The 72,089-nt window shown below is 35.9% G+C and overlaps 1 pseudogene; it reads left to right on the top strand.

The window, feature by feature from the left end:
* The first annotated feature begins 36,402 nt into the window (after window positions 1–36,402).
* On the top strand, window positions 36,403–71,230 carry LOC143389983 (meiosis-specific nuclear structural protein 1-like; annotated as a pseudogene).
* Window positions 71,231–72,089: the final 859 nt, after the last annotated feature.

Raw genomic sequence — 72,089 nt, 5'->3', positions numbered from 1 at the left:
AAAAGTTTTCTCATGAGATGAATTGAACTTGCCCTGTATTGAACAGTGCCAGGATAAGGCTCCACTACCTTACACTGTGTTTCTTTGCTTCTTAATGGCAACTTCCTGAAGAGGAAAGCAATAATCAGCTTGTTGGTACCAGGTATCAAGTGTATTTTGTGATAAGAATATATGCATAACTTCCTTTTTCATTATTTTTTGTCTTTCCACTTGAAAAATCACAATTCTTGGTTAGCAAAGCATAAATACATTAGTGGAACGTGACTGACATTCAGACCTTGTAGTTCACGTCAAGGAAGAAGTAGATTTCAGAGTTGTATAAGCAGTTTGAGAGTTTCAATGGAGAGCTCTACTTGTCCTATTTTCAACAGACAAGAAAAACTTGCCCTCTCTCCCTCCCTCCTTTTTGACTTCATTCTCAATAATACTTAATGGGAAATGCATTGTTAAGCGAGGTCACAGATCCAATAGGCTCAGAACTGTTTAAAAGATAATAAATACCAATGGTTGCATTTCCCATAGCAAATCCACACCAGAAAATAATTAGATTTGGCAACAAACTCACTGATGCTAAAGCCTTACTCCATAGAGATTTCTATTCTCTGAGGAGAGGCAGACCTGGTCTTCTTGCCTGAAGATTGTTTTATGAGTTTTCAGTTTCTTAATTCCCATGAGAGGGTTCAAATGGCCACAGCTGCCAGGCTTATCAAACTGAAGCTGCAGACATCTGTGCTGTTTTTCCTGATGTTTTTGATATCCCCTAGGTTTATTTGAATGTAAAATGACTGACCTATAGCCCAGTCAGTTTAACTTTAAACTGGGAGTTTATTTGGGATAGTGGAGATGAGCCTCATGATAAAAAAAAAAATCCTGTGCAGTTAAAAAAAAATGTCTCTGAGGAAAATAAGGAAGTAGATCAAAGAGAAGAAAAAAATGGGTATGGTGGCACACACCTGTAATCCCAGTGACTTGGTAGGCTGAGGCAGGAGGATCACAAATTCAAAGCCAGCCTTAGCAACTTAGTGAGGCCCTAAGCAACCTAGCAAAACCCTGTCTTAAAATAAAAAATAAAAAGGGCTGGTTATGTGGCTCATTGGTTAAATTCCCCTAGGTTCAAGCCCTGGTACTGTTATAGTCAAAGCTTCATCCCAGGGTTTCATAAACGGAATTCCAGACCACTCACGTATAATCGAATCAAGCCTTTATTGAAGCACACCGGTGGCTGCTGACCAGAACATAAAGCTGTTCCCCTGATCAGCCCTGAACAATTGCAAGGGCACTCCTTATAAGCTTTAAAACTGCAAAAGGGATGTTGGGGGGGGTCTAGCCAATGAATGCAAGCAAGCCAGGTAACAGAAGCGGGACAGTGCAGTCAAGCAGAGGGAAGCCTAGCCAATCACAGTTAGCCCAGTCACCCCAGTTACAGAAACAGAGCCCCGTTATCCTAGTTACAGAAACAATGCCCCATTAGGTAGTTCCTTGTTCTTAAAGGTTTCTATAGCAAAAGGAAAAGAACATCTTGCCCCAGTCATGACCCTTCTACTTGGCATGTTTGTTTTACAGGATGAAGTCATAAAACAAAATGGAGTCACATTTGCTCCTACTATCACAGTACCAAATAAAAATATTTTAAAAAGAAAAAAAATAAAAAGAAAAGGTTACAGCCAAAAAGGCTATTTGTGTAAGAACCCTATAACAAGAACTAAAGAACTATAGAAAACAGGAAATAAAGTAGAGAAAGCTATCATGAGCCCTTGGTCCACCCTGCCCCTCATTCTCTTTCCTTTTCCCATGTGCTATTTATCTAATGCTTGAAGCCCTCCCCTGCTGACTTCAACTGGCCCTGGGAGTGTCCCCTAAATCTCCCTGTCTTGTCTGTTGTACCTTACTCCGAACAAAGAGGTACTTCTGGATCCCTGGTCCAGACAATGGAGTTGCTAATGTGATAACCTGATAATGAGTGTCCATTTGTCTGCAAGGCACTGTCTACGAATTATGCAGTGAGGGGACTTATCTGACTCTCACAAAGAGAAGATCCACCATAGAAGAGGGCCAATTAGGGAGATCTTTGTGGGAAGAAAGCTGCTCTGAAATGCCAGTCTCTTTGTGAGACTGGGGGAAGATGGAAGGGTGGAAGGACACAAAGGTGACAACTGCTGCAGTCCGGCTGCAGCAAAATAACCGGGGGGGTGATGAGCAACTTGTGTACATTGATGCAGCAGGAGTGGGAGCCGTTTATTGTAGGACAGGAGGGGTATATATACATTACACACAGCTTATCTTAATTAACATAAACTAGATACAGAAGTCAACCAATAAGAAATCTCCACACTTAGTGGCTCGCTGGTGTTACTTCACAAACCATTCCCTCTGCAAAATGCCAGGCGCCATCTTGACTTGTTTACAGACCCTAACATTTCCCCCTTTTGTTTAATTTAAATAACGACCATAGTGGTTTTTACACAAACACCATAAATAATCTGCTACAAGCAGAAGGGGAGGATACAAAATGCCACAATACCAAGCCAATTGATGGCTCCATGCAAGAAGCCCTTGGAAATATTATACCAGCAATGACACTGTTAGCAAAGATACCGAGTTACAACTTGTTGTAGATTACAGTTTGTTGTCTCAGTCCAGGTAAAGTAGTGTCTCAATAGATTAACTCACAGTCCAGGTATATCACAGTCCAGGTAAGTTCTGCAGGCAGCTAGCTGAAATCACAGTCCAGGTAAGTTCTGCAGGCAGCTAGCTTGATCCGAAGTCTCGTCCGGTTCTCAGCAACACTGGAAATTTTTCCACCCTCATCCTCATCGGCACTGGGATGAAGGCAAGAACTCAGACAATGCTGGCTAAAGAAGATCCTGTAGCATTCCATCAGGCTCTAAGAAAACAACCTTCTGAACAATTTAGTACATTATCTCAAGGGTTTTTTTTTTTTTTTTTTACATTTGAAATAAGCCTTAATAGTGCTCATTACTCATTAGCTTCCAGGTGTGGGAGAACCATTGTAGTTACCAGCCTTGGAAATGATTAAACTTCAGGGATGCAGGTTGTCTTCCGCCTGCAGCATCCAGGGCAGCCCCAGATGGCCTCAGAGAGAGTCCGGGAAGTGTTCCAGACTCAAACTGCCACTGGGCACAGGGGGCAAGAGCCTGCGAGACTGTGCCTCTGGGTCAGGTCTGGATTTGGGATCTCGCAGTGGCATCCCGCTTCCCGTGCGGGGGGTGGGGAAGAGCCGGCTGCTGCCGCTTGGAAAGTCCTTGCTGCGCCATGACCGGCTCGCACACGTGGCAGCCGCCGATTCACACACCCTCCGGTAAGGAAAAGCATTCAGTAATAGCCTTTTGCTGCAACTTTTTTCCTGATAATCCTTCCTCCTCTGAGCTTTCTTTTTCTTTCTGACTAGAGTTCCTGGGATTCTATCAACACATGCCCTAACTATTCTTGGTTCCACTGGGGTGCCTCTTTCCCTTATCAAATTACTTAACACCCCTTCCATATTTTCATCATAAAGACAATACAACATTTCAAGACAAAACAAGACACAAACATACTGTATCAATCTTTTCCATTTTCTCGAAATGGCCATTTTTCCTCTCTCCCTATCTGCCTAGGAACGAGCAGATTCGCTCCCGTCCTATCTAGGAATGGGCAGCTTTTTTTTTTTGGTCACTTACCCCCGAGTGTCCCGGGGCTCCCCATAATGGGCCACCATCTGCCACAGTCCAGCTGCAGCAAAATAACCGGGGGGTGACGAGCAACTTGTGTACATTGATATAGCAGGAGTGGGAGCCCTTTATTGTAGGAACGAAGGGGTATATATACATTCCACACAGCTTATCTTAAATAACATAAACTAGATACAGCAGTCAACCAATAAGGAATCTCCACACTTAATGGCTCACTGGTGTTACTTCACAAACCACTCCCTCTGCAAAATGCCAGGCGCCATCTTGACTTGTTTATAGACTCTAACAGACAACAATGGCAGCAACAGCCCTCTAGGAAAAATCAAGAAGTCAGAGATACTAAGAAGATGTATCTTCCCCAAACCTGCCTGCTGCTGTTTATAGAGTGGTGGAAATGGAATACAGGAAGAAGAAGAGGAGGTGGCAAGGTCTTTGAGACAAGTTGGATCAAGAGAAAGAATATATGTCATCAAGAGAAAGAATCAGATGGTGAACATTTTTAAAAAATGTTTTTAGTTGTAGATAGACACAATATCTTTATTTATTTTAATGTGGTGCTAAGGATGGAACCCAGTGCCTCACATGTGCAAGGCAGGCTCTCTACCACTGAGCTCCAGCCCCAGCCCAAGATGGCGAACATTTTGAATGTATTGCCAAGAAGCATTTGTTTTACTTTACAGGTGAAGGAGAGGCTGAGGAATTCCTGACATTTTTAACTCTGAAGCCATCGAGATTCATTTCAGACACAGTTATCCCTCCTTTCTTCCTTTCTATGGGTCTGTTTCCCCTTTAGGCACCAAGAGCCAAGCTTATCTCAATCCTCCTTCATGGCTCCCTGTTTCCATGGCTCTATGCACAGACCCTTTCATTTAATTATATTTCTATCTTATTTTATTTTCCTCCTTCAACCAGGATCCCCACCCCTTTTCCTTTCTCCCTGTAGAGGTATCCACTCTGATGGACTTGAAAGATTTCCTCAGATATTGATATATCATTGTAAATTATGCTGTGCTATTGTGTGTTAAATTCACATGAACAATATTGTGATATATATTTTTTTGTTCAATCCCATATTTTTTTTAATCTATCTTGTGGCTCTATGTCTATTTTATTTATTGTTTCCTACCCCTATCCCATAGAATCTATTTACTTTTTTCTAATTCATGCTCTTAAAGATGATTAAGAGGTTCAGGTCCTCCAGAACAATCCCTTGAGTGATCAACACCTGTTTATATGTCTTTTTCTGAGTCTGGGCAAGAATCAAGACTGGGGTTGCGGGAAAGGCCTGTATGAATCTTTGGTTTCACTAATTACTGGCAGGTCGATCTCTAAAATAGCTATACCAGTTTATGCCCCCATTAATGGCACCTGAGAGCACCATGTCCCTTCATTCTCTCCAACATATTGGATTTTTTGACTTTTCCAAAATTAGGTATATCAAGTGGTGTCTCTTTCATATATTGTTTCTCTGATTTCTAACATAGTTGAGCATCTCTCCAATGATTTGATAAGTGTTCAGATTTCCCTTTATGTGTATTTGTTATTTATAATCTTCCCTATTTTTCTACTGGGTTTCCTTTCTTTTTCTTATTGATTTGTGGGTAACCATAGCTGCGGTTTTACTTTCTACAATTTTGGTTACCCACAGTCAACACTAATCTGAATATATTAAATGGAAAACTCCAGAAGTAACCAATGCATGGGTTCTAAATTTCATGGTGTTCTGAGTTGCATTATGAAGTCTCACATTGTTTTGCTCTGTCCTGGCCTTGACATGAATTGTCTCTTCATTCAATGTATCTATACTGTATATTCCACCTGCCCATTATTCACAATGCCTATGTCATTCAACTCATTTCATCTCAACATGTAGGCTTCATCTCATCATCTCCCATCATTACAAAAAAGAAGGGTAAGTATAGGACAATAAAATATTTCAAGGGAGGGAGACCACATTCACATAACTTTTATTGCAGTATATTGCTGGAATTGTCCTAATTTACTAATGTTAATATTTTTCTATGCCTAATTTTTAAATTAAACTTCATCATAAGTATGTATGCATAGGAAATAACATGGTTTTAGGCATATACTGGGATTCTTGGAATGTATCTCCCATAGGTAAGGTAAGACTACTATTTTCATTGTGTATTTACTTCTCTTTTTTAAAGAAGTTAGTTTTTTGAAACTTTATTTATTTATTTATTTATTATGTGGTGCTGAGATCAAATTCAGTGCCTCACACATGCTAGGCAAATGCTCTACCATTGAGCCCCAGCCCCGGCCTGTGTATTTATTTCTTAATATCTTGACTTCTTTAATCATTGCAAACATTTTCCCCAGGTATCACCTGTTAATTTTATTCATTGTGTTCTTCATTGCACAGAAACACTCAATTTTGATAAAAGTCAAATCCATCACTTTTTTTTCTTTATCCTACATAGACATCCCCCCCCAGTGATGATGACTGGGAACAGTTATCAAGGGTCAAACCCAGGGCCTTGCATGTGCTAGCCAAGGATCTGCCACTGAGCTGTGTCTCTAAATCCATGACTTAGACTTTTAAAGTCTTGTTTAAGTTCTCTCTCCAAATCTCAAGTAGGTCAAAACTTTCTTTTGCACTTTTTTCTGCTAGCTGTATAGACTTAATCTTTTATGTTTGTGACTCATTATTCATTTTTTTTTGAATGGTGAGGTGGGGATTGAGATTTGTTTTTTCTCTAATTAGTGAGCAAGTTACTCCAACTCTACCTATACAAGAATCCATTTGATACGAAGTGCCATCTTTTTTATTTATCAAGTACTGATACATCCATGGGTCCATTTATTATGGTTCTTATTTTGTTCCATGTCCTGTTTTTCTTTTTCTACCAGTTTACCACAAATGCTTTGTGATAAGCCTTGTTTCTGATAGGATAAATGACCTCAATCCCCTCCTTCTTTTTCAAAATTAATGATTTTATTTTTTTATTCTCTACATTTTGGAATGTTTGTCAAGTTCCTCAAAAAATGATACTGAAATTTAAATCAAAATTTATTTGCATTTCTGGGTTATTTGAGGAAAACTTGACATCTTGAAGTTTTCTGTTAACGTGCAAAGTCTCTATATTTATTCAGATCTCATTTTTAATGTCCTTTAATAGTTTTATATTTTTCTCCATAGAAGTCTTATACATGTTTTGTTTTTCACTGTGAGGTATTGAATAGTAATTGTTGTAATTATGAAAGGTGCCTTTTTAAAAAGTATACTTTTCTCTTTAATCATTGTTGGTGCTAATGGAAATACCATTGAATTTTTATAAACTGATGTTGAATTTGTCAAACCTTTATGAGCTGTATTATTAATTCTAATAGGTTTTTGATACTATAGGGATTTCCATTCTGTATTGGAATCTAGGATAATTGAGGAACTTTCTTTTTCCTCTTTCTGGAACACCTAGCAAATAGTGGGAACTGTATTTTTCCTGACAACTTGGTAGAATTAATTTATACTACAACCTGGGGAGGGAGAATAATTATTTTTAATGGAAGAGTGAATTATTTATTTTTCCAACTTAATTAACAGCTTGAGTCAATTCTCATTTTATATTTTATCTTGCATTAATTTTTTGTATTTGTATTTGGGATTTGTATTGTCTTCGATGTACTTGAAAAAGAAGTATATTATTTTCTCTTAAAGATGATAGATATATAATAGATTATAGTTAAATATAGGTAGTTTGACTAAAATTCTTAATTATGCTATTCAAATTGTGTGTGTGTGTGTGTGTGTGTGTATACACACACACACACACATATATTATTTTTTTCTTTCTTTCTCAACACAAGTTGGCCATTTGTGCTTACAATGTCACAATCCAGAGTTTAGTGTTAATGAAACAATATTGAGCATGTGCTGGGTGATGGGGCAGGGAATATTTTGATCCTCTTTATCCAATGTGAGTAGACAATGCTGAGAACCTATCAAGGTGTGTGTTTTATTTACAGTTGTTGTGAGAAAAGTGGAAGTGGAAAATGAAGGAAGAAAATATATGGGGCTTTGCTGGGTGTATTCTCCACATGGTGGCCAGATAATTAAAGAAAGTTGCTCCAATTTAGACCTTGTGGATAGAATATAGCCTGAAGAAAGTGTGTGTGTGTGTGTGTGTGTGTGTGTGTGTCCCTTTCATGAATTGGAACACTTGGGCACCAAACTGCTTTAGGACATCTTGAATGTTAGGGAAACATAGAGAGAAGGCACACTTTGCTACCTATTAACTCCTGCTACCCAGCAAAAAATGACAAAGCTCTCCACTATGGTTTGCAGGAATGGGTGTTTAAATTGCAACTACTTTTTTGTTTGCAGTTTTTGCTTTGTGTGAACTTATCTCAAATTTATCAGAAATACAGATAAATTACACATTAATGGAATGATAGGGCCTGAGACTAATATTTTCTTATTCATGTGAGTGTAAATATTTTGGGAACTAGACTTTGTAAAAGATGGGATATCAAGCAGAATGGCCCACTGCTAGTGTGTTTCGGATATTAAATATTAATATGACTTAGTTTGTATTCATGAGATGATGACCTAGTGGATTTTATAAATGTGTATTATCATATTATTTATATTTAGAAAAATATAAATAACATCTATGTAACTTTTTTCATGATAGCATATAGCTGTGTTAACCTGCTTTATTCATTCAACAATCATTGATATCACATAAATAGTCAAAAATTTGCTAAGCGTCCACAGCCAGAAAGAATGAACACATTTAAAAATTTGGGGTATTCACCCACTACTAGTCAGTCTGATCAAGCCCAGTTTACTTAGCAGGGAAGTATCCGAACATTTAACTATGCAAATGTATAAAGCCAAATGAGACATCATTTAATTTCTTTATTGTCTTACAGTGAATGAGAGCAAATGAGCAAGTTGATGGCTTTATGCCAATTATTTTTAGTATGATCTCTTTTATGCTAAGGTATAGCTGAAGGCAAACCCTCAAATGCAAGCACGAGCATGCAGTAGCAATAACATGAATATTTTAGGAGCCAGATGATTCTTTTCATGGGTTATGTTTGGAAATAAATTTTTTAAGTTGCAACTGCTTTGGCAAATACATCATAAACTACTGGGACTAAGTAAGAGAGTGTGTGTGTGTGTTTGTATGTGTAGCTTCAGTCCCAGATCTGCTTCTAAAAGACCTAAATTAAGTGCTGGTTGTCCAAGGCCATCCATAATGTGACCCTTTTTCCTCTTATCTTTTAAGATTAATCTTTTCTTATTCATCCACTTAATTCAACTCACCCTTCCCTTCCATCACACAAACTTATTTGAGCAGGACACACATTTTCATATTCAAGGCATGTTGCCTACTCCTTCAAATACCAAGGCCAGCAATAGGACACCAGCTCAGAGTGACTGGCTGAGATGAAGACAGTGGGGCCCACAGGGCATAGGTCACAGGTTTGAGGCCCAGCATGGCAGTTTCATTTCTTCTACTCTTTGTTATGAGACTGTACTTTACCTCTTCATCTTACAGAATAGTTCTCTTGGTCATAATTGGGTTCACCTTAAATCCCTGCATTCAACAAACCTCAAAGCCCTATAATGACAGCTGTTTGGGAAAATCCATTTACATTCAAAGGGAGCTGGTCTTTACATGCCTATAATCCCCACTGCTTGGAAGGATGAGGCAGGAGAATCACTTGAGCTCACAAGTTTGAGACCAGTCTAGGCAACATAGTAAGACCCTTATTTCACAACAGAACAAACAAAATTAAAAAGAAAAGAAAACAAATTCAAAGACAGATGTTATTATTCTTGAATAGAACTAGCCAATCATATATTCAATCTATTTGTTCCAAGATGTTTCCCCCCTTCTAGAGAAAAATAAAATTAAACAAAACAAACAAACAAAAACCAGAATTTCTGTGTTTAATTACTTTGAGAATTAATGAACCTCATTCTCTTTTTCTTACCCAAGGCACATCACTGCTTAAAACCACAAACAAAGTGCTGACCTAGCTAGTGGTTCCAGAACCTGGGGCCTCAGCACAGCATTTTAAAAATTTATCCTCATAATAAATTACGACTTTAATGATAGTCCTGGTAACATATGGTGAGTGGAAAGCACTTTTTGTAGATTAAGCAACACAGTTCCCATTAATGCTTCACTGTACTTGAGACCTTAAAGAGATTTCACTAACTGTTCATTTGGTGCAGTTTCTGCTGAATTATTTAAAACACCTCCTTCCTGCTCTAACTTTGAATTTGCATTAGAAAGCACAATGCCAATTAAGACTACTCCATTGCCTTAAATGCTCTAAAAATAAGTACAAGCTTAATTCTCACCACAGGTACATTTCTTTCCCTATGACCTTTATGTTTTTCTAAGCTTAGGCAAAATAAATAAACCACACACAAAATTTACAGGAAGCAGCCAAAAGGATAGGGAATTATTTGCCAAGGTAACAACAACAACAAAAATTAAAGTCGGATGGATGGCTTTTGGAGGTGCTGGAGACCTGGGTTTCAGAATTCTTTATTTAGATAGAAAACTCAGCATTTACATTTGACTAGTATAAGTTGAACCAGCTGCAGAATTACATAATGTAAAGTGTAAGTGTAAGTACTTACATAAAAATGTTGGCTCAGTTGGCCAATTTGAATTCTATATCTTTTTAAAAAAATATTTTTTAGTTGTAAATGGACACAGTACCTTTATTTATTTTTTATGTGGTGCTGGGATCCAACCCAGTGCCTTCCACATTTAAGGTGCATGCTCTACCACTGAGCCACAACCCCAGCCCCTGAATTCTATTTCTTAATAACAATCAAAAGCAAAAACTGGATGAAAGGAATAACTTTGGCCAACCATGTTCTGTTTGTTTATTTGTATGGAACTGGTGCTTCTCTTGCTCCGCCCCCCACCTTTCTTCTCATTATATGAAGCTTGGCTATTGACTTGAAGTTTGTCTCAGATGACTTCTTCAAAGCAGACCCAAATTGTTTCATATTCCTCATACGTACTTTGGCTTCCAAGAAACCTTTCTAGAGGCCACTTCTACCTGGAATGCCTGCTGCTTGCTGCCCCATGTCCCTTCTGTTCCATTCCACTCTACTTAATGAACCTCTTCCATAAAGGAGTTCTCAAGGAATCCCATCTGGTTCCAGGCATTCTGATGACTCTATTATGACTGTGCGCTGTACCTGTGTACATGTCAACTTCCATAAAATAGTTCACTAATATCAGTTTAAGTTACTTTTGCGTTACTACACATTTTCACTTGGGTACATCTTAGCAGTGTCCTGTGAATAGTTAACTCTGAACAGACTGCTGGACAAGGAGGGTGGGAAAGCAATTTGAATCAGAGTGCCATCTACTGGTGTAAATGCAACATCACCACCAAGATTACATTCTATTCTATTCATTAGGCATTCGCACATTTACACACACATTAGTTCTAACAACTGGATTCAAGAACAATATGCTATATCAAGTCAATCCTTTGCTCCCATCTTTAGTAAAACCTATATTTTCAAACAAAACATGACAATGACATTTTTCAAAAATTCTCTATTAGGATCCTATAAATGAAACTGTCATCTCTGAAAGATAGATATGAATTCTGGACCATACCCTCGGGCTGTTTTGTAACTTAGGTGTCTTTCTATTTATTAAAAAAATCATATATCAAATGAAAAACTGAAGCAATATACAATAAAATATCGTAATGTTATCAAATTCCTATGTAAGTGGCATGGTTCTCTGAAAAAGGCTAGTTTTTGTTGCCTTTTTATTCCAGGAAATTAGCACTTTCATAAGGTGGACTGTCCCTGCAGGACTGACCGCCCTCATCATGGATGGTTGAGTAAGCATGATTTTTCAGCATAAAGTAGAGGGATTGTGTAATGGAACAATATAAAAAAATAATTCCTTCTTGTCAGGATAACATTTTAATCTATTGACTATTTTCTCAACCCCTTTAATAAATCCAACCTTTCTACTTGCTCTAAAGAAAATTGCCTTGTGGAGAGTTTAAATAAAAAGCACAGACGTAGGTCCATAAATTAGAAGAAGACTTTTTTTTTCACACAGAGTCTGATTTAGATAGCATGGGATCATTAGTGACCAAACAGATGCCCCATCTATAGCCGAGAGACAGCTCTCAGCTGTACAGAGAACCTTCATTTCCAACAGCGAGGTGAACTTAGAACTTGTCACTGATTTCTTGCACCCTCTTAATCTTCCTGTTTATTCTGTGCTTCATTAAAGTCAATCTCCACTGGGAAGACTGTCATCTGAGCTCGGCCTGTCTTGCTGTCTGCTCTTTCTAGAGAGCATCCTTCATCCTGATAAACGGGCTGTGAGCTGAACATGTGACTGAGCTCCTTAAGGTAAATAGATTACAGACAGTCACTCCTTCCACGCTGGCTCAACAGAATTTGATAAGCAGGATCGTTGACATTGGCATCTCAGTGCAGACAATGTTCTTCCAAAAGATGGGGTTTTCAGATTTGCTGTTATGAAATGAGATAGAGGATATTTATTTTTATCATTGTGTCACACCATACTTTCAAGGCTGTATTAGCTAGTGTCATTCATCTGCCAGTTGTCTCCCTGGGGGTTCAGCACATTTATAAATCATTTTATACACACCAGGCTCTGAGCTAGGCACTGGAGGAGTAAAGACACATTGGAGGAGGGAAATGGTGGCCACAGGAGGAAACAAAGTGAAGCTCCTTGGGAAGCCATAGGGCCTGTGTTCTTGCCTTAGCATATTCCTGATTGTTAGAGCAGACCATGTTATCCCAGAGCAACAATTCAATCTGGATGAAAAGACAATGCTGGGGCCCAAGACTGGTTTCTAGGCATGCTGTTCTCACTCTGTTCCCACAAGCTGCTGTTCCCATCCATCATGTTGACAGATAGGACAGCAAATTTACCCTCTAAGGGTTAGTGACTTTTCTTCCTACATATTAAGCCAGATGTATTTGTCTGTTTTCTGTTGCTGTAACAAAATATCTAGCGCTGGATACTTTATAAATAAAAGGTTTATTTAGTTTACTGTTTTGGAGACTGAAAAGTTCAAGATCTGGGATAGCATTTTGGCCGGAATGTGTGTAAGAGGGAGAGATTACATGGCAAGACGGGAAGTTAGAGAATGGGGAGGATCTAGACTTTGCTCTTCTATAACTTACTCTTGTGGAATCTAACTGGGGTCCCCTAAGAACTACTTTGATATTTTCTGAGGGCAGACCAAATACCCTAATTACCTTGCACTAATCTTAAAGATTCCCTGATCTCACAGCACTGCCACACTGGAGATCAGACTTCTTCCACATGAGCTCTTGGGGGACTCAAACTGTATTGAACACCACACGCAGACCAGACTCTGAAGAACTAAGTCTAGAGCTCTCAGGTAGAGGCCTTTGGCAGCATCTTGGGATCCCTGAGTACAATGAAGTTCCTCGGACCACCAGCTGAGTTGTGGAATCACTTCCCCAGTAGTGAAGGATGGGAACAATGAAGAAGACACTGTGAGTGCAAGGGCAAAGACAAAGATACAGTAAAAACCTGGGCAGCTCCAAAAGAAGTTAGAAGTTTCTATCCTGGATGATCAGGACAAGGTCTATGTTTGACATGTAGACAACATTACATCGAAGCCTGTTTCTACTCAACCAAGCATCCAAGGAAGACTCCCAGCCTGGTTTTCTCAAGGTCTGAGCAGCAGAAATCTAAAAAAGGTCCTGATGGTTGGCCTTTCTGGGTAACTACTGCAACCTCTACCTGGGAGGCTAAAGAAAATAGGAAAAGTGTCCTGATCTACCAGGGAACACTCTGGGCCCCTGACTTATCTTCAGTTTTCTCAGTGATAACATCATTGGTGAAGTCTTGCATTGGCCTGATGTCAAGGGCAAGGACTGCAACATCTGCAGGGCTATAACATGTACAAAGGCTACCCATCCTCAATGCTTAGTTCAACTAACTACTTCTCTTTTAGCTTTCCATTTATTTCCTAGACCACATTCCTTTTGCCCATTTCTAAGCTCCTCTTAACAATGTGCAATTTAGCATTTTATTCTATTCAGTCTCAAAACCTAAGTGTTCCTTTCTATGTTGTGTTTCCACAACAAAATCACAATTACCTTTCACATCTTTGAAATCAAGAGACAATGTGATCAGTTGTATGTGGCAAGTGTTCAATATTTAATCTAAATTAGGAATTAGAAACAAGAGTTTGTGGGAACATTTATGTAGCTTTCTTCTTTAACGGAAAAGGAAACAGAATTGCTTGCTTCATAAGTCTCTAGTGACATTTTCAAGTTGCGCTGCTGTGAGGGAAACAGAAGCATCCAAGAGATGGACCCATGCCTCATGGACCTTTAGGAGAGGGATAAAAAGAGGGTGTGTGTGCCAACTACCCAAAGTGTAAGCCCACAAGGAAGGAAGAAATAAAGCCTGGGGGTCTCAGGTGAGAGAGGCAATGGGTCAACTGAGGGACTCAGGGTGGTTTTATGGTGATTTATGGGCAACCTGAGCCCAATTTAGAAGGATTTGTTAAATGGGGATGAGAAAAGTGGGTACAAGCATGAGTGCATTTAGGTCTTTAAGTCCAACTCGAAACCAGACCAGAGTCCTTTGTGGCCACCATCTGAATTTAGTGCTTGGTTTGATGAGCCCAAAACTCATATGTTGGAAAATTGGTCCCTAATGCTGCAGGGAAGTGGGCTTAAGAGGAAGTGTTCCGGTCCTGAGGGTGCTGCCAGATGAAGGCTGTGATGGAGGGAGTGCATTTGGCCCTCTCTCACCCTGTCTTTGCCCTTCCATCATTTGATGCCTTCTGCTATGGATAACACAAGTATTGCCTGGACTGATTTGGTTTTAGACTCTTCAGCCTCTAAAACTGAGACATACATTTGTGTTCTTAATAAATTACCTAGTCTCAGGTGCTCTGTTGAGAGTAATACAAAATGGACTCGAGACACAGATCCTCCTGAGGAGTTGCTGACAAAGGATGTTTCCATCTGCCAGAATCGAAGCTCCCCCACACACAGAAGTCTCTCCTTTCATTTCTTGGTTTCTCTTGTTCCCTCTTCTTCTCATCTTATATGTACAGGGCATCTTCTCATCTAACTTGCCTCTGGCAGAGGCAGGTGGAGATGGCGCAGTGACCCCACTTGGACTTGCCTCCATGGTAGGCCAAGGCGCACCTGTGGGCCCAGCACCTCACTGCTCACACGTGGTGGGCATTAATACTCCCTGTAGCTGGCCTGGCTCTGGAGTTCATGAAGTGGGAGTGGTGCCCACTTCTCTGTGTCAGTCTGGTGAGAACGACTGAGCAGCCCAGAGAGCAAAAGCAAGGAGCTATGGCCCCTCTGCTGCTCGGCCATGAGCCTCTTGCCCCACCCCTCTGCCTTCAGTTTGGTCTCCACAGCCCTCCGCCAGCACAGGAAGCTCCTTGGCCCAACATGGGAGGCTACTGGTTGCTCTCCCTGACCCTGCCTGGACATCCACCCTGCTTTGTATCAACTCCTGCCTTGTTCTTGCTTCTGCTCATCAGGCTCGCAGTACCAGGCATCTAGAGGCCAGAGTGATTCTTCCCTCTCTGCTTGCTATTGTCTCTTTCCTTATTCCCTTTGGGATTATGGCAGGAGGGAGGCCTCAGGACACCTGGACAGCAGCATGGGGCTGTGGGAGATTGGCAAAGAGGGATCCTGGGTGATGCTCCTCTCTTTTTACCTCACCTTAGAAGCCTGTCCCTACAATTTTCTCTCCATTTTCCTTCCAGCACTGGTCTTCAGTCTCCCGTCCTTGACTTACCCAGAAACAGGGTGACATGCCTCTTGTGAGAAGTTCTGGATGAACAGGGAGCCTGTTGGGTGTACCCCTCACCACTCACATCTCTGCAGTGGTTGGTGAGGCCTTTGTGTCTCTGATTCCTTAGCCCCAGGAGTAAGTAGCACGGGGTACCATGCCAGGGTATCTTGGAGGGCCCCTCTTAGCCCTGAGGGTTCTTTTCCTTTAGGCCATGGTAAGCTTCAGATCTCTGTTGATTTAGAGTCACATGATTCTTTTTTATTTCTGAATTTCTTGTATCCCAAAGTTTAGGACAAATCAACATTTTTATACAGCAAAAAATATGATTCTATCTTTCAGTGGACATATACATTTCACATTGCTAATGTCACACTGTTTGAGGTAGGGTAGTGAATCAGATTTACCCAATTTACTTTCTCACCCTAACTCAACCTCTCCTCACTCTTACTGTCTGCCGTGGAGAGAGCCTCAGCCTTGGGCCTGGGTTGTCCTTTGAGACCCCGAACCAGGCCAGCTGGTGCTGTTGGCCAGACTGACCCCACACTGCGACCCAGAACATCTAGGAAAATTAAACACTACTAGCTTAGGACTCCTATGGGTGGGACTGATTGAAAAGACTAAAAGGGTGAACCCTGAGTCATAATCAGTCCCAGAGGCTTGGTTTTGGGAAGCATAAGGAGAACCACTGGACAGCCGGCCTAATGGGGTGAAGACCAGGGCTCTGAGAGTGGGTATTATGGGGTAACCCTGCTCTGGGACAGTCCAAGTGGGTGGGAGGTGCATGGATCAGGGTCCCTCGTGATCCTTGTGTACTTCCACCCCTAACAGAGTGGTTGTTAAATGTCTTAGATTAGCTCATAGTTAAGGCTCAGGAAACAGTGACTGGCAAAGCAATATGAAATAGAGACATTGGGTGCTGAGTACTTATTATTATAAAACAACTGAAAATAGACAATACAGTTTGAATTTTTAGAAACTGTTCTCTAGAAGCATCTGAATGTGTAATAAAGATTAACCTGCTTAATTTACTAAGCAAATGTTTTAGAAGTGGTGCAAGGCTAATTAAGACAGGAAGTGTTCTCTCCACATTGCAAGCCTTGGCTCCCTCTAGTGTCCCTGGCTCAGCCTTAAGATGCTCAGGACTTCCAAACTCTTCAATAGGAACTCAAATCCCAGTTCAGCTAAAAACTCTTCCCTTTCAATAGTCCACACTGCCTCTTAATCACATGCATCTCCTCCATCTAGAAGCAACTTTATTGTTTTCTGTTGCTTACAACTAACACCTTATTATATTTTATGTATAAGCTAATTGTTTCTTATCTATTATCCCCCTCCCCCATAACAAAAATCACAATTATCTTTTGAAATGGAAAACACACAATATCAGATAGCTATCAGGCATTGGTAGGGGTTAGTATTTGGTACATACCAATAGATATCTAATGCTTTAATTTAGGAATCAGAATATACATCTAGTGGGAACATTAATAGAGCTTCCTTTCTTTACAAAATAGAAGCCAGATCCAGAAAAATGCTGCTCTAAGTATTCCACAAAACTCTAATAAAACTTTCAAGTTCTGATGCTGAGCAGCATGCAGGAGATAGATGCATCCAAGAGATGGGGCCAGATTTCACAGACCTCCACAGATTTTACAGATTTCACAGGTGCACTGATCATCAAAAGTGGAAACCCATAAAGGGAAAAAATAAAGCCTACAGATCTCAGGTGAGGGAGGTAATGGCTCGGCTGGGGGGAATGGGTTGGTTTTACTGAGAGGTAAAACCTGGATGGATGTGTAGGATTGGATTGTGTGGGAACAGGGTAAAGAGTGGCACTGTGAAAACACATTCAGGAAAGGCAGTGTGAAGAAAGATTCCCAAAAGCTAATCCTGGAATGCCTTAACCGGAAAGGCCTTGAATACCAGCCAAGAGTCTTGTGCTCTCACTGGTAAGGAGGAAGGACTTACATACACAAATTTCTAGCTTTTTTAACTTATACTGGGCTCCTTTAGTATAACTTCATTGTGTGTCTTTAGAAGTTTTTAAGGTAAATGTGATTTTATTCAGCTTTCAATTTACATTTAATACCATTTAAAGGGCATTCATGTGTGGACTAGATAACGACTCGTTACTTCTAGAAGGTTATTTCTAATGGATTATGTAGTTCAGATGTTTGAACCAGAAATTGACCTTACATTACGGGAAGACATTGGGTTTTTTGTTGTTGTTGTTGTTGTTTGTTTGTTGTTGTTTTTTTTTTGATGTTGCTGTTGTCGTTGTTTTATGTGTGTGTGTGTGTGTGTGTGTGTGTGTACTTAGTAGGTTGTTCAATGAATGCTTCCTTACTTAACAAATGGCATGAACATTGTTGTGTTTCAAGAAGAGGAATCTGGCAGCAAGGTTTAAAGTGGAAAAGCAAGATGGGAGAGATTGAACAGATGGAGTGGTTAGGGCATTATTAGTCACTTTTAAGACCTAAACTAGGTTAGTAGAAATGAGCATGGAAAACAAACTGATACTGATGAAGAATCAAGATAACTATTTTGTTGTAATTATTTGTGACCCTCTTCCTCAGTAAATTGAAAATTTCATAAGAACAGAAATTATTTTATTTGGCTTTCCATCCCCACCACCTAATAATAACTAGCACATACAAGTGCTAAATATGTATTAAGTGAGTTGTGGAATACCTGTGGCCAGGTAAGTAGCCAAGGTAGTGTTATTTGAAGGGCACTGGGTATCCAAGTCCCTGGACAAGAGGAAGCCAGAAATGTTTGAATTGAGTCCTGAATTTGAGTGGTCCTGCCCCCAAATCCCATCCTTGGGACATAAGAGACAGCAGCTATATCCATTTCTTCACTATCTACTCTGAAGGTCTATACTTCTAGCCCTCATTCCTCTGACTATAGATTTGTACATACAACTGCCTGTTCAAGATCTCTGAGATGTAGACAATTCAGATTTTACAGATCCAAACTCCTGACTTTTTCTGGTCGCCTGCAGTAGCCAGTCTGGCTGATTAGAAAAATAAAATCCAACTCTTACTAATGCTGCAGCCTCATCTACATTCATGTCCCCTGAGTTTTCTTTAAAATAAACAAAATAAAACCCTCAGCCTGAATGATGCTGGAAGAACTAATTATTCAGGCTTCCTATTAGTTTTGCCTATGTAAGAACTGAAGATTGGCCCCTGAGTAAGCATAACTGAGAATTAATGTGTTCTGTAGCTTAGAGGTGAGAAATAAGGTGGAGGCAGCCCACATGAGGAAAAAATGGATTCTTGTGTCAGTGAAGCAATAAGAACAAATGACTGAAGGCTTTATTACTCAGGCCTGGCTAGTGGATGCAAACAAAACAGCCTCTTTTACCTCGATTTTTTTACCCTGGCAAGTTTAGTCTCTGAAATAAAACTAAATTATACTTTATCTTTGCCGCAGTCTGCCTGGGCACAAAATCACGAGCCACTCAAACAGGAACAAACTTTATTTCGAAACTCCCGCCAATGCCCTGTATGCTCTCCGGGCAATATGCCGACAGACAGACAGACACACACACACACACACACACACACACACACACACAGAGTTCTCCTGGATACCAACAGGAAATCCCTCCTCTGGAATTCCCTCCTACCACACTTCCCCAACCAATGGGAACTCTCCAGGAGTCCCTTAGCAGGCCGAGGTGGACAGCAGGGGTCTAATATTCATATGAATGCAGATCTTAACGTAATCATATCATCTCAATAGCTTGCTGGCATCACCTTTCAACCAAAAATGCCATGCATCATACTACTTGGCTATGGCTCTTAGCATATCTTATTCTATCTTTCTTCAAAAACCTGTACATGAAAGAGTAAGGAACTTATAGTAAATCTGCATATTTCTGAACAAGCATTTGGAAAATCAGATTCTTATTATGTTCTACTTTTGTCTGAAATTCTAACTCTGTGGTTGGGCTAGGAGTTGGTACCAGGAACTTCTTAGGCCCAGCTCCTATCTGCGCTACTCCCAGCATCTGGAGGTGCTGAGAGAAGTTCATCTGCTTACATACAGCTTATTGCTATTCATGTTTTGTTTGGATAGCACTGTGGACCAGTGGCACAGGGACTAGCAAATCCTAGCTTTATCACTTCACAGTTGAATTATCTTAGATATCCTAAGTTAACTAATCTGGGTCTTCATTTTTGTCTTTATCAAATAATAATCATAGTGCCTACCCACAGAGTTATTGAAAAGGTTGAGTTCGTGCATGTGAAATGCTAATAGCAATAGTTAAATGAGTAAATGTTGGATACTATTTGTTAGGATTAAGTTTACAGGCATGAAATGAGGTGAAGAATCATTTGGACGATTTCTGGCACAACCAGCCCTGGTGAAATTGAAAATACTTTAAATTTATACCAAAAAGTAAATAAAGTAGCAATAAAGAATAGTTCCCACGTAGAGTTGATAATTACCAATGAGACCCTTTCCTGTTTATAGTTAGACATAATGGCAGGATTGAATTGGGCATCCATTCTGCAGCCCAGGGATGAAGTTATTTTGACTCTCAAGATTTATGATTAAAGAAATATATTTTGCATTGCTTCTGAGCCTTTTGGCTAAGATAAAGTGAAGAATTACATTTCATAATGCTGTAGCTTCCTTCAAGTGAATTCACTGATGAATTTCCAAAGTAAATGGAAAACTTGGAAAGATCAACCATTCTAGATGCCATTAAGAACATGTGTGATCCCTGGAAATAGGTCAACATATGAACTCTAACAGGAGTTTAGAAGAAGTTGATTCCCTCATGGATGAGTTTGAAGGATTCAAGGTTTCAGTGGAGGAAGTGACTGAAGATAAGGTGGAAAGAGCAAGGGAACTGGAATTAGAAATGGAGCCTCAATATGAAATGGAAGTGCCGCCATCTTATGATAAAACTTTAGTAGATTTGGAATTGATTCTTATGAACAGGTGAAGAAATGGTTCCTTGAGATGGACTCTACTCCTTGTGAAGATGCTATGAATGTTATTGAAATGACAACAAAAGGTTTTGGAGTATTACATAATATTATAAGGAATGGCAGTGACAGGACTGAGAGGATTGGATCCAATTTGGAAAGTTCTACTGTGGGTAAAATACTGTCAAACAGCATCGCATGCTACAGAGAAATCATTCATGAAAGGAAGAGTCAGTCAATGAGGCAGACTTCACTATCTCATTTTAACAAATCACTTGAGCCACCCTAGACTTCAGCCGCCACCACCCTGATCAGTCAGCAGCCATCAGTGTACAGGCAATACACTCCATGCAAAAAAAATGACGACTTTATGGAGGCTCACATGATGGTATGTCTTAGCAACAAAGTATTTTTAAATTAAGGCATATGCATTATTTTTTAAGCATAATGCTATCATATACATAGTGGACTACTTACTGTATACCAAAGAGCATAATATAAATTAACTTTGATATTCACTGGGAAACCAAAACTACTCATGACTCACACTATTGTGATACTCTTTTCATTGTAGTGGTCTGGAATCAAAACCACAACATCTCCAAGGCATTTCTATAAGAAACTTGAATGGCTACCTCACATTTGACAAAATATACATATAAATCCTAGGTGAATTAAAATTGTGTCACTTAAGGCTTTTCCTCTTGAATATTATAGTGTAAACCTACTTAATATTTATTTAGGTAAAGAAGATTGAACCTAGAGGTGCTTCCACTGAGCTACATCTTCATATTTTAAAGGATTGTTTAAGACAAAAGCTTAAGACATAGGAAAATGATTAACTTTGATATTAAGTTTAAATTTTCTGTTCATTCAAAGGCATCTAAGAGAAAGTAAAAATATAAACCATAGCTTAATAAAAACGCTAAGTAGATGTGTGTGTAATATCATAGACTAATCTCACAGATGATATGAAATCAAAAGTAGTTTAAAGAAGTATGTCTCAATCTTATTAGAACATGCAAAATAACATCACGATTTTTTAGAGGTACTGTAAGCATAAAGACATGCAAGGAGATGACATCTATTAAATACAGAATGGTGTTACCTCTTGGGAGAAAGGGTGCACAAAAATGGCTTCTATAGTTTTCATGTCAAGTTATAGGTACTCGGGTACTCATGTATTCTCCATATCTTTCTGTATGTCAGAATTATCAATGCAAGGGAACATGAGATAGTGGTAGAAACTGGATGTCAGAAAGCTATAAATGTTCAATAAACCAAAGTTGTAAGATTAAGTTTTTAATCTTAAGTAGGTTGTTGGGCATGGTGGCACATTCCTATAATCCCAGTGGCTCAGGAGACTGAGGCGGGAGGATTAAAAGTTCAAATCCAACCTCAGCAATTCATTGAGGCTTTGTCTCAAAAAGGGCTGAAGATGTAGCTCAGTGGAAGCACCTCTAGGTTCAATCTTCTTTACCTAAATAAATCTTAAGTAGGTTTACACTATAATATTCAAGAGGAAAGTGAGAAAATATCAGCAGTGTTTAAATATAAAGGTTAAAAGGAGGATAAAATAAAATAGCTCCTTATAACTGGAAATCAAAACTGATTTTGTGGTTTGCTAAAAAATTTGCTGGAAAATTAACCACATTTTCTACAAACAGTTCAAAGTTGACCCAAATATAGTAAAGACAAAATAAGGGGAATGCAGAAACTCAATAAGAAAACACAATGGGATTAAAGTCTCTGATCAAATATCCTTGAGCATTTTAGAAATTGGCAAGAACTTCACAAAACCAGAGTCCATCATTCTATAAAACTCTGGTGTAGTACCTGCTGAGCTTCTGTGTTTTTTTTTCTTCTTTATTGGTGCATTATAATTATACATAACAGTAGAATTCATTGTTACATATTCATACTTGTACATGATATAATCATATAATCCTGCTGAGGTTCTGAGTACTAAAAGAATGAAGAGAAAAAAAAACATCAGCAAAATGACAACTTTTTTTAAATGGGAAGGAATGACCTTAGTGTTGCAGTTTGTCTATCAGGTTAACTCCTTGCCCAGAAAGCTATTGAACCTTTTGTGAGAGCATCAATTTGCAAATCTTAAAAAATAACGTTGGGGGGCTGGGGATGTGGCTCAAGCGGTAGCGCGCTCGCCTGGCATACTTTCAGCCCGGGTTCGATCCTCAGCACCACATACAAACAAAGATGTTGTGTCCGCTGAAAACTAAAAAATAAATATTAAAAATGAATTTAAAAAAATAACGTTGGACTTAAAATCAACATGAGTTTGTGAAGATTAAATCTGTCGGTTGAAGCTAATTTTCTTCTGTGATGGGTCTGTTAAAGGGCAGCAACAATGTAATTAATTGCTCAAGGCTCAGAAACCCAATTAATCTCTAAGTTGACTTTTATTTCATAGAACGTTAGTACTAGAAGAGGCCTCAAGGATCATCTAGCTCGCCCTCTTCATTTTATAGAGGAACAAACAGATGTCAGGGAGGTTAAATGACTTGTTCAAGGTCAAAGATACTGTTTATTCTTGCCACTGTACTCTACAAATTGATTCCGTATTGCATCTTTAAAGATCCTATGAGTATGTGTTTGAAATATTATTTGAATATTTGTTCTTTCTTCATAATCTTTCATTAAGTACCTGAAGATTTATCTCATGAATGTTTCCTTATGAGGTTGTCCAAGTCTCAGTTTTTAAAATTTAAATATTTTCAGCACTGTTTATGCAGCAAGGGTTGCAAAAGGGGAGTGGGAGGAATTGTGTCTTAATTTGCATACCTAACAGGGGAACTCTGGGAATAGAGAATTCGGGTAGGACTCCTGGAAAAACCGGGGTTTTGGGTTGACAGCAGGAGTGATGCCTGGTCCTAGTAGTATGTTACTGGCTCTGCTATCCCTCAAGGATTCTATATGCCTGATTACAAAATGCGAGCAGAACAGACTAGCATGGAGAGTGTTTTTAGAAAAGAGTGAAGGAGAACAACAGAGACAAATATGACACATGAGGAGATCAGAGGAAATGACTGCCACTCTAAATGTGGGAAACATTGAAGCACTCCATGTGTCAGTGTGCACCCCATGTGGCAGGTGCGGAGGTGTCCTGCTCAGGTGTGTCCTTAGGGAAAGTCTCTGGCCAAAAACCTCCAGAAGCTGCATGTTCACCGAGAGGAGTCTCTTCCTGAGGGCTCAACATGGGACATCTCTAATGGGAAGTCTTCTCTCGGGACTTTCCAATAGTCTTCCTTAGAGTTGAGGCACCTCCTTGTTCTTTTCCTCTCTCCTTTTACAGGTGTCAGACCCAGATTATGTCTTAAGGCCCTCAGTGCCTTCCCCTGCTCCCCACTCCCTCTATTCTTCATGAGCTGTACTCCAAAGAAATCTCTTGACTGTTCAATTCTGTCATGGTATTTGTCTCAGAAAACCCCTAGCCGATGCATAGTGTAGTATTACCCTGGTTGATGCCAAGGAGGAAAAATAAAAAGATAAGTATAAAAGAGTTAGGAACCTGCTCTTCTAGTGAGGGCTTGACAGCACTACTTTCTGTTGGTTGTTGTAGTTGCCATTATCACAGTTACTTATTTGGACTCTTTCATGGTAGCATGACATTCTGATATGTGTGTGGGAATAACATTAACTTCTAGGGGAAAAAAATCCATGTCTCAGATTCTAAGATATACATTAAAAAAATAACCTTTCTGCTATTGGGATGGGTGTTAAAATAGATGCTAACTTGGTTAGCAGGGGTTTTTCTTCTTATTGATGGATAAACTAAAGTTAGTTCAGTTCCAGTCACTAGATGCCAGGTTCCTTAATAAATTCTAAAAAAATTAAGGGACTAGATTAGCCTTTGTGGATTATTATTTGACTATTTCCTAGGAATATCTACTAAGAAAGGAAAGTCCTAGAGAACAGAATGTGGTGGAGAGATATGAATACATTAATCTAGAAATAGAGAACCAAGGAAGCAACCAAAAAAGAACCAAAAAAGCACAGGGAGTAGAACATGTGCTATTGACACTTATGACCCCATTTTAATTTTCTTTAAACTTTTCTTCTTCCTTTTTTGGGTATTTTAATGACTAATGCTTCTTTATTAGCCATTTTCCCAGCAGCATCTTATAGAACAAGAGACCAATGATAATAAAAGTTTTCATTCTATGTGACCAGCAGTCACCAAGTAGACAACCAAACAAATTAAGGAAGTTTACCAACTGTCTCAGAGAAATAGGTTTGATGGAAGGATCTGTTGTCTGGATTCCATCACTGTATCTGCTGATCTATTTGGAATCCGCTGGCACTGATTGCTTCTAAACTTAGAATTGAAATTGTAGTTTCTGGTGCCTGGGTTGTAGCTCAGCAGTAGAGTACTCACCTAGCAAGTGTGAAGCCCTGGGTTCAATCCTCAGCACCACATAAAAATAAGTAAATAAAATAAAGGTGTTGTGTCCAACTATACCTAACAAAATAAATTAAAAAAAGAAATTGTTATTTCTTTTCTCTCCAGAAGCAGCCTGTGTACTTGCCTCAGTTTCCCCTAGTCGTCCTCATATTTCCAACATAGGGAAGTTTCAGTCTCTGAGAAAATTAATACTTATCTGGACACAAATCAACCAGCTCTAGATACTTGATAAATAGTTATTATTGCTGTATAACATATGTCGTATAATGCTTTTTGTATGTTCCATATTTTATTGTATATCAAGAGTGTAATATTATATTAATATACACTATAATTATAGTCATGCATATTTTAATAAAATAAAGTTGGGCCTATCTAGGAGAGAATAAATGAGGGGTTGCTTTGATTTATAATGCCACAATCATTGGAAGAATTAGTATAGTTTGTTGAAAACAGTTTAGAAATGTCTGATTCAGTGACTAGTTGAAAAAGTATTGTGCTAGATTGATGCCTGAGATACTGAGGAAAATATTCCATAAAATGTTTTCTGGACTGTTATCTTCCATTTGTGATCCACAGTTTTAAAAACATTGGACTCATGAAAAGATCATGAGCTGGGGGATCAGACTTAGAATAAATCTCTGTCCTATCCATTGGCCCCACTTTTGAACTTGACTAGTTACTGCTTTGAAACTCATTTTCTTCAAATGAAAATGTTGTTGTGATGAGTAAAGACAATTATATCTGAAGTGACTAGCATGTGATAGGTGCTAAATAAATGGTATGGTAGCAGGATGGTGCTTTCCACCCCACTTCTTTGCACACTTTTTCATCTGTCACCTTGAAGCTCTTCTTGTCTGCGTGCTCTTTCAGTTAATTGATTCAGCCTCTCTATCTCCCTGCAATCTAGCAATGGTCGGGGTGGTGTCAGGGTCTTAGGACAATGAACACAGCTTGGTCCAGTACTTCTTTCCTGCTCTGTATTCTCAGCAAACTTGAGCTCTTTGACTCTTCCTTCTCATTGGCCACTGTCTTCTGTTCCCTGGAGGGCATTGTGTCGCTCTTTTCCCAAAGCCTTAGAGTCAGTGCTGAGCTTCTCACAGTCTGGCTCTTCTTTCTGGTGATGCTGCCCTGTCCTCACAGGTCACCCCTCCTAGGTCTGCCCCTCTGGCCCTCTGCACGCTCTCACATTTTTCAGGCAAGGAGCTCATATACTGTAATTGACTTAGCTATCCCCTTATTTGGTTTTTGGATTGCCCTCCCCTAGATTTGAAAACTCCATAATAAATAAAATTATGCATTTAGTGGTTTTAGGTTTTTGGTGTGGTTAATTTTCCAAGAGACAAATGTCATAAATAGAAAATTTTAATCATATTGGGCACTATTTTTTAAGAAAAGAAAAAACCTTTTAAAGGTAGTTAATACGTGTATGAACATATGCATCAATGTAGGTATGCTGCTTTTTAAATCAATAAGACAGGTGTTTTTGTTGCTGTTAGTTTGTTTGTTTTAGTACCAGGGATTAAACCAAGGGGTGTTTAACCACTGAGTTACATACTCAGCCCTTTTTAATTTATTTTTTATTTTGAGATGGGTTCTTGCTAAGTTGCTAAGTTGCTGAGGCTTGCTTGAACTTGGGATCCACCCTCCTCATCCTCTCAAGTTGCTGGTATTAAGGTATGCACCATCATATATAATGTGGTTATGTTCACCACTAATCAAATAACAGTCTCTGTATACCTCATGACAAATCCCTCTGTGACAATCTGACCTCAAAAATTCTATACTCTGTATATGTGTATATAAGTATATTCCAGTCTCCGATTTTACTGCTGACTTACCTACCTTTTTAACGTGATTCTGTGCCTACAACTATTGTGTGTGTGTGTTGTTTCTCTCCTATGCTTAGAATGTGACTTTTAATGTGTAAAAATGGATAATCGAGGCCAATTATCTAGATTAAGGTGATTTTTCTCAGTTATGTGGTATTTTAAACAAATTCATTAAATTTAAGAAAATTTAGTGAAATTACCCAGATAAATTTGCATTCATATCCACAATGAATAAGCACTTTTTCTGTTTAGTGCTCCTCACTACACAGAAAATGAGGATATAATAAGTCTGTCATTCTTTCTCAATTTTTTTTTAAGAATTCACAAAGTCAGCATTCTCTTATTTCTGGTAGACTTAGTGAAGACACAAGAGAAAGTGAGAGTGAGAGAGCAGGAAAGATCACAAATAAGTAACAAGCCATTTAATAGAGTCCTTTTAACCTCCAAACAGTTTAACACTTGATCACATCATCATATAGGCAATCTGATTTCCAGATTGTGGTGGCTAATATATCAAGAAATACATTTTATTGTCTTAATGAAGCAATCAGATTCAACATATGGAAACTGGTTTATTCTGAATCAACCAGAAAGTAGTCACTTTCTAACTGCATGTAACAAAACAAGTAGGAAAAAGAAGTTATATACAATGATGCCATTAAGTGAAGATTTGCCAGGAGGCAAGATGGTAATGCTTGAACATTATGAAGTGCAAAAACTGCATGAACACATGATATTTTAAACACTTCATCTATTTAACAAACTATGTACACTCTTCAGCTAAATAAGATAAATTGAGATTCAAGAGGCAGTACCGTACTGGCAAATCTCATCCTCAAGGCATCCATTAATATAAATCAACAGTAGCAATTTGGTTTGATCATTTATTTGCAAGAATCATTAAGGTTTATTAGCATAATTATTCCCAGTGGGATTTCATGTCGAGGAAATGAAAAATGGCATTATCAATATTTAAAAGATAAGTGTGTAATGTTCAGAGTGCTTAAATAGTCATCTGCAGGTGGGGTCCAGCTGTGGCAAATTAGATTAGATTTGGGCATTTTTATGAATGAAAGAAAAATTGTTTTGTTCTAATTGCTTTATTTCATAAAGCAATAGAATTTGGGGAAATAACTCTCACTATACAGTAACAAGTTATACTGCATACCCATGCTTTGTTTCAGACAGACAACTCTGATGTGTTCAACCCTGTTATGTTGTAACTATTGGAAAACATTAATCAGTATAATCCATCATTTAACAGTAGCGAAATCTCTTTCTTCTCAGTACCCTAGACCTTTAATATAGACCAGTAGGTAAAAAGCCATTTTCCAAAGAAAAATGAACCGAAGATTTTTGCCTTAATGCTAGGAGGGCATAAATCTTCCCTTAACAATAAGTATCATTTATGATAGCAATAATTAATCACTAGAAATAATCTTTAAATATAATATTTTTTTTAAAAAATGATATACAATGGAATATTATTTAGTGATAAAAATAAATGGAGCTATCAAGACACAAGAAAATATGGAGGAAACTTAAATATTGCTAAGAGAAAGAAGCCAAGGCCACATATTGTCTGATCCCAACTATATTACATTCTAGAAAAGGCAAAAGTATGGAGGCAGTAGAAAGGTGTGTGGTTTCCAGGGATTTGGGACCTGGGAGGGAGGAATGGAGGGAGGGACGAAGAGGTGAATCAGTATAGCACTGAGGATTTTTATGGTGGTGAAACTATTCTTTATGATCCTATAGTGGTGTATGCATGACTTTATGCATTTGTAAAAACCCATATATCCGTACAAAACAGAGTGAGCTCTAATGTAAACTATGGACTTTAATTAATGATAAAGTATTGATAGTGGTTCATAATTTACAACAAATGTACCACACAAACGTATATTGCCAATAATAAGGGAAAATATAGGTGTAGAGAACAAAGGGAAATTTGATGTATTCTGTCAAATTTTCTGTAAAACCTAAAACTGCACTAACACTGTGAAGTCTATTAACTTTCTAAAAGTAATAACTGTTAGGCTGTTTTGCCCCCAAAGTCTTTTTCTTGGAGATACAACCTATTAAAGTACATGGATTCTTCTCTAACACTCATGGATAGATTAGAAATGAGTAGCTATGACTAACATTCCCTGTAGAACCAAAGGTCTTCAACTAGAAAAGCAAATAATAATGAAAAGGAATACTTGTTTGCTTAAATATTCTACAGCACTGCTCTGTTGCTGTTTGGAATTAAATTCTAACTCACATTCCATTGAGTGCAGGTGTTTTGCTCTCAACTTATCCCCATCTCCTACCCACACCACAGAGACTCCAACAATTTGGGGAGATGGTTGTGCCATGAAGAGAAATCTAACAGGCTGCTGCTTCACCCAGTGCTGACCAGTTGACACAGAGCCACCAAGAGGGTAAGTTAGTGCTTTCTGTTTCTCTCAGACAGTAAAGCCAATGAGTAGAACAGGAGAGATAACATAGATATGCAACCATGTTGTACATGACCTCAGGACAGAGAGGAACAAAAAGTTTGCAGCTCCCACGAATTCTTTTGAGGCTCAAGTTAAGCTTTTTAAGAATTTATGCTTTAAGTTCTTTTCCTCATGGCCTTGGTCCCTGCTGCATATATACATTTCTCACAGTTTCACCACAATTTCCTTCATCCTGTGTGTGGTATTCCTTACCTTTCATTAGTTTGCATGTTACTTATCATAGTGCCATTAATTAAGATGGGAGTCCTTTTGCCAAGGCAGCTGGATCCTATTGCCAATGCCCCTGTGAGCTCCACTCTTCCTGATCAGAGTTCTGTCATCTTTCTGACTTTCCTCACTCTTATGGTTAAAAACAAGCAAACTATCTCACATTTCAACCTTTTAAAAATTCTTTTATATCAACCTACATGTCTTGACCTACATGATTGCCGCTTTGTTTTTCTGTGGGTTAAATATAATACCCTTCCCTCCTCCTATAGGATTGGTTCTCCTTCTGAATTACTCTTCTGATCATCCTCTCAAATTACTGCATTCTATAGACATGGCCAATTCTTCAATGTATATTTGTTAAGCTATACCATGCCCAGGGCTCAGTGCTAAACATATTTTGGTAAATTTAGACAATTAGTAATACGGTTAAACTATTCTGAATTAGTACCTGCGTATTTTAAGAAGTGAATGGTAGATGACAATTAACTGCCTACTAATCTTTGTATTGAAAAGTGAAGTACTTTGTACATCTGATTGGTGAATTAGTCTTTAAGTTAATTATTTCCTGGCAAAAATTACATATTTAGTGTGATTTAGAAGTCTATTTTGCAAATAATATAATTTCAGGTTTAATAAACAATAGTATTTACCTTTTAAAGTTAGCACTTGGTGATCATATTCTACATTGTTAATGCTTTAATGACACTTATATTTATTGATCTGTGAGCTTTTCAAGTAAACAATGTTGACCTGAATACGTGCAACCAAAATGATTTGTTATTTGGTTGTCAAAAAATCAACCAAACCTTGTTAGATAAGAGCAATGAAGAAATCACAATTTATTTGGACTTTAGTGAAGTCTTTTTGGAAAAATTGCCCAGTAAATTCTTATAGAAAAAGTATAGAAATATTGGTAGTACATTATTAGAATGAATGCATTGGTAACTAGTTGAATAACCAAATTCAGAGATTGCTGCTAAGTTTCTATTGGCAGAAATATTCTAGTGGTGTCCATCAGGCCTCCCCATTGTCCTAGTTCTGGTATATATTTTTATATGTGAGATAGCCAAAAATATATAAAATATATGCTTATCCAATTTGTAAATTATATGACTCTTAGAAGTAGAGTATTATCAGGCAAACGTGTTGTATTGATAGTTTAGAGAACAAAAGCAAGAATCAAAATTTGTCTAGACTGTGAAATTATATGACTCTTAGAAGTAGAGGATTATCAGGCAAACGTGTTCTACTGATAGTTTAGAGAACAAAAGCAAGAATCAAAATTTGTCTAGACTGTGAAACCAGGGATTAAAGAAAAGGAATTGGCTTGTAGCTTCTGGAAGATAAAAAGGGGAGAGGGAAAATGTGAGAAGGAAAATCAGAGGTTTTTCATTTTATTTAATAGTAATATTTAGAATAAAATATTGATAAAAAAGCAATAAGGACTGTAAGATGTTTTTCTTAATCATTTTACCCATGAGATTAAACAGATAGTGGTTGTATCAGGGAGGAATTGCATTTGACTAACAGTAATAGACTACTACAGACAGAAGGGGACATGGAGGTTTAGACTAATTAGGCATTTATTATGTTTTTTATATAACATGAAGTCAGGAGCTAGGAAGCCCAGGCTGGTGTGGCAGCTCTGTGGACAAAAAGAACCAAGGCTCCTTCTGCTTTTCTGCTCCATGACCCGAAGCACGTGTTATCTTGTGGACACATGAGCTGGTGGATTTCCAGTCCTCACGTGCTCTTATTTGGGGGTAGGCTGGGGATGTAGCATAGTGGTAGAGCACCTACTGTTATAGTTTAGATATGAGGTATCTTCCAAAAGTTCATGAGTGAGACAATGCAAGAAACTTTAGATGTCCCACTGCCTCCTCCAGGAGATTAGAGCCTTCTGCTCCTTAACCTGTGCCCCTCAGCCTTCAAAAAGCTGCTCTAGCCTCTGTTATTTACCCAGTGAGGTAAAGTGCTCCAAGTATTTTACTGTAGTGAGACGTGCCTGACTGATGTAAAATACTTAATACAAAATAAGAGAGAAGACAAAGGCATTTAACAAGCTCTTCTAGGACAAGAGATTACATTTCTTCCACATCCACTTCCAGGTCCTAGTCTAAATGGCTCCCTTGTCGCTGGGCCCCAACTCCAGCCACTTTGGAACATCTTTCAAAGATCCCTGAGCAGCTTCTCCTAGGCCTGGGGGCAGACCAAACAGAACTCCTGAATCTGGGGTGGGGGTTGCACCTCTCCTTTCCCCCCACTTGGCTTTCTTCCCTCTGGGGTTAGCACCCTGGAAGGGCCAAGGAATCCAGAAAGGGGCAAGTCAAAGAGCCAATCCACCCTAGGCCCTGAGGCCTGCTGAAGAATCAGCCTAGTCAACTCCTGAGCCCAGGTTGGTTATAGGGTGCCCCCTGGTGGGCAGGGATTGATCCACAGGTTAACCGATGTGCTCAGAGGACCCTGACCTGCTGGTTCTATCTGGTCAGTTTTCTTTTTATTTTTTATTTCCTTCCTTCCTTTCTTCCTTCCTTCTTTCTTTCCTTCCTTCCTTCCTTCCTTCCTTCCTTCCTTCCTTCCTTCCTTCCTTCCTTTTTTGTTGTTGTTTGTTTTGTTTTGGTACTGGGGCTAGAACCCAGTTACACCAAACCACTGAGCTACATTCTCAGGCCTTTTATTTATTTTTTAAATTATGAGACAGGGTCTCGATAAGTTGCTGAGGTTGGTTTTGAACTTGTGATCCTCTTGCTTCAGCCTCCTGAGCCATTGAGAATATAGGCATACAATACCATGTTTTAGGAGCACAGTTCATGCACCAATTTGTAAATGTTCCCATGCCATAATGCCCTTCAGTTCACACCCTATGGATCCTAGCTTTCACTAGGGAAGACTCTCAACATGATGCTCCCTCACCTCTGCTCCCCAAATTCCTTTCCTTTCTTTGATCATTCTGTTTGCAAAAATAAGGTAAAATGAAAACCTACCAGGGCTTCCCTACAAGGTGCTTTGCAAAGTAAAAATTTTAACTCAGGAATTCAAAAGCCCACTCTCTTCATCCACTCTGTTGTGTGGACATCTGCCCACCTGGCACTTCATGGAGAATGACCCCTCCTTGGACAGAGGTTCTTTTCTTCCAACTTCAGGCAGTTCTGGGTTTTCCTTCTCTCCAGGTATGGCCCTGAAAGGTCATCCATGACAGGGGTGGAGATTTTCAAAATGTGATATCCAATCCACAAGAACTTACCTGCATAATTCAATAGTACACCTGTGGGCCCCAGGTGTTCCTGTGCAAGAACATGGAGCCAGAGTCCACAATGCAACTCCCAGGACAGCATGACATCAGAGAAGCAACTCTGATGTTGCTTCAGGAGCAACAGGACCTCGCCCACAGTCCCATGGTGACCAATCCCATTGGCCATGGCTGTTTTCCCTTCAAAGCTCTTCCCGCACCCCTCCCTCATCTTCTGCCCTCCTCTGGCTCCACTTCAAGTCCCGACTTTCAGTGAACAGCTTGATTTCTGTTTCCCAGCAACATTTCCTGAGACTCAGTCCTATTGGTTTAGCTTCCCACCTTAACCCAACAGCAAGCAGGCTTATTTTGCCTTAGATGATTCTTGTCATCTTGGGTGGCACTGCAGGCAAGAAGCGGAGAGGAATGGCAGGCAGGGTGGCACTTCTGATGCCCTTTTGCCCTGACTGTTGAGCATCCTCAAGTATCTGATGCTCACAGGACAAGGGAAAGATGTAAGGGGCAGGCTTACTGACGCTCCTCTGTGGGAGGACAGGGACATCGAAAAATCCTTGGGGCATGGGTGAGGCATAACTCTGGGAAACGCCTACCCCTTGGCCTTTCTGATGCTTCAGTATCAGGTACATAGCCATTGTGGCATTGAGTTTTCTCTTGGCCAGAGACACCCAGGATTTTGTATAAATCAAAACCCATGTCAAACAGGATTGTCATTACTGGGGAGTCTGGGTGTTTGGGGAGTGCCACACTATAATGATGGGGTACATACTGCTCACCCTGCCTCAGCCATGGGTGCTGTAAGATTTGCTTGACTGTGGGCCACTTCTTGGGGTTCACAGTATTTTGCGGATGAGGCTTTGGGCTTTGATGGGAACAGAGTGAAGGGTGTAGTACCTTGGGAGAACGGTCAAGTGGTGATCCCTGTAAATGGGCAGCTCTTTCTTTCTTTTTGTAATAGGCAAAGATTTTTTTGGATAAGACCCACCAAAATATAAGAAACAAAAGCAAAAATAGACAAATGGAAAAAAACTAAAAACAATTAACAGAGTATACTAGCAGTCTTCAGAACCAGGGAAAATATTTGCAAACTATACATCTGATAATATCCAGACTACGTAAAGGACTTCCAAAGATTTAACAGCAAAACAACAAATAACCTGGTAAAAAACCAGCAACAGATCTAAATAGATATTTCTCAAAAAATGTAAATACAAATATCCAACAGGCATATGAAAAATTTATCAATATCATTCATTAGGAAAATTCAAATGAAAAATCACAATGATATATTAACTTGCCCCAATAAGAATGGCTAAAAAAAGACTAAAGATAAAAGATGCTGGTAAGAATGGGGAGAAGAGGGAACATTTGCACACTGTTGATGAGATTGTAAATTAGTATAGCCATTATGCAAAGCAGTATAAAGGTTTCTCAAAAACCTTAAAAATAGAGCTAAGATCTGATCCAGCAATCTTCCTACTGAATGTGTGTGTGTGTGTGTGTGTGTGTGTGTGTGTGTGTGTGTATATATCTCCCAAGGAAATCAGTAAGTTGCAGCACTATTCACAATAGCCAAGAACTGGAAACAACGTAAGTGATCATCAACTAATGAATGAAGGAAATGTGCTAATGGAATGGAATACTATTCAGGCATAAAAAACACGAAACCCTGTCATTTATTACAAGATGGTGAACCAGAGATCATTTTGTTAAGTGAAATAAGGCAGGAACAGGAAAGCAAGTACAGTATTGTTCTCCCTCATGTACAATCTAAAACAGCTGATCCAATAAAGATTGAGGAAAATAGTGGTTACCAGAGACCAGTGAAAGTAAGGGAAGGAGAAAAGGATGGGAAAAGCCTTGATCAATGGGTACTAAGTTAGATAGGAGTAACAAGTATAGTGTGCATGGTGGGGTGATTGTAGATTACAATAATGTGCAGTACATTTTAAAAAACTAGAAGAAAGGATTTAGAAAGTTTTCAGCATAAAGAAATGATAAGGGCTAGGGTTGAGGCTCAGCGGTGGAGTGCTTGCCTCGCACAAGCAAGACCCTGGTTTTGATCCTCAGCGCCACATACAAAAATAAACAAGTAAAATAATGGTGTTGTGTCCAACTACAACTAAAAAATAAATATTAAAAAAGGAAGTGATAAATGTTTAAAAAGATATATATGTTTAGCCTGATTCAAACATGTAATATATACAAGCATTGAAACATTCCATGGTACCCTGTTAATATGTAAAAAATTTTGTTTTTATGTATCAGTAAAAATAAAATTATATGTATGTGTATGTATAGGTGTGTATATATATATATATATATATATATATATATATATATATATATCATATTATTTTATAGAGTTCCTTTGGAGGTTTTTAGACTAACAGGGAATTTTATGCATGTTAAGAGATGTATACTGGATTCAAATTTTTTTGCATGTAAACACATTTCAGACAATTTTATATTTGTGGTAATTGGGATTGTAAGAGCCTCAAAAGACCAAAACTTTGATACCCCTCCCCCTCCCATGTCTCTTACAAGTAGTCTTTTCATGTAGGAGAAGAATTTCCATCTAACATGAGGTCTAAATGAGCAGTAGGGTTATTTAACTTGTTATTTATCTTTCAGCATTTCAGTTTGGAAACTTTCTATTGATATATTTTCATTTTTACTGATTTTCACTTGTGTCCATCTACTGATAAGCCATCAAAGGCATTCTTCATTTTTTATAGTGTTTTTTATTTCCAGCATTTCCTTAGGATTCTTTAAGTTTCCGTCTCTCTATTCATATTACCCATTCAATAATTGCATGTCATTCACATTTTTTCAGTCCTTAGCACATTACTCAGTTATTTAAAATTCCCATTTAATAATTCTTAAATGCATCATACCTAATCTGGTTCAGATGCTTACTGTGTCTTTTAGCAACTCACCTTTAGCCTTGTTGTTGTTGAAAGCTGAATGTGATTTGTTGGATAATAGGAACTAATAGGCATTTAGTGTGACTAGGACTTAGGCTGTGTTTAATATTAGTTTATACTTTAAAGTGCCAGAGACTTCAAACTATTTTTAGTTTGTTCAACTTTTTCCTGATGGTAAGGTTGGGACGGCAATTTCTAGCATTTTACATGTGGAAAAAAGTTAAGTCCTTTTTTATTATTAATCTTTAAGCAGAAATTAGCTATTTCTCTGATCATTTCTTGTACTTAAAATTCTTTAAAATGGACTTTCGTATCTAACCAACAGTGAAAAATGTCAGACTAATATTGGGCTATCATCTGTCCTGTTCTCTCACTGGTACCTGGACCATATGGCAGAATTAAGATCCATGTGGCTTTGCATATTTTATCCCCAAAGTTTATTAACAGTGTCTGTGAAGGGCGAGGTAAAGGTTCCTGGAAGCACAAACCACCCACTGTTACCCAGCACAGCAGCCGGTAACCAGGACTCCCACTTCCAAGTTAGGGTAGGCATTGAAGGCACAGGATGCTCAGGGCGTGAAATCGTCTTCGACCCAATATACTAAACTATAGTTTGTGTATTTCTTGCAAATAGTTTACACCGGTCTCAGGTGGCTTCTAAACCAGCGTACAGACGCTGAAGGGAAATCTTGAGCTCCCTAGTGGTCTGCAAAAGACTTGCAGCTGGACCTGCGATGATCTGAACTTCGCGCCTGTCTAGTTCAGACCTATTAGAAGGAGCCCCTCTGCCTGCCTCCGAAGAAGCTCAATGTTGATTGGATCTTTCCGTGACCAATGGGAAGCCGCGTCCTGCGCGGGCAGGGCGGCTGGGTGGTGGCGGTTGCCCAGACACCGCACAAACACTGGAGCGCGTGGTCCAGCCAGTGTCTCTTCCACCTGGTGGAGCCTGCGTTTGCAGAAAGGTGGTGGCTGTGGGAGCCAAGATGGTGAGCCAGTTGAGGGACTCAAAGCTGATTATTTATGGTTTAAAGCTCGTCTGCCTCTGAAAAAGGACTCGGAAGTGCTTAATCTGAGAGCTGAGTGGGAAACTTGGTGTTCGCTTTTCAGAGGCTTCGGGTGCTGTTACTTAAGTGGCAGTCGCAGTGATTTCCATTCACTGGCACCCCCACCTCCGCCCTGCACAGTAGATCTATTTTAAAATCTGCCTTATAGGAATTCTGAGTCAATGAGTGGAGATATGGGTCTGGGACAGAGCCAACAGACCAGTAGCAGCGGTTTACCTATTGGTTTATATTAGGAAACACTGGTCAGCTTCTGAATAGTACTTTGTGGCCGTCTGGTGTGGTGGTGGGTGGGAGGAGAGGAGGAATTCCCGGGGTAGTGGTTAACAGCTGGGTCTGTAGTTCCGAGGCCTATCTTTGAAGCCTAGTATTGGTGCTTAGAAGCTGCGGGACCTTGGGTTTAATTACTTTTGCTTTTCATGCCTCATCTATGAAATAGGGAATAGCTATTTAATTAATGAAGTATTAAGCTACTACATTTACTCTTTTATTAGGTATAGTCTGAATTTACGAAGGAAGCCAAAGACTCTTCATTATTATTATTTATTTTGTTATATTACCTCAATATATTTTTGAAATCAGACTTTGGAATATTTTAGTATGCACATTTTATCCATTATAGGCTACCCCAAAGAGAACTTTGAACTTTAGTGAAAGGCATCAGAAATTAGTAGATGAAAACTTTCGCAGAAATTTGGATATTAAAGCACAAAAAGAGATGCAGACTCAAATCAGCAAACAAATGGAGAAGAATAAAACTGATGACAGTATTGAGTGCAGGAGATTCCTCATATTATTACAGAATGAACAGTTCGAGTTGGATATGGAATAAGCCATCCAAAAAGTAAGTTTTACTATGATAATTACATTTTTCCCCCTTCATTTTCACCTTGGAAATGATAAAAGCCAACTGCTAATACTGTAGTTGTCTAGAAAGACAAATGTTAGATAAGGGATGCCTTATTGTAAGTCATCCAGTATGGTTATAAAGAGCCAACTTTCTGGAGCTAGACCAGCTTTTAAAATCCTATACTATATCATTGCTTCAGAACCTCAGGTATTTTACTTTTACTTTTTATCTTCTTCTACAACTGGGCAGTAATAATGGTACCTCCTACTCAGAAATTTTTAGTAATAAGTAAATACATGCACAACCCTTAGAATAGTTCTTGGTAAAAAGAAGCGCCCGGATTTTTTAACATAAATGTGAAACGCATAATTATTAACTTCCACAGTTCATGTAAGTATAATTGTGTTACTTTCTGTATATTTCTAAGGACAAAAATATAAGGATGTCTTTTCTGAATTTACTGAAATTAAACAGGTACATTATGAAGTGGTAGAAACCGAACACTTACATATTAGGTATAAATTGATTCCTATTTTAAATACTACCTTGAATAATTCAGGTATCACATATATGTATGTAACTCCTAAAATATGGAGATCATTTTTCAAAGCTATTTCTAAATATTTTCAAGGATCAAATTGATATACAAAGGGAAACTCATAAGAAGTGAGATACAGGAAAGAAATGAAGTCTCATAAATGTGAAGGAAATATTATGATACTAGTTTTTTGAGTGTCGGCTGTATATTCCCCATCTTGTAGGATATTGCAGGGAATAACAAAACCAAGTTTTAAAAGTTTTATCCATTCCTTTTTGTGTTCCAAATTCTAAAAGCTTAGATGTGATTTTTTTTAACTTTGAGCAAGAAGATTCTATTCAATTTTTTCTACAATTTTTCAAGAAAATCCCAGATATTATACCCTCTCTCTCTTTGCATATTTTAGTATGCATCAAACAAAATATGGATAGTTTCATGGAGTTCCCTAATGACATTATTTTATCCATTCCTTAAACAAATTTCCATGACTGAATCAAAAATATGCTTTTACAATCTTTTTTTTTGTTTTAATAAGGGCCCAGTACTGTTCATACAATATATTTGCTTGCTATGTCTAAATCCCTTTTAATCTAAAACAGCTTCTTTTTCATCCTTTGTGTTTTTAACTTCATGTTTTAAAAATATTTCTTTAGTTGTAGATGGACACAATACCTTTATTTTATTTATTTGTTTTTATGTGGTGCTGAGGATCGAACCCAGTGCCTCATATATGCTAGGTAAGCACTGTACCACTTAGCTACAACCCCAGCCCTAGCCTCATGTTTTTAACTTGTTAAAATTACCTAGGGCAGTTGTTTAGTGTTCCACATTCTGTATTTATCTGTTTGTTTCCTCATGTTTTCTTTACTTTATGTCTCTACGTCTTATATTTTCTCTAAATGGAAGTTAACCCTAAAGAAATGATTAGTTTGAGATCAGGTCTCTTGGCAAGAATGCTTCATAGTTATACTGGCATTGTGTCACATCCTAAGGAACCTGAGGTCTGGTCATTCCACTTTTAACAATACCAGTGTTAATCACTGGGTTCAGTGAGAGAGCCTCTTTCCTTTATTATAAAAGTTTTCATCAAACTTTCATAGGTAGTTTCACACACAAAAAAGTTTTCTTTCATTAGGAGTTGCAATACACTGATTATTCTATTATTCCTTTCACATTTAATTAGCTAAAATTCCTTCATAATGAACTTTTCCTCATCAACTAGACTCATTTGTTCTTACTGGAAAGGGGAATACATAGTTAATTTTAGAGTAGATTGGTATCTATGTTGTTTAAAAAATTTGTTTTCTTTTTGAATGTTTTTTAAAATATCTGAACTCATGGGTCTTTATATACTTATAATTACATTATTATTGTTTTTGATGCTCAAATTATCTTGTCCTTGGCCAATGAATGCTTTTTAATATTGCTTCTGTGCTCTTTTAACAAGACACCCTTAATCTTTGATATCTTCCTTGCTTTTTTATCAGAACAATATGTTTTAGGCTTGTGGTGGTTAATTTTGTTTTAACTTATCAGAGCCATGGTGTGCTCAGGTTATTTGATCTAACATTGTTCTGCTGTTTTGAGCTAAGACTAACATTTAAATTGGTAGATTGAGTAAAGCAGATTGTCCTCCCTAGTGAGGGTGGGCCTCACTCATCCAGTCAGTTGAAAGCTTGAACTGAACAAAAATACTGACCCTTCACCAGATAGGAGAGAATTCTTTCTACATGACTGATGCTTTTTCCCTGCCATTGGCCTCAAACTGAAACATTAGCCCTTCTTAGGTCTTACTTTGCTGGTCTTTGGACAGGAACTATATGTAGGTCCTCCAGGTTCTCAAGCCTTTGGACTGGAATGAAACCATTGCCTTGTCAGCTGCATTTCACTCTACTCCCTTACCTTATTTGTAATTGCCTTCTCCAACAAAAAGAAGGTTGGCTATTGATATCTACATTCTTTCAACCCTCCTATACAAATAAAGTACTTTTGGAATTGCTTACCTGCACCCCTACGAGAAACAAATTTACTTCTGTAGTACAGACTGGTATAGTTCTTTCTGTCTTTAGTCTCCCATTATCGAGTCAAATACTGTTTCCCAAAGTTCACGTCCACATTTCCTGTTCTCCTCTGGTGTGGTTAAGTGTTTCACTTTTAATAGGTTAATTTGCCGTAGTCTGCACTCTATTGTTCCCCCCATATCTGGTTGTTTTTGTTTCTCTCTTTAACTTTTTATGTTGATGATTATAGATTCTCAGGAATTTGCAAAGATGGTATGGAGAGCTCCATTGTGCTCTTGGCCAGTTCTCCTCACTGGTCAAGTCTTACATAATTGAAGTATAATATTGAACTCTGGAAAATGACATTGGCACAATATATATGTATACTTACATGTTATTTTATTACATGCATCGATGTTCTCAACCACCATCTTAAATTATAAAATTATTTTATCGCCACACAGATCTCATGTCTGCTACTCTGTTGTAACATGCACTTCTTTCAACCCTCACTGTGCCTGGCAATCACTACTTTTTTTTCCTCCATCTCTGTAATTTTTTTCTTTTCAAAAAGTTACATAAATGTAATTTAAAAAGTTAAGCATACTAACAGAGCAGTTCTGCTTCTGAGTATATACCCAAGAAATTTGAAAAACATATGGGAACTCTTTGTATTTTCAGCTTAATTTTTCTATGAACCCAAAATGCCAAAGAAATAAAGTCCATCTTTTTAAAGAGATAATAGTAATGGTTGCACAATATTGTAAGTATACAAAAGCTACTAAGTTGTAGATTGTGAAAGGTGAATTTTATTCTATGTAAATTATCTCAATTTTTAAAAAAGGGTGTTTCAAGAATGTTACATGGGTAGCATCAGACAATATTTAACATATTGGGAATTGGCTTTTTCCCCCACTCAACATGATCCCTGGAGATTCACCCAAGTTGATGTTTATATTCCTTTTTATTGCTGAGTAGTATTCCAAAGTGTGGATATACCTAAATTTACTTGATCATTCACCTGATGAAGGTTGTCTAGTATATTTCTAGCAGTGGCTATTATGAATAAATCTCTGTAAGTATTTGGGTACTAATTTTGAAATGAATGTAAATTTTGTTTCCCTGGGATACATGCTTAGAGTGTAGCTGTTGATTTGTGTGGTAGTTGCATGTCAGCTTTATAATACACTACCAGACTGATTTCCAGAGTGGAGGTACTACTTTACCTTCCCAACCAACATTATGAGTATGCAGTTTCTCATTTTCTCACTTTTAGTATTGCTACTATTTTTATTTTAGTCATTCTAATAGAGATGTAGTGATATGTCAGTGTAATATTAATTTGCATTTCATGATGGCTGATGATGTTGAACATTTTTTTCAGTCTTTATTTTTCTTAAATACAGATCTGAATTTGTAGATCTATCATTTTATTTAAAATGTAAAACAAACAAATAAATGCAGAATTTGTCACATTCTTTGAGGTGTATGTTCTAATTTCTACAACTAATCAATGACTTGGAAAAACAGTGCATGCATGTATGTGTAGGTGACCATTATAGAATATAAAAGAAACTTAAGAGAAATAATAACTACATGCAGGATATGGACCTTGTTTGGATTTTGAGATGAACAAACAACCAGAAGAAAAATTATCTATAAGACAGGTGTGAAAGCTTGAATGTGTGTGGGTATTAGTAAGGAATCATTAATTTATTTAGATAGTTTAATGGCATGGTTGTTATATAAAAAGAAATACTTATCAGGTAGAAATCCATGTTGAATTATTTACATGGTAAATGACATTATGTCTAAGATTTGTTGTAAAATATTATAGCAGAGAATGAATGAGAAAATAGAATGGAATTCAAGAGAAAAAACAATTAACACAATGCTAATTTTTGAAAAGATAAGTGACGAATAGCCTTCAACATTATTTAATATTCTTCCAAATCTTTCCATGATAAAATATTTGAAAAAGTACTTATTGAAATTTTGTATACTTTAAAGTAAAACAAAAATAATTGAACTTTGCTTTTAAGGCATTTAGTTTTACATTGTAAAATAAACAAACTCAACCTTGGATGAAAAAAAGTCTGATTCCTCAGGACAAATAATTAAAGTTGTCTTTTTTATTCAGGCAGAATAAAACAAGAGATTGAGGGAACTCCAGCTTGAACAAGAAGAAAAATTGGCTCTGGAATTGGCAAAATTAAAACATGAAATTCTAAAGGATGAAAAGATGAGACAACAAGTAAGAGAAAACAGGTATTGTGGTTTCTACTAATTGTATTTATTTAGTCTATTTACTATTAAACTTTTAAGTAATTCTTAGCACCTGAAAGTGAAATTTCTTGTTTAGATCATTGCACTTATTTAATATTTTGCCTGGAAATATTGCTTTAAATCCCAGAATATTCATTTGAGAAAATAAGTTGTATTCATAGAAGTAATTGTTGAATATTTAATAAATATTAGCCCTTTCTGTTCTTCCCCTTAAGCACAAATTTTAAAATGACTTCTTACAAAAAACAGACTTACTTATTTCTAGAATAGATTTCTATTTTTTATTAGTTCATTTTATTCATACATAATACTAGGGTTCACTTTGACATATAAACATGAAATGTAAGTCTCCAGTACTTCTCCTTTCCCTTCTTTCCTCCCTCCCCCCCATTCCCTTTCTCTACTTCACTGGTCTTTCTTTTATTTATTTATAGTTTTTTTTTTTAATTAGTACTTTGTCAATATACATAAAGATGAGCTTCACTATGGTATTTCATATATTTAGATAGGAAATTTGGTTAGATTCATAGAATAGATTTCTTAATGTTTAAGATTAAATGACTTTTTAGGGACAGCCATGTCACCTGCTGATCAATCTTATGGCCAACTTAATGTTTATTCTGTTTCTGTATAGTTGAATATATTGGAAATTTACTTTGATAATTGTTCCTTTTATTTCAAAGGACTTCTTTGTGTATCATAGGAATCATGGATGAGCTTCAGGGATTTTGAGCCTCATTAAAATATATATTCAGTAAATATATTGTATTTTTCTGGGTCTACAATTTAATCATATTCTCTAAAAAATCATTAGTCCTAGGGGAGGAGGTGGGCTTAAAATTACTGCCAAAATCTATATGCTATACTAGTCTCAAACTATCTTTTTCAAGTCCTAATTCTCTAATCATTTTTAGCTATCATTTGTGGCATTATATCATTTGAAGATGAAGCAAATATTTCCTCATGCCTTTTTCTAATTCACTGATAATAAGAGTTAAATAGAAGAGTTGTCCACGTCTAGCATTGCAGATTAGATGATTCAGATTTTTGTTCCCTCTGAGAAAAGAGTCTGGAGAAAATGTAAAAATAAGAACCGGGAAAGGAAAGAAACCAAACTGGTGAGCCTGGCATTTGTAGCTGCATTTCTCCTGGAGGCTTCTGCTGTCACTGATAACATAACTGAGAGTTATGCAAAGCAGAGCTTGACTGATAAACTCATGGCAACATGTTCAATACCATTCATCAAGTTTTACTCTTAAGTTCTTATTCCTTAATCATACAATTTAATTAGATTTTATTACATAGGTATGATGGATATCTTGTGAAAGATTAGTGTAGAATATCTAGAATAAAGCATGGAGAGATAAAAGGATAAAAAATACAGATAAAAACTTAAAAGAAAATATGGGCTATGGTGGAAAGTTTTAACACACATAATTTTAGTCCTGGTTGCACAGATGAAAGACAATGATGTAGAAGCATTATTTGAAGAGATACTGGTCAAGAATTTTGAAAAAATGATACAAGACATAAAGTCTCAGTGTCAAACACACAAAATAATAAAAACTCGACCTAAACTCATTCTTGTCAAACTTTTGAAACCCAACAATATAAAATAATAGTAATTTTTAAAAGGATGGGGAATGTAGCTCAGTGACAGAGCACTTGCCTAGCACACAAAAGATCCTGGATTCATTCCCCGAACTTTAAAACAACAACAAAATACATAAAAATAATAAAGCAGCCAGACAAAAAGGCTATTACCTTCAAATAAGCAATAATAAGAAATATCACTGAATTTTGAACTGAAACAGTAAAAACTAGAAGATGATTGATTTGAAGAGCTGAAAAAAATTATAGCTCATCCAGAATTCTATATTTTGTGAAAAAATCTCTTCAGAATTAAGGGCAGAGTCAGTCAGTTGGATATTCTTTGAAATTGAATATGTTCACTTAACAGTGCCAGAATTTTCAAGTTTTATTTTTTATTTTGTGTGTGAGCCATGCTGACATTTTGACAGACATGCAGAAATAGATTATTTGTTAGATTGATGTATTTATCTGCAAATTGGCAGGTCTAAATTCAGGGAACTTTTTGCTGTGGTGCTTAAAATGTATCATAAGCAATTCAGAATCACCTATATTAAAATTAGGCTCTTTATTTTTTTGAAACAAATACTTGTTTTTATTGTTAAAATTTTAACTACACTGCCTGGCCTCAGTATAGTTTTGATGTACATTTCCCAATTCATGAAGTGAATAGATTCCCTTCATTATATCCATTTTATACAATCATTTTCACCAAAGGAATTTTAAACTACATGTTTCTTAGATGCAGGAAAATATTCCCCCCTCTCATTTTTTATTGGTGCATTATAGTTCTACACACTGATGGGATTTTGCAGGGGGATACAAAGGATTGGTCCCAGGGACACCTAACCACTGAGTCACATTCCCAGCCCTTTTTTTTTTGTTTTGACACAGGATCTCACTAAGTTGTTTAGGCCCTTCCTAATTTGCTGAGACTGACTTTGAACTTGCAGTTCTCCTGAGCTGCTACCATTACAGGTGTGCACCACTACACCCAACATTTGTTGTTACATATTTTTGTATGCACACAATACACAATATAACAACATAATTTGGCCAATATCACTCCCTGGCAGCTCCCCTCTTCTTCCCCACCTCCCACTCCCCTCTTCCACTCCACCTCCCACTACTTTCCTTTATTGATCTCCTTTTGATTTTCATGCCTGCACCTTTTCCTTTCTCCTCTCTAGCTTCTGCATATAAGAGAAAGCATATGACCCTTAACCTTGTGAGTTTGACTTATTTCATTTAACATAATCGTCTCTAATTCCATCCATTTTTTTGTAAATGACATAATTTCATTTTCTTTATGACTGAATAAAACTTCATGATGTGTATATGCCACATTTTCTTTATCCATTTATCTACTGAAGGACACCTGGGCTGCTTCCATAGTTTGGTTGTTGTAATTGTGCTGCTATAAACTTGAGTATGCATCACTGTAGTATGATGACTTTGATTCTTCAGGATAAATACTGGGGAGTGGTATAGCTGGGTCATAAGATGAGTCTATGCCTCGTCTTTTGAGGAACCTACATATCGATTTCCACAGTGGTTGTACTAATTTACAATCCAGCTGCTGGCATAATAAAATTATTTCTTTTCTTCCATATCCTCTCCAGCATTTATTATCTTCATTTTTATTATTTACATTCTTGATGACTGCCATTCAGACTGGTATGAAATGAAATCTTAGTGTAGTGTAGGGGTTTTTCTGCAGAGTCGGGGTAGTGGCACTAGTATTTAACCCAGGAGCACTTTACCATTGAGCTACATCCCTAGCCATTTTTAAATTTTTATTTATTTTGAGACAGGGTCTCATTAAATTGCTTAGGGCTTTGCTAAGTTGCTGAGGCTGGCCTTGAACTTGTCATACTCCTATCTCAACCTCCTGAGTCACTGGGAATACAAACATGCACGACTATGCCTAGCCTCAGTGTAGTTTTGATTTACATTTCCCAATTGCTAATCATGTTGAACATTTTTTTCATATATTTGTTGGCCATTTGTACTTCTTCTTTTGAGAAGTGACTTTTTAATTCATTTGGCAATTTATTAATTGGGTTATTTGATTCTTTTTGGTGTAAAGTTTTTTAAGTTCTTTGTACATTCTACTCCTCTGTCAAAAGAGTAGCTAGCAAAGATTTTCTGCCATTCTGGAGGCTCTCTCTTTACACTCCTAATTGTTTTCTGTGCTGAACAGCTTTTTAATTTGATGCTGCCCCATTTATTAACTCTTGGCATTATTACCTGAGCTTTAAGGGTCCTATTGAGAAAGTCATTGCCTGTGTCTGTATGCTACAGTGTTGACCCTATGTTTTCTTCTAGGAGTTGCATAGTTTCTGGTCTAATTCCTTGGTCTTTGATTCATTTTGAGTTGATTTTTATGTAGTGTGAAAGATAAGGGTCTAGTTTCATTCTTCTACATATGAATAACCAATTTTCCTAGCATCATTTGTTAAAAAGGTTATCTTTTCTCCAATGTATGTTTTTAGCACTTTGTCAAGGATCAAGTGACTGAAGGTGTGTGGGTTTGTCCCTGTGTATTCTATTCTGTACCATTGATCTGTGTGTCTGTTTTTATGTCAGTACCATGCAGTTTTTTAATATAGCCTTTTATAAAAACTCTAGGTGTGGACTTTCTAATGAGTTTTCCTGGTAGACAGCATTTCTCATGTGTTGATACAACTCAGTAATTTACTGAGTGAACCACACATGTTATGTGAGACACCACTGAAAGAGGACTTTTGGAAGCATGCACCTGGTTTCCTCTGGATTTCACCCATGTGCCTTCTTCCTTTGCCAATTTTGCTCTGTTACCTTTCACTGGAATTCTTTATAGCAGTTGAGTAAAACTATATGCTGAGTCCTGTGTAGCCTCTTAGTGAATTATCCAAACTGGGGGTGGTTGTGGAACCCCATCATAGAAGCAAAAGGAGAAAAAAGAGAACACAGAACGAAGGACAAGTAGAAGATACTGAGTTTGTCAACTTAAACTCAACTCTATTAGTAGTTATGGTAAACATATTTGAACTATTTACCAAAATAGATGACATATTGTACTGAAATGAAAGCATAACAGATTGTCAAAGGATTCAATTTACACATAGTATGCTCTCTGATTAAAGTGGAATTACACTAGATTACAGAAACAAAAATATTACCACAATGAAAGACCACTTCGACCACTTTGACAATGAATTACATAAACAAATCCAAGAAGCAAAAGATCAATTATACAGGGAGATAGAGGTTATAAAAAACAAACAAACAGAAATCCTAGAAATGCAGGAAGCATTAAACCAACTTAAAAACTCAATTGAGAATACTACCAGCAGAGTAGAACACTTAGAAGATAGAACATCAGACAATGAAGACAAAGTATTTCAACTTGAGAAGAACATAGACAGCTCAGCAAGACTGTTAAGAAACCATGAGCAGAATATCCAAGAAATATGGGATAACATTAAGAGACCAAACTTAAGAGTCATTGGGATACAGGAAGGTATAGAGGTCCAAACCAAAGGAATGAGCAATCAATTCAATGAAATAATACGAGAAAACTTCCCAGACTTGAAGAATGAGACAGAATCCCAAATCTTAGAAGCCTACAGGATGCCGAATGTGCAAAATCATAAGAGATCCACACCTAGACACATTATAATGAAGATGCCCAACATACAGAATAAGGAGAGAATTTTAAAAGCTACAAGAGAAAGGAAGCAGATTACATTTAAGGGTAAACCAATCAGGATAACAGCTGATCTTTCAACACAGACTCTGAAAGCTAGAAGATCCTGGAATAACATATTTCAAACACTGAAAGAAAATGGATCCCAACCAAGAATTGTGTGTCCAGAGAAATTAAGCTTCAGGATGGAAGATGAAATTAAAACCTTCCACGATAAACAAAAGTTAAAAGAATTTGCAGCTAGAAAACCATCTCTTCAAAATATCCTCGGCAAAATATTACAGGAAGAGGAAATGGAAAATATCAATGAAATCCAACAGCGGGTGGTAGTACAGTAAAGGGGGGGGGAATAATCAAAGAGAAAAACAAACCATGTTTAGTAACATAAATAAACAAATATGGCTGGAAGAACAACCCATATCTCAATAATAACCCTAAATGTTAATGGCTTAAACTCACCAATTAAGAGACACAGGCTAGTAGAATGGATCACAAAACAAGACCCAACAATATGCTGCCTTCAGGAGACGCATTTGATAGGAAAAGACATACATAGACTGAAGGTGAAAGGTTGGGAAAAATCATATTACTCATATGGACTTAGGAAACAAGCAGGAGTGTCCATACTCATTTCAAATAAAGTAGATTTCAAGCCAAAGTTAATCAAAAGGGATAAAGAGGGACACTACATACTGCTCATGGGAACCATACACCAACAAGACATAACAATCATAAATATATATGCCCCAAACAATGGTGCAGCTATGTTCATCAAACAAACTCTTCTCAAGTTCAAGAGTCTAATAGACCACCATACAATAATCATGGGAGACTTCAACACACCTCTCTCACCACTGGACAGATCTTCCAAACAAAAGTTGAATAAGGAAACTATAGAACTCAATAACATAATTAATAACCTAGACTTAATTGACATATATAGAATATACCACCCAACATCAAGCAGTTACACTTTTTTTCTCAGCAGCACATGTATCCCTCTCAAAAATAGATCATATATTATGTCACAGGGCAACTCTTAGACAATATAAAGGAGTAGAGATAATACCATGCATCTTATCTGATCATAATGGAATTCAACTGAAAATCAATGATAAAAGAAGTAAGGAAAAATCATGCATCACTTGGAGAATGAACAATAGGTTACTGAATGATCAATGGGTTATAGAAGACATCAAGGAGGAAATTAAAAAATTCTTAGAGATAAATGAAAACACAGACACAAAATATCAGAATCTATGGGACACATTGAAAGCAGTTCTAAGAGGAAAATTTATTGCTTGGAGTTCATTCCTTAAAAAAAGAAAAAAAAAACCAACAAATAAATGATCTAATACTTCATCTCAAAATCCTAGAAAAAGAAGAGCAAAACAACAGCAAAAGAAGTAGAGACAAGAAATAATTAAAATCAGAGCTGAAATTAATGAAATCGAAACAAGAGATACAATTGAAAAAATTGACAAAACTAAAAGTTGGTTCTTTGAAAAAATAAATAAAATCGACAGACCCTTAGCCATGTAACGAAGAGAAGAAGTGAGAGAACTCAAGTTACTAGCATATGGGATGAAAAAGGCAATATCACAACAGACACTTCAGAAATACTGAAGATTATCAGAAATTATTTTGAATCCTTATACTCCAGCAAAATAGAAGATAGTGAAGGCATCGATAAATTTCTCCTGCACAGATTGAGTCAGGAGGATATTGACAACCTAAACAGACCAATATCAATTGAGGAAATAGAAGAAACCATCAAAAGACTACCAACTAAGAAAAGCCCAGGACTGGATGGGTATACAGCAGAGTTTTACAAAACCTTTAAAGAGGAACTAATACCAATACTTTTCAAGCTATTTCAGGAAATAGAAAAAGAGGGAGAATTTCCAAATTCATTCTACGAGGCCAACATCACCCTGATTCCTAAACCAGACAAAGACACTTCAAAGAAAGAAAACTACAGACCAATATCTCTAATGAACCTAGATGCAAAAATCCTCAATAAAATTCTGGCGAATTGGATACAAAAACATATCAAAAAAAAATTGTGCACCAAGATCAGGTAGGATTTATCCCTGGGATGCAAGGCTGGTTTAATATATGGAAATCAATAAATGTTATTCACCACATCAATAGGCTTAAAAATAAGAACCATATGATCATCTCGATAGATGCAGAAAAAGCATTCGACAAAGTACAGCATCCCTTTATGTTCAAAGCTCTAGAGAAACTAGGGATAACAGAAACATACCTCAATATTGTAAAAGCAATCTATGCCAAGCCTCAGGCTAGCATCATTATGAATGGAGAAAAACTGAAGGTATTCCCTTAAATCTGGAACAAGACAGGGATGCCCTCTCTCACCACTTCTGTTCAACATAGTTCTAGAATCACTGGCCAGAGCAATGAGACAGACGAAAGAAATTAAAGGCATAAAAATAGGAAAAGAAGAATTCAAATTATCACTATTTGCAGATGACATGATTCTATACCTAGCAGACCCAAAAGGGTCTACAAAGAAACTATTAGAGCTAATAAATGAATTCACAAAGTGGCAGGATATAAAATCAACATGCATAAATCAAAGGCATTCCTGTATATCAGTGACAAATCCTCTGAAATGGAAATGAGGACAACTACTCCATTCACAATATCCTCAAAAAAATAAAATACTTGGGAATCAACCTAACAAAAGAGGTGAAAGACTTATACAATGAAAATACAGAACCCTAAAGAGAGAAATACAAGAAGATCTTAGAAGATGGAAAAATATACCCTGTTCATGGATAGGTAGGACTAACATCATCAAAATGGTGATATTACCAAAAGTTCTCTATAGGTTTAATGCAATGCCAATCAAAATCCCAAAGGCATTTCTTGTAGAAATAGATAAAGCAATCATGAAATTCATATGGAAAAATAAAAGACCCAGAATAGCAAAAACAATGCTAAGCAGGAAGTGTGAATTAGGCAGTATAGCAATACCAGACTTCAAACTATACTACAGAGCAATAGTAACAAAAACAGCATGGTACTGGTACCAAAACAGGCGGGTGGACCAATGGTACAGAATAGAGGACACAGAAACCAATCCACAAAATTAAAACTATCTTATATTTGATAAAGCATGCAATGGAGGAAGGATAGCATCTTCAACAAATGGTGCTGGGAAAACTGGAAATCCATATGCAACAAAATGAAACTGAATTCCTTTCTCTCGCCATGCACAAAAGTTAACTCAAAGTGGATCAAGGAACTTGATATCAAATCAGAGACACGGCGTCTGATAGAAGAAAAAGTTGGATATGATCTACATACTGTGGGGTCGGGCTCCAAATTCCTCAATAGGACACCCATAGCACAAGAGTTAATAACTAGAATCAACAAATGGGACTTATTCAAACTAAAAATTTTTTCTCTGCAAAAGAAACAATAAGAGAGGTAAATAGGGAGCCTACATCCTGGGAACAAATCTTTACTCCCCACACTTCAGACAGAGCCCTAATATCCAGAATATGCAAAGAACTCAAAAAATTAGACAATAAGATAACAAATAACCCAATCAACAAATGGGCCAAGGACCTGAACAGACATTTCTCAGAGTAGGACATACAATCAATCAACAAGTACATGAAAAAATGCTCAATATCTCTAGCAGTCAGAGAAATGCAAATCAAAACCACCCTAAGATATCATCTCACTCCAGTAAGATTGGCAGCCATTAGGAAGTCAAACAACAACAAGTGCTGGCCAGGATGTGGGGAAAAGGGTACACTTGTACATTGCTGGTGGGACTGCAAATTGGTGCAGCCAATTTGGAAAGCAGTATGGAGATTTCTTGGAAAGCTGGGAATGGAACCACCATTTGACCCAGCTATTCCCCTTCTCGGTCTATTCCCTAAAGACCTAAAAAGAGCATACTACAGGGACACTGCTACATCCATGTTCATAGCAGCACAATTCACAATAGCAAGACTCTGGAACCAACCTAGATGCCCTTCAATAGACGAATGGATATAAAAAAAAGTGGCATTTATACACAATGGAGTATTATTCTGCATTAAAAATGACAAAATCATAGAATTTGGAGGGAAATGGATGGCATTAGAGCAGATTATGCTAAGTGAAGCTAGCCAATCCCTAAAAAACAAATGCCAAATACCTTCTTTGATATAAGGAGAGTAACTAAGAACAGAGTAGGGACGAAGAGCATGAGAAGATTAACATTAAACAGGGATGAGAGGTGGGAGGGAAAACGAGAGAGAAGGGAAATTGCATGGAAATGGGAGGAGACCCTCAGGGGTATACAAAATTACATACAAGAGGAAGTGAGGGGAAAGGGAAAAAAATATAAGGGGGAGAAATGAATTACAGTAGAGGGGGTAGAGAGAGAAGAGGGGAGGGGAGGGGTGAGGAGGGATAATAGAGGATAGGAAAAGCAGCAGAATACAACAGACACTAGTATGGCAATATGTAAATCAATGGATGTGTAACTGATGTGATTCTGCAATCTGTATACGGGGTAAAAATGGGAGTTCATATCCCACTTGATTCAATATGTGAAATATGATATATCAAGAACTATGTAATGTTTTGAACAACCAACAATAAAAATTAATAAAAAAAATATTACCAATCTTTGTAGATTAGTATATTTTCAAATGTATTTCAAAATAACCTTTGGATCAAAAAATAATAATAAAAATTTAAATTAGAAAGTATTTTAACTGATCATGAAAATACCTCATAGTAGAAGTTGTGGGATTGGAGTGACATTAACAAAATAGCAGCATGGGCAGCTCCAAACTCCTGTTCCTCCTCACCTCTTCCCCTACCAGAAACATCAAAAAAACATGGAGAAATAGTCAGAACCAAATTTATAAAAACTCTGGTTAATATCCAAAGATTTATAGCAACCAAGAAAATATTGAATCAAGAAAAAGGCACCTTAAAAATGGTAGGAAAGTTTTGTGGTACTTTTATTTGCCCTTGTTGGATCTCCTCCTAGCTCCGAGGCAGTCTTTAAGCCCATCTTCCTAGTGAGACCTTGCTCCCTGGTTTAAGGAGGTAGCAGAGCATACCTTATTTACAATGTACTGTTTTTGTCTGTTCTAACTTGCCTTGAGGCTACCTAGAGGATTAACACAAAATTTTCATCTCTGTTTGACCTAACTCAGAACTCATTCTGGTTGGAAGAACAATTCGTATTTCTGATAAAGATTTAATATTCAGAATATATAAAGAAAAATGATAATTCAACAACAAATACCAAACAATCCTATTAAAACAATGGCTAAAGCACTTAAATAGACATTTATATCAAGAAGATACACAATAGGTGATAAGCACATGAAAAGATATTCAACATCATTAGTCACTAAGAAAATGCAAATTAAAGCCACAACAAGGTGTTATTTCATCATTTAGGCTTGTTAAAAACAATGGAAAATAACAATTGGAACCCTCAGACATTGCTGATAGGAATGTGAGTCATCCATTAAGGAACTAACTTATTTCTCCTATGGATCTAAAATAATACCAGTTATATACTATCTTTGAGAAAATTTAAAATGTCATCACTTAATTTTCTGTGGAGCTTAATTCTCTTAAGAATCTGCAGATTTAAATTTGACTTTTTTTTCCCCACAGTATTGAGCTCAGAGAATTGGAGAAGAAATTAAAAGCAGCTTACATGAATAAAGAAAGAGCAGCCCAGATTGCTGAGAAGGATGCCATTAAATATGAGCGAATGGTAATGTTGTTTCTGGTCACTGTTTTGTTTTTATTTATGATACTAAAAACAAAGAGTCCTTTTTTTTTAAATTGTTGCATTCTGTAAATAATTTACACTGCACGATTTCCAAATACTGGTATACCTTTCAGATTCTTAAGGTATCCAAAATCTTCAGTGATTTCATAGGAAACATTGTTTAACTTAATATTAGACTCTTTTAGCTGATAACTATATTTTTTGCATGTTGATTTATATTTTGATAATTTTGTATAGGAAACTTGTCTGTTTTACAAAAGCAGCCCCTTTCTCAAGTTTCTATTTGTTCCCCTTTTCTAACTCCTCACATGCTACTCAGTTGAGGGCAAGAAATGTAATACAGTATAAATATAAAGTACAGTTCATAAGTTAACACAAACAGGGTATACCTTATCTCTTGAGTTTGTATCATCACACAGAAAGGCTAATTATATATGAATGTATGTACACATAGATATGTATATCAACATAAATATGTTCATAAAGTTATAGAGGTGATATCAAAATAGTTAACTAGTGCAGTATTCATTAGGAATAGATGCAGGCTATAAATGGTATATATGTTTTGTGTATATATATATATATATATATATATATATATACACACACACACACACACACACACACACACACACATTTGTAGAAATAAATATAGCATGCTATTAGTAATGAAAACCTTAGGTATAGCAGCTGGTAGGAAAATTTGAGAGGCTTCATTGCCTCTATCCTCTATTTGAAAGGTTGAAAGGATATCCTCTGTTTGAAAGCATAAATTCTATCCTTTCAAAATAAACTAGAACACAATGTATGATTTGTCCAGTGGTTTGTAGTTTTAATTATCCTGATAGTTGAGGTTATTCAAGACCATTATAGATATTCTAATCTGATTTCTAAAAGAATTGCTGTTATTTTCTAAGTCAAAATTGATCCACAAAATTGAAACCAAATATTCCTAGGACTTGGCCTAACTAGGTGTCAGATATCTAGGTACTAGTATTTGGCCTTGTCTCTCTGAGCTTATGTTTTCTCATCTATAAAATAAGAATAATATATTTCTATAAGTATGTTGTAATCTGTACATAAAAGTTTTTTTTAAAGAATTTAGTCAACATGTACAAAGAAAAGTGTAAAGAAATTTTGGTTAAGATACATTAACAGGGTACATGTTATAAGCATTAATTATATAACAAATGACATTTATCATTCATATTTTAATCTGCTTTTTATATTTGATGCTGTTAAAGCTATGACATGGACCAGGTGCAATGGTACATGCCTGCAATCCCAGTGGCTTGGGAGGCGGAGGCAGGAGGATTATGAGTTCAAAGCCAGCCGTAGCAATTTAGCAAGGCGCTAAGCAACTCAGAGAGATCCTTTCTCTAATAAAATACAGATGGGTCTAGGGATGGGCTCAGTGGTCGAGTGCCCCTGAATTCAATCCCTGGTACCCTCCCCACCCAAAAATGCTAGGATGTGATCATAAAGGCAAACATTGATTTTAAAAAATGCTCCATTATATTTAATTTAAACATATTTTGTTAAATGATTTGAAATTGCTCAAAAGAATTAAGGGATTTAATCCATCCAAGAAAAGGATTGTCTCTAACTTAGTGGGAATAGTACAGAGTGAGTGTATTCAAACTGCAGAAAACAGGCACAGTAGCATATATGACCCTTTCAAGTAAAAGAGATTACAAAGGGCCTTTAATACATGAGAAAGAAAAAACTTAAGGGCTCATGGCAGGAAAGAAAGCTTCAACTAGGAGAAACTTAATAGCTGATAAGAGTCATTTAATAGCAGACCTGTATGAAAATGGTAGTACCATCTTGATTCCAAATAGCAACTGATACTATGAAAAATTAAAATCGAAAATCAACTTATAACAAAAGAAAAAGATCACTACTGCTTTCACAGTTTAAAATGGTTACTAATAAAGTACTCATAATTTTTATTACTGTTTTTCTGGTACAGACTTATTGATTATCCTTATCAGGAATTACCCACGCATTTCTAGGGTCTGACTCATCGTTCAGACCCTTTAGGTCACAATGACTTACTTTTGACTTTTTTACCTAGACAGCTGAAAAAAATTTATTTTATATAATAGGCTTTATAATGTTCAGTTACAATTATTTAAAGTATTCTATCATACTGGGTTCAGATTTGAAAAGAGAAAGGTAAATTTTGTTTTAATATCAGAAACGTGATGCTGAAATAGCCAAGACCATGATGGAAGAGCAGGAGAGAATGATGAAGGAAGAGCATGCTGCTGAAGACAGAAAAAACAAAGTGAAAGGTCTTGACTTGGAGAAAAAACTGGAAGAACAAGAGAGAAAAAAGCAGGAAGCTTATGAGCACTTGCTGAAAGAGAAACTCATGATTGATGACATTGTTAGGAAAATCTATGAAGAAGATCAAATGTAAGTTTGTCATGGAGACTTAAAATTCTTAATGCCTGAACGTTTACTTCAGATTGATCACAGGTTTGTTGTGAAGAGTTGAAGCACATATAACAGTGTGAATACATAGTAGATGCTCAATAAATATTAGTTATGATCACAAAAATTGAGACCAGCTCTTCTTTATCTTTGTCAGCATGATTGTTAATAAGTATCTCATAATTAATAAATGCTTATTTACTGACTAAATCTTTGTTTCTTAAATATATCCATACCATATGTTATGGGACATGTTTTCTGATAAATTTCCTTAGTAGACAGTTTAATAGTAGACTACAAGGCTCACATTAATAGGTCATAGCCTTTCTGAAATGAGATGCATAAAACTCCATTAGTAGGTTAAAAGAGAAGTACAGTAGTATTTTATCCAGAGAAAATCTGTAGTGTTATGTAATAGGCATTTGTTGTATTAATGAACAAACTGTAAATAGGGAAGTTGTTTCCCTGCACATTATTATTAACAGAAGGAACTTTTTATTTTTTGATATTTTATTATTTCTTTTACTATAAAACTATATCTGCTATTGCTCTTTAGGGAAAGACATCGAAAATCAGAAAAAATGCATGCAACTAGAAAATATATTGAGGAGTTTCAGAAAGAGCAGACTATCTGGAGAAACAAGAAATGTGAGGAGATGGAAGAAGAAAACAGAAAAATTATAGAGTTTGCCAACATGCAGCAGCAAAGAGAAGAACATGGGATGGCAAAAGTTCAGGAAAATGAGGAAAAAAGGATGCAGCTTCAGAATGCGGTATTAAAATAACCACTTCTCTGACACTGGTGAATTTCTGAAATAATTAGGTATCGAATTTGGATCCTATAAATATATATATATATATATATATATATATATATATATATATATATATATATATATTTTAATTTAATAGCTGACTCAGAAATTGGCAGAAATGCTGCGGCAACGTGAAGACCTGGAACAAGTACGACAGGAATTATACCAGGAAGAACAAGCTGAAATATACAGGAGGCAACTAAGAGTAAGTTTCAGATATTAAAAGAATTATTAATAGAATACTATAATATTGAGATGAAGCAGTAGAATGAGTAAATTTAAACCCAACCTATCGATAATCGCACTCTAGGTAAATGGTGTAAGCAATGCAGTTAAAAGACATTTTCAAGTTGAATAAAAAAGCTTTACTCAGAGAACAGTTCATAGACTGTATCATAAAAAGTGTAATGTAACTGTGTTGTCTATAATCAGCACAATTTAAGTATGATGACAACATGTAATTTAAAGCAAAAAGAGAAATACATACTGCAAGTTGGAGTTCCTATTTTAATATAAGACCAAATCAACTTCAGAACAAGGATTTTTGTAAGATTAATGTAGTGGATATAATAGTTCTAAAGGCATATGAACCTAACTAGCAAACCTTCATAATACATGAAGCAAAACTGACAGGTTTGAAAAGAGAAATAGACAAATCCACAATCAAGAGTTAAAGATTTTAATATTTCTTTCTTATTAATATATAGACTAAGTGGTCTGAATCATAGGTTACAGTGCTGAGCAACAATGTCAGCAAACCTGACCTGACATTCAGAGAATACTTCACCCAACAGCAGCAGGATACAAATTCCATTCAAGTACACATAGAGCATTCACCAAGACAGACATATTCTAGGACATAACTAATTCTCAATAAATTCACAGGGTTTTAAAACATACCAAGTATGTTTTCTGACTACAGTATAATTAAATTAGGAATCAACATTTAGAATATACCTGTAAAATCCTTAAAAATATTTTAAATAAACAATGTACTTCTAAATAAGCAGTGAGCACAGGAAGAAATCATAGTGGAAATTAGATTTTTCAAATTGATGATAAAAGAAGTGTATACCAAATCTGTGTGAAGCTGCTAAAGCAGTACTTAATGGGGAGTTCATGTGTTTTAATAAATATGTTAGAAAATAACAATAATGAAAAATTAGTGATCCTAAGTCTACACAAAAATTTGTATATTAATGTTCATAGCAGCAGCATTCATAATGGCTAAAAGTGAAAATAACCTAATGAAATCATAAGCAAAACATATCCATGTAGTAGAATATTATTCAATGATAAAGAAATGAAGTGCTGATGTGTGCTAAAGTAATGATGAACCTTTTAATTTTTTCTTAATTTTAAAAATGTATCTCAGGAATGTTATATAAATGGGAAGAAATAAATATGTAACCTTTTGAGAGTGGTTCTTTTTTGCTGAGCATAATTTCCTGGAGACTCATTCATGTTGCCCTTTATCAATACTTTGTTCGGTTATTATTGAGTAGTATGTCTTTGATATGCATGTACCAGTTCATTTGATACTTCATCCATGTATCAAATAAACTGGTATATTTGGCATCTGGAATGTCTCCAAGTTTGGGCTCTTACAAATACAATACACCTGCTATAAACATTCAGGTATAGATTTCTGCATAAACATAAATTTTCATTTCTCCTGAGATAATTGCTCAAGAGTACATTAGCTGGGTTTTGAGATAACTCTTGTTAGTTTTGTAACTGCCAAACTGTTTTCCAAAACAGCCATATCATTTAACACTCTGACTAGCAATGTATGAGTGATGCAATTTCTCTGCATTCTTGCCAACCTTTGGTGTTTTCACTATTTTTTAATTTTAGTCATTTTAATAGCTACATAGTGATATCTTATTGTAGTGATATCTTGTTTTAGATATCTTATTGTAGCATCTCCCTGATGTCTAATGATGCCAACATCTTTTCATATGCTTACTTACCATCTTTTTCAGTGAAATATTTCTTCTTGTCTGCTGATTTTCTAATTGAGGTGTTTGTTCATTTGTAGAGTTTAGAGAGTTCTTTTTGTATTCTAAATACAAGTCCTTTGTCAAGTAGGAAGTTTACAGATATTTCCTCCTGGTCTGTAAGTGTCTTGTTATCTTCCCAACAGTCTTTCTCAGGCCAAATGTTTCAATTTCTATAAAGTCCAGTGTGTCAATTTTTCCTCTATGAGTCATGAATTTTTGGTGTCAATTCTTTGTCTAGATTCTGAAGAATTTATTTTTTCCTATAAGTTTTTTATTTGCATTTTTATTTTTTAAATTTGTGATTTTCAGTTAATATTTTTTACAAGGTAAGAGACATAGATTGAAGTATAATTTTTGCCATTGGATGTCCAGTTGTTCCACACTATTTATTGGAATGACTCTCTCTAACACTTGAGCTGCTTTTGCACCTTTGTTAGAATACAATTGAGCTTTTTGAATGAGTCTAAATCCTGAGACCTCTTATTTTGTTCTCTTCACCAATACCACCCAGTTTTGATTACTCTAGCTGTATAGTAGTTCTCCAGAATTGTTTTAACTATCCTAGTTCTTTTACCTTTCTGTATAAATTTTGGAATAAACTTGTCTCTGTCTGCAAATAACCTTGCTGCAATTTTGGTAAAAATTGCATTAAGTCTGAATATCAACTTACAGAGAATTAACATGTTCTATCTTCTAGTACATGAGTACAACATAGCTCCATTTATTTAGATCTCTGTATTTTTTCATCAGTGTTTAAATAGGTTTCAGCATACAAATCCCATTTTAGTGTCCATGTATTCATTGCTAATGAGTTGATTTTTTTATGTTGATCTTGTATCTTACAATCTTGCTAAATTGACTTATTAGCTGTGTCTTCTATGAATAGAGACAATTTATTTTCTTCCCTTGTAATCTGTATACCTTTGATTCCTTTTTTTTTTGCCTTATGTATTGGCTAATACTTCCAGCATCATTTGCTAGCATTATGTTGAATAACAGTGTTGCCCATCTTAGGAGGAATGCATTCAGTCTTACACCGTAAAGTATAATGTTAATTGTAGAGTTGTAACAGATGCTCATAGGGTCATATGCTTTTTCTTTAGTCTGGAGAACTACATCGATTGATTGTTGAGTACAAAACCAGCCTCGTATCCCTAGAATAAATCCCACTTGATCATGGTGAATACTTATTTTAAATGACTGAATTCTATTTTATAATACCATGTTAAGGATTTTTGCAGCCATATTTGTGAGGAATATCAGTTTGTAGTTTTCGTTTTTTATACTGACCTCAAGGTGATTCAGCTTCATAAATGAATGGGGAAATGTTTCTTCCTCTTCTATTTCTGGAAGAGATTATAAGGAATTTGTATTAATTTTAATTTGTTAAATGTTTATAGAATTTTCCTTTGAAACCATATTGGCTTGGATTTTTATTCTGAGGGAGTTTTAAGTGATTAATTCAAACTCCTTGATAGTTACAGAGCTATTCAAATTATCTTTGATATTTGGTGAGATTTGGTAGCTTGTGTTTCTTAAGAAAGTGATTCATTTTTTTCTAAGTTGCGAGATTTATGTGTGTAGAATTGTTTGTAGTATTCCCTTATTATCTCTTGATGACTGTAGGTCTTTACTGATATCCTATGTTTCATTCCCAATACCTGTCATTTATTTATATATTCATTTTTGGTTAACTTTATTAAAGGTCTTTCAGCTTAACTGATTTTTTTTAAAAAAAACAGCCTTTTGTTTCATAAATTATTATCTTTTTGTTTTCTAATTTTAAATCCATTTGATTCCAGGTCATATCTTTATTATTTTCTTTCTCTTGCTTTCAGTTTACTTTACTTCTCTTTTTATAGGTTCTAGAGGTAGAAGCTGAGATTATTTTAGACTTTTCTCACATGCATGCAATTAGTGTTACACAGGTTTACTATCTTTTATTTTTTCAGAGTGTACCATATTTTGGAGTGTTTGGATTTGGGAATATGTTTATGGACTTCACTGGTTGAGCATCCTTAATCTAAAAACCCTAAGTCAGAAATTCTCTAAAATCCAAATCTTGACATGCCAGCATGATGTGTAAAAGCTTTGGATTTTGGATATTGAATTTTTTGGATTAGGGATACTGAACCTGCATATGCATTTTTCTAAATGTGTGTGTGTATTTGGTGCTATAAATGTCTCTCAGTCCTTATTTAGTTGCATCTCACAAATTTTGCCACATCTTATTTTCATTAACTAAAATTTACTTATTTTTTTCTTTCTTTCTTCCTTCTCTGTACTGGGGATTGGACCCAGGGTTGCTTAACTACTGAGCCATATCCCAGTCCTTTTTATATTTTTATTTAGAGACAAGGCCTTGCTAAGTTGTTAAGGCTGAGTATGAACTTGCGATACTCCTTCCTCATCCTCCCAAACCGCTGGGATTACAGGTGTGCACCACTATACTTGGCTCTGATTTTTCTTAAGACTTCTTTCTTGATTCATAAATTATGGAGAATTATGCTGCTTAATTTCCAAATATCCAGATATTTTTCCTGCTATCTTTTTAGTTACTGATATCTGGTTTGATTCCACTGTGGTCAGAGAACACACTCAGTTTGATCTCGATTTCATTAAATTTGTTCTGGGGCACTAGAGTGCATATTCTGCTCTTGTTGATTAAATCGTTTATACATGTTGGTTAGGTACTACTTGGTGATATGATGTTGACTCTTTCACATCCCTACTGATTTTCTGTGTTGGTTGTTCTTTCAAGTGTTAAGAGAGGGTTTATTGATGTCTCTAACATATTGTGAATTTGTGTATTTCACCTTTTAGTTATATCAGTATTTTTTACATTGAGGTATAACTCACATGATATAAAATTTACCAGTTTAGCTATTTTAAATAAAAGTGTATAATTCAGAGGCATTTAGAATGTTCACAATGTTGTGAAACTATCACCTCTAATTCCAAAACATTTTCATTACCTGAGGAGGGTATTTGTGTGCATTCTCTTCTACCCTAGCCCCTGACAACCACTTGTCTACTTTGTGTCTTTATAGACTTTACTACTGGTTATTTCATATGAATGTGACCTTTTATGCTCAGCTTTTTTCTTTTAGCATATTTTTTTCTTGTGCTGAAGATTGAACCCAGAACCTTGCAAATGCTGGGTACTCTGCCACTGAGCTGCATCCTCAGTTCCAACATTACGTTTTTAAAGGTCATTCATGTATCAGTAATTCATTCCTTTTTTGACTAAATAATATGCATTATATGGACATACCACATTTTGTTTATCCATTCAACAGTTGATTGTTTTTGTTTCTACCTTCTGACGTTTTTGAATATTGCTACTATGAATATTTGTATACAAGTTTTTGTTAGAACACCTTTAAAAAATTATTTTCGGTATATTCATAGAAGTGGAATTGCTAGGCCATTTTGTATGTTTGGGTGGGGGGGTCTGGAGACTGAACCCAGGACCTCAGTCATGCCAGGCAAGAGTTCTATTGCTGAGCTATCTACCTCAGCCCCAGTATGGTAATTTTGTGTTTATTTTTTTTATGAACTGCCTAACTTTGCTTTTTACAAAGGCTGTACCATTTTATATTCTCATGCTAATAATGTCTGAGGGTTCCAATGTCTCCACATTTTTACCAAATCCTGTTATTTTATTTTTTAGTATATTAACTCAAAATGGGTCTCAGATATGAACAAAAAAGCTAGAACTATATAATTTACAGAAGCAAACACAAGAGGGTCTTCATGAAATTGGGAATGGCATTTGTTGATAGGTTAAAAGAAGGCATGTCTTTTAAAGAAAAATTTAGAGATTGGGCTTTTTCACCATTAATAATTTTCTAACATTTCTAGGAAAATGAAATGCAAACCACAGTATGGGATAAAATATTTCCTATATTTCAATCTTGCAGAAAACCTTTATGTAATTTGTAAAGAACACTTTACTGTATGTATACTGAAGTCTTTAAAGAATCCAATCTTTAAGTAAGCAAAAAGATTTTAACATATTCTTCACAAAACAAGATATATGCATGTAATAAATTGTATATAGTACTATTGTTCTGTATAATAATTTTCAGCTTTATCAAAACAGATTGTTCTTTTAGATACACTGTTTCATTAGTGAGGAGGAAATTGATACATACATGTATTGATATAAAATACACTGCATGTATATTCTTGATTAACAACATAAAGTGTAAAAAATATGTATAGACCCTTTTAGAATATCTTAATGTAATTTACATACATAAGATCAAACTGTGCAGAAAGTTAATAAAATGATAAATGAAGGCATATCATGTATTTATGAACAAATAGGAAGCAGATAGATTCAGGGTTATCACCAGATAAAGTAGAACATCAAACAAATCCCAAGTATTACAGATTAAAAAATATAATTGATACTGAACGTGTAATAAAAGAAACATCTAATCTTCCATGTATCATTGCCTTGAAATACATAATTTTTAAAGCTGTTAGAGATCGAAAGGAAATTTACCAGCATAATGCAAGGTTGTTTAACACATCACAAGAAATTAGTAAGAAATATTTTAATCAACTAACTAAATATTCAAAAACATCTTTCTCGTTTATTGACTGAAGAGAAAAACTGCAACTATTCAGAGGATGCTATTTCTTTATATCAAAATATATAATATTTTATAATACTGATACCTGTGGCAATTAGTGAGAAGTTTCGTGGAAAAAAAATAGGCAGTGAACTTAGAAAAAGGATACAAATCTAAGTATTAGAGTGAGAATGTATAAGGAAATAAAGATTACAAGTGGAAATTAACTAAGATTAGGAAAACACACTATCATCAATTAATCCAGTTGCTTACTATTAGGGAAAAACTAAGACATTTTATCAAAAAGAACATAAGAAAGAAAAAGTCCAAATAGATTTAGAAAGGATAAGTGGTCTATCAAAGGAAATATAGAGATGATCAGGGGAAAAAAGAGAGGTTACTTATTCAATTATAAATTAATGTGGAAATCTAAACCAGCCGATTTTCCAAATTAAAAATAATTTCAAAAAATGTAGTATGATCAGGCAAAATATTATGACGAATATCTCCTGCCTCCAAAATCTTTTGTGCCTTGACTCATGTCCTCTCAATCCCACCTACAATTTCAGTGACAGCTATGGAGAACTTTTATGAAAGCTTAGACTGACTCGTTTCTGACAGTTTCTGGGAGCAGAAAGTTAACATCTACATAACTCACAAGGTCCTGTCAGGACTGAGCCTCAGTTGTCCACCATGGTCACCAGCTCAGCGATGTAACCTTGTGTGTTAGCTTTTCTTCCTTTTCTGCTTTACTCTTCTTGTCCCTCATTGCTGTTTACTGGGATTATCTCCCCCATTAAAATATCTAGTCTTTGTAGGAGAATCCAGACTAGGAGATTTCCTGAAAGTTCCCAGAGTCAAAGTAGTTTCATAGTAAATTATTTCAAAGTTTCAATGAACAGCTGTTTCTAAAACCACAGAATGGAAAATCATGCAGTTCATGGTATATAATTAGAATAATACTGATCTAGACTTATCAAAGAGTACAGGAACACTCTATATTGGAAATATTTTATTTTTGCCAAACATTTACCTGTTTTTTAGCTTGATGTCTTCACTATTGAATTGAACTAAAATTTTGTATGGGAGATGGATTTCAGGAAATATCAACTATATTACTATATTAAATTTGGTATATATTACATTTCTGTATGCAGAGTGTTGTGATAAACTCTAGAGGAATTCCAAACCAAATGAGACAATAACTCTACCCTCAGTGAGCCTTCTACATAATACATAGCAAATAAACACAAAATATATATCATAGAAACATTTATGAAGCCAGCATCTCAATTAAAAACAAAATATGTCCTCTAGGAAATTATTTTCAGTGAGGACATATGACATATTATATATATAATATACAATTAGATGATAAATTGATGTTTTTAAATTAAGAGGCCAGAAAGGAAGATGAATATTAGACTGCAGAAAACTTTATAGACAGAGTAGGACTTCAAGGGACATAATGAAGAAGGGATAAAGAAGAGATGAATACTCAATGTAGCTATATATAGGGAACAGTGTTGATAAAGCTGATGTTCACTTACTCCTACCCTCCCTTTTTTTGGAAACAGTTGTTTTACTATATTATAAAAACTAAAAAGTAAAAACGACTCTTCTTTTAGTTAAGGTCTTCATATGACCTAGATTATCTCCCACACTTGTCTCCCTCCTTTTAAGGTGTGAAGATACAAGTGAGCAAAATGAGATAACAGCCACACCACAGGAAAAGCAGATCATTTGGGGGCAGTTTTGACAGCATTGTCATGGGGAAACCTTGGTTTTCTGGTCCTTTCAGAAGTCCTGTATGCAACACAATGACCTGTAGTAAATGTTTTATGGTCCCTGTTATTTGTAAGAACCCTCACCAATACAGTTGTTAAGACAGTTATTTTAGATGCATTGAGGATATTGGCTTACATGGAGCTTGTGCTACAATTGGGCAAAGTTGGTTAGATTTTTGAAAAAGTAATTATAACTTTATATGTATATGTAAATTATAACTTTATATATAATAAGTATATATGTATACATATACATATAATTGTTTATAACAGTCGTAATTGAATGGACAGATGATAAAGCAAGACTAGTAAAACATAATTAGAATTTAGTTATTAGATATGGATGATTACTGTAAAATTTTTTAAATTTTTTGGTGTGTTTGAAATTTTTCATCAGTGTTTAGAAAATAAAACTTGGAGGAAAAGAGTTTTGCTGCTCCAAGTGAATTTGAATTTCCCTGAAAATTGTCTAATTGTCATTGTTAGATTATTGTTTTTAAATTTTAGAGAATTTTGAGAATGAAGAGAGTATTAGAAGACTAAAGTTGGATAAATGCAGCTTTGATAAACAGGAATTTGGAAACTGAAAAATACTTAGTGGTTTGGACATCTTTTTCAGGCAAGTTTCTAGAATGAGTCATAGTTGGTGCACATTTCAGAAACCACAGATTAATACAGTCAGGTGTGCAAAATTAACTCTTTTCAAAGTGTTATATGTTAATTATGAGTATAGAACCAAGATCAGAAATATATACAGTAATAGAAGGCTATCCAAAGGAACGTGTCCTTTATCCAAATAGTTTTAAATGGTGGGGCAAAGTGTCATAAAAAGGCATAATTTTTTTAGTTTTTCATAATTGACTTCATATTGTAGTATTAAGCTTAGCCAACTGTTTCACTCTTTGTAAATTGGATTTAAAAAAATGATTACTAAATTAACTTATCTACATTATTTAGGAAAAAGTAAAGAGAAATTGAGAAAACAGAGAGAATTGAAGCAAGATTTTGAAGAACAAATGGCTTTGAGGGAATTAGTATTACAGGCTGCAAAAGAAGAAGAGGAGGCTTTTAGAAAAACAATGCTAGCTAAACTTGCTGAGGATGACCGAATAGAATTAATGAATGCTCAGAAACAAAGAATGAAGCAACTGGAACATAGAAGGGCCTTGGAAAAACTTATTGAAGAACGTCACAACCAGTTTCTTGCAGACAAGGTAAGAACAAAAGGTTTTTTGTTGCCACTCAACAGCAATCAACTTATCTGTTCATCCACTAAACATTTACTGAGACCTTTTTATATGCCAGTGTTAGATATCTGTTTATCAATCATATGATATATTTTCTGACCAAGCATTTATTAAGGAATCAAACTATTTATTGGTGTTTTGTATGTGCTAAATATGGTTTGGTGTTGAGAACATAAAGGTAAATACAGCTAAGTCTATGTCATCTGTGAATTTATGGGCTTGGTGGAGAGAACAATACAAAAACTAATTATAAAAATATGTCACATGATTGTACTGTTATATAGATATGCATGGTGTTGATGGCAGCGTAGAGCTGACAGGGCATGAGTACCTGGAATACTGTGTTAAGAAGCTGGACTTTTACCAGTGAGAGTCACTGAACGAGAACTGGGAGGTCAGACAAGTGTTGCAGGGTCAGCACTCCTGCAGGCAATCCTGAGAGGGCCACATGTAAAGCTGTGAAAAGGAAGGTATTTTGGTCACAGCAACAAAAGCCTAACACACCGTGGAAGCATTCCTAGATTTCCCCTCTTACTCAGTTAATGATTTTTAGTTGGTTACCAAATTGTACTGGTTCTACCTCAGCAATTACTCTGAAATCTAGTTCATTTGTAACTTTGTACAGACATTCAGTAGCATTTCCATAGACTAACTGAAATTGTCTTCTAACTGGTCACTTTGTAACACAAGTCTGTCTGCCACAAGTTACTAGGGTTTTAAAAGATCTCATCATGTCCCTCTCCTGCTTAAACTTCAGTGGACTCTTACAGGGTAAAATCTCAATTTCTTAGCCTTGATATAAACCAGTCATGATTTAACTCTATACATTAAGGGACATGATTATTTATAAAGTACCTAGCAGTGTGCCTGATGTGTGATAAATACTTAACGTTGAATTAATGAATGTGATCAACCATGTTAGGAAGCACAGTAATTAAGAAGACAGAAAGTTAAAAGATTTTGGAAATTTTCTTAAGGCTTTGAATCTTGCTTATAAAAAAGTAAAACCAGTGACTGACTGTCCTCTCTTATGGCTTGGAGCGATAGTCAGCAAGACATCTACAAATGGCAATGAAATAAAACCACCTCAACATACCTTATATACAATCAGAGACATGATAAATTGTGGTATAAAGGTATATTAAGAATTGTAATGCAAAAAAAATAATAAAAAATTTTTTTTGAGGCAGAAGATGGAAAAAAAGAAAGAAAACCACCTAATGCATAAATTGTAAATTATAAAATTTATGTCTTAATTTTTTAAAAAAATCATGGACAGCCCCAGTATGAGGCTGTGGACTTAGCTTTAAGTGTCAGGAAGATTGGGCCATGTTTTTGTTTTGGCCTCAGGCAACAAAAAATCATCATTCCATTAGACTTACACTGCTAAGTGTGAGGTTCTGATTCTGCTTTTTAGAGTTCAGAACTGTTCCTAGCTAGTGTTTACTCTAAAGAGTTTTATAATTAGACAAAATCTGAAACTCCCCATAATTTCCTACTATGAGAGCTGTTCAGAATTTCTCTTAGATGGGTAAATAGGTTTCATGCTGTCTAAGTCATTTACACTATTTACCAGAATTTTTTTTAGGATATACACTTACTGTGACCAGTGTCCAAGGAAGGAAATTGCTATATTATACCTAAATGAGATACTCTGCATTATTGGACAAAAATCTAAGTGTGCTTTCCCCCAGTATTACAGGAGTTTCTTACATCTCCCCTTTATTAAGAATGCCACAATTAGGATTAGAAATTGAATCTCATTAATGGTAGATGAGAGGTTAGTTTATTGTTCTCTCATATGAAAATCTACAAGTAGGCAATCCAGGGCTGAAATGGAGGCTGTGTTCCATGGTCTTCAGGGACTCAGACTCCTTTCTACCTTTTCACTCTGGCATCTATGGGTGTAGCCCATAGATGTGTATGATCTCACTCTGTGTGTATGATCTCAGCTAGATCTTTAGCCTTTGTATCCATGTTTCAAGCAGAGATAGTGATAAAAGGTGGAAGCTTCCATATGAAGGTCACTTACATTCCACTGACTTTGTGGCCACAGCTTGCTATAAAAAAGCCTTAAAAGTGTAACTCAAAAAATAAAAATCAGGTACAACAATTTCATGGCAGATTCCAATACCCTATTTTATCTTAGAGACAAATTAATTAAGAGCAACTCAACCCTTGATTCAGTAGCAAGAATAATCAGTGAGTGAGAGTGTAAGTTTTTTCTCAGTTGAACATCAATGTTTTCTTATTCTGTAAAAAAATAAAAATTAGATCTAATATAGTAGATAAAAATATTTTGAGAAGCAGTTCCAGTTTTCAGTGGCATTGGATTTGCTGTGTGCCTGCATTCTTTTTTATATTTATCCAGTAACTTAGATGAGTTATTAGCTTATATAGAAGTTTGTTTTCACATACTCCATTATGGTTTATGTATCTTCGATGAGGAGTAGACTGAATAAGTAGTGACCTCAGTGTATTATTTCAAGGGAAAATTTAGCATTACTCTCAAGCAATTCCTGGTAGAGATGCATCACTATTTCAATGATCTGCATTTTGTATCCTTCCCTATCCAATAGGCACATTTGGATACAGTTCCATAAGTCCCTAATTAAGACCTCAAACTTTGACCTACAGTCATAACATTTGCACTACATGGCACAGAATTTTAATGTGATTGAGTGTTAATAGTTTTTCCTGAGAAATGCTGGTTCTTCTGCTGGGATTCTTGCTGTTTCTCCTTTGCTTCATATGGACTTTGAAAAAATTTGATGTATATAAGAAAATATTTATCCTTTAGATTACTCTGTTTTATTCACTAATTGTTTTTGTCTTACACAGTAAACTGTTTTTACACTGTTTATTAGGAAATCATTCCTTTAATAGTTGGTATTGACATTTTGCTATATATACTTGTTTCCTTAAAAAATTGTAGTCATAACTATTATTCTTGTAACTTTAAAAAATGAAAAAACTTATGTGTGTACATACAAAATAGTATGAGATATTATGCACTAATATCTTTTGAATTTATTGTCACAAATAATTCATCAATTTTATCACCTAATTCACTGAAAGAACAGTTTTATTTGAAAACTTTTTAAAAAGATTAACATATTCTATGACCATTAATAAAACCTGATTTGCATTTCCAGCAACGTGAGCTGGAAGAGTGGCAGTTACAGCAAAGAAGACAAGGTTGTATTAACAATATTATTGAGGAAGAAAGGCTAAAACTTCTCAAAGAACATGCTACGAAATTATTAGGATATCTCCCTAAGGTAAGTGAGATTTAGCTCAAGGTATAACCTTTGTGGCCTCTAATAGTGGAAAAAAATGTGTAGTAGAATATCAGAAAATGAAGTTGTCACACATATCTTGCTCTGTTATAAAGCATTAGTGGAACTTTGGCCAGGCATTGAATCTCACCGGGATCATATTTAAACATCTCTAAAATGAGAGAGTTGGTCTTGGCACATTGAGCTATGAGATAATTTTTTGAATTTAGATTTTAGGTTCTTTTCTCCCTTTTCAGCATCAGAGATCTAGAAATAAACCACCCTAAAGCAACCACAATATTTTATGTACAAAAGATAATACATTATGTGAAAACATTGTAATTGGTAACACAATGACAGGCCTATGCTTGAACTGAGTTTGAGACAGATCTTTTCTATATTAGGAGGTTATAACTAGGTCTAGGTAACTTTAATTTTTAAAAGTAATTTTAAAAGATCAAAAATTTTCATAGATATCTCATAAAATAATGAGTTTCATAGGTCACCTCAACATTTGGACTCATATAAATAAAATCACCATACTTCAAATATATAAATCTATCTTTTGATTTTTTACTAATGTCATAGAATCAAATGCACCTTTAATGTTCAGTCCAAAACTAAGGAAGAAGAAAGATAAATATATGAGTAATTATTGCCTGGCTTCAGGACCTTTTGGTCTAATTGTTTACAATTAATGAAATTAGTTATGTTTATTATTATTCTCAATGGACTTATTAATGAAAAATTTATATGTAATTAATAAATTTCATAAAATAGTTATAAATTCTAGGAGAGTAACTGGATGTCAATATTTTTTGTGGGGAGAATTATTGTGGATGCAGGAGGATGATCTTATAATCCTGATCACCCCAAAATGACCTTTATTCTTTGTCCTAATGGCCCCAAATGACCTAAATGATTGTTTCAATCATTTGGAAAATATTGATTTAAGTTTCATAAATTTTATTGAATAGATTTCATTGTTTTGGATAACTTAACTAACCTTATTTTAGAATGCAAGATAAATATTTCAGTTTAATTTTGTTTTAAAGAGGCTTTTGCTGTTTTCTATAGGGGAAAAGAAAAATAAATAGAAGTATGAAGAATTTCAAAGGGCTTGTTTAAATGACTTAACTCCAAATCTGGATTCTTTCCTGACAGATAGAATGTTCACTGATTAGCCATAGAAGAGAGGCATGAAGAACTGATTCCATGTATGAGTCTAGTAGAGCTTAGTCTCTTCACATTTAACCTCCATCTTATTATAGAACTGTTTTAGACAAGAGTAGGATACAATATAAATTCCTTTCCTTCCAGGAAATTGTAATTATAAAGTGGAAGATCCCAGATTCCTATCACAAGTTCCTGCTCTGGATCTGATAAGTCAGGAAATTAGGTCTAAGAATACTTATAATGTAAAGTCATATTTTTGGAAAATATTGATTTAAGTTTCATAAATTTATTGAATAAATTTCATTGTTTTGGATAACTTTACTAAACTCATGTCTGTATATTTGTTAGTCTTAAAGCATTTAGTGCAATATTCTGGCATTCAAAAAGTAACACAAAATATTTTTCTTATAGGGAATATTTGAAAAAGAGGATGATATTGATATGCTTGGTGAAGAGTTTAGGAAAGCGTATCAGAAAAGGAAGGAAATTTGTGAAGAAAAGTGATACCATCAAACCTGGTAAAATCTGGATTTTTCTGTACATTACCACTAGATGTCAGCGTAACTATTGTTTTAGAGTTAGAGTAGGAATGTTTTCTTGCATTTTCTATCACTGTATTTCATAATTTATAAACAAGTGTCAGATGAGTATTTTAACTGAAAATTTATTTTACATATATGCATGCATATGTGCTCCTAGGCTCCAAACCTAGGAGGCTAGCTTCTCAGTACATGTCCTACTGTTCAGAGATTTTTTTTTTTTTTGCATCCCATCTTCTAGACGGTCTATTTACCTTAGTTTATACCAAGTTCTAGGTTCTAGTGAACTGCCTCCATCTCTAGTTATGTTTAGCAACTTTACTAATTTGGTTTGGCCAGGGAAATGCATATTTAGACTTTGGTTTTAAAGTATATTTTGCTGTCAAATATAAAAGAGGAGAATAGTAAATAAAGAGAGTAAGAATTTAAAGTGCTTTATTACCAAATGAGCTTGATCATCATAGGTACTTAAAAATCTCTCTAGTTCAATAATGAATATAAAATTATTAGAACATAAATAATTTTTAATTGACAGTAAATTTACATGTATTTATCATGTTCGACAGTGTTTAGATGTATAAATACATTGTGCAATGATTAAATCTAGCTAATTTACACATATATTAACTCACATAGTTACCATTTTTGTGTTAAGAGCACATAACAACCATTTTTTGCATTTTTCAAGAACATAATATATTGTCATTAAAAATAGTCATCATGCTATGTAATAAATACCTTATTCCTCTTAGTTGTGATTATGTATCCTTAGACCAACATATTTATATGTTCCCTCCAATCACTCATCCTTGCTGCAGTCCAGC

The sequence above is a fragment of the Callospermophilus lateralis genome, unplaced genomic scaffold, assembly GCF_048772815.1.
Source record: "Callospermophilus lateralis isolate mCalLat2 unplaced genomic scaffold, mCalLat2.hap1 Scaffold_103, whole genome shotgun sequence".
In the NCBI taxonomy this organism is placed as follows: domain Eukaryota; kingdom Metazoa; phylum Chordata; class Mammalia; order Rodentia; family Sciuridae; genus Callospermophilus; species Callospermophilus lateralis.
The sequence above is the reverse complement of the archived record's forward strand: the minus strand, read 5'-3'. Positions and strand labels throughout refer to the sequence as shown.